Here is a 67283-nt window from a genome sequence, read left to right as displayed (position 1 = left end):
CCTTTCTGTTTTTAGAAGGCCAATCATTGTGTGCAATGGTGGCAAATATCCATAGCTCAGGTGGAGGTTAAGGGTGGAGCAGTGATGGATTCCTATGGATATAGTCAGGTATACAAAACTGGTAGAAAAATTTTGGTCAGGTACGCAGAACCAGTTGTTGTAACTTTGGATGGTCACTAAATGAAGTATTGTAAGTCGAAGGCTACCTGTAATAGGCAGTACTATAGAAACATAGAAACATAGAAGTCTGACGGCAGAAAAAGACCTCATGGTCCATCTAGTCTGCCCTTATACTATTTTCTGTATTTTATCTTAGGATGGATATATGTTTATCCCAGGCATGTTTAAATTCAGTTACTGTGGATTTATCTACCACGTCTGCTGGAAGTTTGTTCCAAGGATCTACCATTCTTTCAGTAAAATAATATTTTCTCATGTTGCTTTTGATCTTTCCCCCAACTAACTTCAGATTGTGTCCCCTTGTTCTTGTGTTCACTTTCCTATTAAAAACACTTCCCTCCTGAACCTTATTTAACCCTTTAATATATTTAAATGTTTCGATCATGTCCCCCCTTTTCCTTCTGTCCTCCAGACTATACAGATCGAGTTCATTAAGTCTTTCCTGATACGTTTTATGCTTAAGACCTTCCACCATTCTTGTAGCCCATCTTTGGACCCGTTCAACTATATCGTGGAATGGAATAAAGCATTCTTTTTATACGCATAAATTGGTGGCCGTGATGCAACCCTATATAATAACCACCATTCACAGTAAATTTGAAACTGCTACAGTACCATTTGTATTCCCACAATTTTTTTTCATAGCCAAAAATGTGTTCAATAGAATTCTTTATTGATCAAGTGTGATTGGACGCACAAGGAATTTGTCTTTGGTGCCTATGCTCTCAGTGTACATAAAAGAAAAGATACATTTGTCAAGAGGTACAACATCTAATGATTGTCATAGGGGTTAAATAAGCAATCAGGAAACAATCAATATTAATAAAAATTATAAAAGTTACAGTCATACAGTAATAAGTGGGAGGAAATGGGTGATAGGAATGATGAGAAAAAACTAGTAGTAATAGTAGTGCAGACTTAGTAAATAGTTTGACAGTGGTGAGGGATTTATTTGTTTAGCAGAGTGATGGCATTTGGGAAAAAACTGTTCTTGTGTCTAGTTGTCTTGGTCTGCAGTGTTCTATAGCGACCTTTTGAGGGTAGGAGTTGAAACAGTTTAGGTCCAGGATAAGAGGGGTCACTAAATATTTTCAGTCCTCTTTTTGACTCGTGCAGTATACAGATCCTTAATGGAAGCCAGGTTGGCAGCAATTGTTTTTTCTGCAGTTCTGATTCTCCTCTGAAGTCTTTGTCGGTCTTGTTGGGTTGCAGCACCAAACCAGACAGTTATAGAGGTTCAGATGACAGACTCAACGATTCCTCTGTACAACTGTGTCAACAGCTCCTTGGGCAGTTTGAGCTTCCTGAGTTGGCACAGAAAGAACATTCTTTGTTGTGCTTTTTTGATGATGTTATTGATGTTAGGTGACCATTTTAGGTCTTGAGATATGATAGAACCTAGAAATTTGAAGGTCTCTACTGTTGATACCGTATTGTCTAGTATCTCTTACCAAAAATCAACATAGATGCAAGCTGCTATTCTTATAGTGCTAACTTTTTACAATAACCTGATATAAACCTGTGGGGTTTTTATCTATATATTTTCACCAGTTGAAGAAAAAGTGGGACCTCCCATTCGTACATGTCCCGGTTGCGTCAGCCCGATTGCAACGGACAGCCAAGAGCTGAAGGAGCCTCTACAAATTGCTATAGACTCATTTAACAAAGGAAACAAAGGAAACAACAGTGACTTCCATTTCAAAATCGAAGAAGTAACAGAAGCAACCACACAGGTTTGGATTTTATCTCTACCGCTGTATTGTAACTTTGCTAAGAAAGCCTGGTTTCTTTTTCCAATTCAGGTCCTCAAGCTGCAGAAACTCTGCATTGATAAGTGACAAATAAACCCCTGCATACTCTTCATGGCTGGATCTTGCTGGTTACCACCATAAGATCAATGGCTTCAGGCCTGCTGTAAAAGCCAGATCTTTACTGTTTTCCGGAAGACCAATGGGGGGGGGGGGGGTAGTCCAGATTTCAGGAGGTAATTGGTTCCAAACAGCTGGGGCATCCACAGAGAAGGCCCTCCCCCGTGGACCCGCCAGCCGATACTGTTTAGCTGATGGGACCAGGAGAAGACCAACGCTGTGGGCCTTTACCGATTGCTGGGAGTTGTTATTATTATTATTATTATTATTATTATTATTATTATTATTATTAATTGGATTTGTATACCGCCCCTCTCCGAAGACTCGGGGCGGCTCACAACAGTAATAGAAACAATATAACAGTGAAACAAATCTAATATTAAAATAAAACATATCTAAAACCCCAGCACTTTAAAACCATTCAACACATACATACCAAACATAAAATATAAAAGCCTGGGGGAGGATGTCTCAGTTCCCCCATGCCTGGCGATAAAGGTGGGTCTTGAGTAATTTGTGAAAAAACAAGGAGGGTGGGGGCCGTTCTAATCTCTGGGGGGAGTTAATTCCAGAGGGCCGGGGCCGCCACAGAGAAGGCTCTTCCCCTGGGGCCCATCCCAACTCTGTGGGACCTTATCGGCCGCTGGGATTCATGTGGTAGAAGGCAGTTCCGGAGGTATTCTGGTCCAATGCCATGCAGGGCTTTAAAGGTCATTACCAACACTTTGAATTGTGACCGGAAACTGATTGGCAGCCAATGCAGGCCATGGAGTGTTGCAGAAACGTGGGAGAATCTAGGGAGCCCCACAATGACTCTCGTGGCCGCATTCTGCACGATCTGAAGTTTCCGAACACTTTTCAGAGGTAGCCCCACGTAGAGAGCGTTGCAGTAATCGAACCTTGAGGTGATGAGGGCATGAGCGACTGTGAGCAATGTCTCCCTGTCCAGGTAGGGCCGCAACTGGTGCACCAGGCGAACCTGGGCAAACGCCCTCCTTGCCACAGCCGAAAGATGGTGTTCCAATGTTAGCTGTGGATTGAGGAGGACGCCCAAGTTGTGAACCCTCTGGTAGGCGGTCTCAAAGATAGTCTGGCCCTAAGCCATGTAGGGCTTTAAAAGTAATGACCAACATCTTGAATTGCATCTGGAGACCAATCGGGAGCCACTGCAGTTCGCGGAAGATTGGTGTAATGTGGGTGTATCTAGGTGCACCCACAACTTGCGCAGCTCCATTCGGGACCAACCGTAGGCCCATATAGAGGGCATTGCAATAATGTTGTTCTTCATGGTTCTTGCTATTCAGTATCCAGTCTCAATGCAATAGCTAATCATTTTTCTCCTTGCATTTCAGGTTGCGGCTGGGATAATGTACCGATTTAACATCCTAATTCAGAAAACAAATTGCTCCAAGGCTGAAGTTGAGAAGTTAAATGAATATTGTACCGCTGCTGAAGATGGTGTAAGACACCTGGGATGAAACCTATGGAGATTCTCAGTCTTCCAGGTCATGGTTGTCCCCAAAGAGGCTTTTTCAAAGAGGAGTTTCTTCGTTTTCCTTGAAGACATTTTCGCTTCTCTTCCAAGAAGAAACAAAATATCTTCAAGGGAAAAATAGGAAAGGCGCAATTGTCTTTTGAAAAAGCACTTTTGGGGTGACACGCGGGTTAGTTCAAGAGGAATGTTTCAGAACATACAGAAGTTTTGGATGCTTCATCACTGGAAGCTTTCTTCTTCTTTTTTCAATATATTTTTATTGATTTTCTTAAAATAGACAAAACTGACAAACATACATTTGCCATAAAAATGGGGTTGTATCTTCCCTGCTTATTCTAGAAGTAAAATTTCAATACAAAAAAAGAATACATCCGAAAAATACTTAAATTCAACTTATTGCTTTAAATGAAAAGAAGAAATTTGTTTTACCTTATGTAATAAATTTTCATACATAAACTAATTCTAACATAACTCTTAAATCATATCAATGCTAATTCTAACATAAATCTTAAATCATATCACTGCTAATATAATTCTCTTATTTATTCATTCATTATTTTAATATTTCTTCTTGTTTATCCATATATACACTTTGTTCCATATCTCATAAAATTCTGTTTCTTCTTGATCTTTTAACCGTCTTGTCATCATATCCATTTCAGCGCAATCTAATATTTTCTCAATAACTTCCTCTTCTTTGGGGATATTTTCCCCTTTCCAATTTTGCGCATATATTATCCTGGCCGCGGTCAAAATATGAATAACTAGGTGTAAAATTTCTTTCTTGTATCTCTGATTAGTTATGCCCAGTAAATAAAATTCCGGGGTTATTTCTATCTCCTGTTTTACTATTTCTTTTATCATTCTTTCTATCATTTTCCAATATAGCTTGACTTTACTACATGTCCACCATTGATGATAATAAGATCCTATTTCCTTCTTACATTTCCAACATAATGGAGAGGTCTTAGGGAACATTTTTGCTATTCTATTTGGTGGAAGGTGCCACCTGTAAAACATCTTAATTTGGTTTTCTTTTAGGGAGTCTGATTTTGTCATTTTCCAATTTGAGGTCCAGACTTTTTCCCATGTTATCTATATCAATTTATTTACCGATATTTTTGCACCAACTTATCCTATTGTCCTTTAAGGTCAAATCTATATTTTTATGAGCAATCAAATATTTATATGCTTTCCCTATTAGTTTAGTCTGATTAGTAACTAGTACGTTACCTCATCACTAGAAGCTTTCAAGGAGAGACTGGAGTGCCATCCGTCAGATATGGTGTAGGAAGGGGTGTCAAACGCGATTTCCATTGAGGGCCGCATCAGGATTCTGCTTGACTTTGAAGGGGCTGCGGTGAGTGTGGCCAGGGTGGACATAGCCAGCTTGACAACACTCACGTCGGGGGTGCCTATAGTGGCCTGATCACTCTGCCAGCGAAAGAGGCTCCTGAGATCCGTTTCTGGCTACGACAGCCTTCTGCAAGCCTCTGCCAGTGAAAATTGAGCACAGGAGGGCCATACGCAGCCCTCAAAAGCTCAATTTCCAGCCTATTTATTTATTTATTTATTTGTTTATTTATTTGTTTGTTTATTTAATTTATTCATTTGTCCAATACACAAATACATAGGAAGAAAAATAGACACGTAGTAATATATATAAGGGTAAAATGAACTTAGAGGAGAGGATATATGAAAGAAAGAAAATATATATAAGTGACAGAAAGTAAAGACAATTGGACAGGGGACGAAAGGCACACCAGTACATTTATGTACGCCCCTTACTGGCCTCTTAGGAACCTGGAGAGGTCAATCGTGGAGAGTCTAAGGGAGAAGTGTTGGGGGTTAGGGGTTGACACAATTGAGTCTGGTAATGAGTTCCACACTTCGATAACTCGATTGTTGAAATCATATTTTTTACAGTCAAGTTTGGAGTGGTTCGTATTAAGTTTGAATCTGTTGCATGCTCTTGTGTTATTGCGGTTGAAGATGAAGTACTCATTGACCGGTAGGACGTTGCAGCATATGATCTTGTGGGCAATACTCAAATCGTGTTTTAGGCGCCGTAGTTCTAGGCTTTCTAGGCCCAGGATTGTTAGTCTATTTTCGTAGGATGCCATTAATGCTTCTGTGCATGCGAGAGATGTCCAAGCAGGTGGGCAGAGTCTCCTGATGCTACTACCAGTTCGCTCAATCAAGCGCGAACCGGTAGCCACTCCCTATACCACTTCAGATGAATAGTTATTCAATCTCTTTTTTAAAACTTCCAGTGTTGGAACGTTTACAACAGGGAAGTAGTGCCACTGCAGTAATGAGCTGCTGACTCCACAGGGCGTGGAGAAGACGCAATGAGGGTAGTAGGTTTATGCACTATTTATTGAATACTTAATCGTTTTCTTTTTTGGTCCTTCCTTCTCTAGTACCTTAGTATGATCCTTAATTACTTTTAAAATAGGAAATAATTAAATAGTATGTTTTTACCCATAAATGCTTTAATCATTTTAATCATTATCTAGAACTGAACTTTTATAGCAATGAAAGAAAATTGAGCTACTTGCCTAATCTGTTATCCTACTGAACCTTGTGGGTTCAGTACAAAACCTTAAAGTGTTACTATGCTCCTCAACGAATAATGCTGTCTATCATTTGTCCTTTTTGTGGCTATTCAAATAATGCGACTTAATCAACTGAAAAAGAGTCACAGCACCTATTTGAAAACTTTTCTTGGTTGGTAAGCCACTCCCACCCAGTCACATGACCTTTAAGCCATCCCCCCATCACATGATTGTCAAGCCACTCCTACCTGGTCACATGGCAGGCAAGCCACTCCTACCCGGTTATATGACCATCAAGCCACACCCACACAATAAGCCATGCCCACAGTGTGGTAGTAAAGTTTTTGGCAGCCCTTCACTGGTGCACAGCCGCTCCGAGTCTCCGGGGAGGGGCAGCATACAAATCTAATAAATAAAAATAAATAAATATATGCATACATAGAACACGATCCAGACACAAAATGATATAGGGTAATAGATTTTATTGTGTTAATTTATATTCCCTGACTTAACCTTATGAAATAATTGTGTTTCCCCAAATCAGAGACCAAAGTCATAAAAATATTCAGAAAACTAATATTTTGTCATCTTTTGGAAAAGTGAACATTTTCTCACAACAGCACGCAAATTGTAATTACCGTATGTTTTGGAGTATAAGACGCACCTTAATTTGAGGGGAGGAAAATAGGGAAAAGAATCTGCTTACCAGATATTCATCTAACTAGCATCCTTAGTCTGATCACCTTCAGCACATCATTTTATCCCCTGGTTAGGGCTTTAAAAAAACTTTATTCAGAGAGAGTAACAATGAAAAAGTTTGCAAGCCAGTGGGAACATTGTTAGCACCTTGTTAGGGCTGAAAAGGAATTTATTCGGAGCAAGTTAGATCAATGGAAAAAAACCTGCAAAGACTTAGGGCTTGGAAAACATTCGCAGAGAGAAACAATGAAAGAGCCTACAAGGTAAGAGCTGGGAAGATTATGATTATGATTATGATTATTTATTAGGTTTGTATGCCGCCCCTCTCCGAAGACTCGGAGTGGCTCACAACAACAAAACAGTACAAATCCAATGATTAAAAACAATTTAAAATCCTTAATATAAAAAACAGTCATACATCTCAGACAAACCATACATAAAATGGAAACGGCCCAGGGGAATCAATTTCCCAATGCCTGATAGCAAAGGTGGGTTTTAAGGAGTTTGAGAAAGGCAAGGAGGTTGGGGGCAATTGTAATCTCCGGGGGGGAGTTGATTCCAGAGGGCCGGGGCCACCACAGAGAAGGCTCTTCACCTGGGTCCCACCAGACGACATTGTTTCATCGACGGGACCCGGAGAAGGCCAACTCTGTGGGACCTAACCGGTCGCTAGGATTCATGCGGCAGAAGGCGGTCCCGGAGATTGTTAGCAGCTAGTTAGGGCAGCTAGTTAGTCAGAGTAGTATAAGACGCATCAAAATTATCAGCTTCTTTTAGGGAAGAAAAAATGTGTCTTATCTCCAAAAAATATGGTATTCTACATCGTAGATTTTTCTTTACACCAATGTTGAACAATTGATGAGTGTCTTCCCATTTTGTTTTGGTGACAGGAACGGTTGTTCTGCCGTGGTTCAGTTTACTTTAAATCCGTGGGATTATTCAGCCAACCACAAGTAACCTGCAACAAGCCACAAATTTCAGAGGTATTCAAACTTGCCTTCACCATCTCTTCAGTTACATCCCCCTCCTAGTACAGAATGTGAAAATCAGCATATAAGCCCAGAGAGATTGGCCTGTTTCCCAGGGAATTGGTAATCAGCTTTTCAGATATTCAGATACTCTAAAGCTATGGAGATAAATTAGAGGAGCTGGTCAGAGATGATATTCTACCAGTTCGGACCTGTTTTGACAAACTGGTTGTCAGGCCCACCAGAAATCCCTGCACCAGATTGGTCCACATGATTGCACTTGTGGGTGTGGAGATGTGAAATGAACTTTAACCCGGATGGAATCTGAAGAGAATTCAGATTCCCTAACCAGCATATACAGTCCATTAATATTCAAATTAAGCAATCATATACAGTTCTAAACATACAGCACTAACCATTAATATTACACAGTAATATTAATACCATGCAATACCATAATACAATCCATAGACCAATGTTTAGCACACAGCAATGTAGTATATTATTAGCACACAGCAATATTAGCACAGAGCAGAATATATTCTATTATTAACACAGAAAGTATTAAGCACACAGCTATATCTTAGCACACATCATGTACACACAGCAATATGTATTCTCTTATTAGCACATAGCAGCATTAGCACACAATAGTATCTTAGCACACAGAGTATTTAGCACACAGCAATATTTTGGCACACAGCAAAACTTAGCACACAGCTATATAGCAAGCATTATCAAGACTAACCGCAACAGCCACCAACAATACATTACATTCCAATACAATTCAACAGAAAGCAGCACATTTGTCTCTCTTTTATTGCAGCCTAGCTCTTAAAGTAACATCATTGCAGCCTAGCTCTTAAAGTAACATTACTGTATACTATTTCCTCCAAACATATACAGTGATACCTCGTCTTACGAACTTAATTGGTTCCAGGATGAGGTTTGTAAGGTGAAAAGTTTGTAAGATGAAACAATGTTTCCCATAGGAATCAATGGAAAAGCGATTAATGCATGCAAGCCCAAAACTCACCCCTTTTGCCAGCCGAAGCACCCGTTTTTGCACTGCTGGGATTCTCCTGAGGCTTCCCTCCATGGGAAACCCTACCTCCGTACTTCCGTGTTTTTGTGATGCTGCAGGGAAATCCCAGCAGTGCAAAAACAGGTGCTTCGCTGGCAACGGAAGTACGGAGGTAGGGTTTCCAGCGAGGGGAGCCTCAGCGAAATTGCAGCATTGCAAAAACACGGAAGTCCTCGAAACCCCACCTCCGGACTTCTGTGTTTTTGTGATGCTGCAATTTCGCTGAGGCTCCCCTCACTGGTAAACCCCACCTCTGGACTTCTGTTGCCAGCAAAGCACCCGTTTTTGCACTGCTGGGATTCCCCTCCAGCATCGCAAAACACGGAGGTCCGGAGGTGGGGTTTCCCATGGAGGGGAGCCTCAGGGGAATCCCAGCAGCGCAAAAACGGGCGCTTCGCTGGCAACGGAAGTCCGGAGGCGGGGCATCCCAGCGACGGCAGTGGGTTTGTAAGGTGAAAATAGTTTGTAAGAAGAGGCAAAAAAATCTTAAATCCCGGGTTTGTATCTCGAAAAGTTTGCATGACGAGGGGTTTGTAAGATGAGGTATCACTGTATTGACAAACCCAACCAGTGCAGTACGTAGTACTGACACACTGTACTATACTATATTTCACTATCATCATACTTTGTTTAAAATAGAAAAGTGGAATAAATTATGTTAAATGCATTTAAATAAATGTCTTGCTTGGAGAATTCCCAATAATGAAACAATATTTCAGACGTTTCTTAGGGTACCTCCAGGGTTCACCCCTTTCCGAAGTGTAGCCAGTGACGTTACTCAAGTGGAAGGACCAAGCGTTGTGGAGGAATCCCATCCTCATCCGAGAGGACACCGAATTCATGAGAAAAAGCGGGGCGTTGGCCATGCCCGCAAACACAAACACGGCCACAAACACAAGCACAAAAAGACAAAAGAGAGTTCTTCTGAAGAAGTTACAGTTCTACCACCAGTTGAAACTCCAGGTCAACTGCCTACTTCGAAAGCTTTTCTGGAACAGGAGGCTCACAGTAGAAGTCCCCATGAAGAATTTGTTGACTTTTCTGACGTCTCCCTACTACATGGTAGCTCTACAGATCCCCCCATTTTCTTAGATCAGCTGCCGGATCTACCAGAACCACCAAAATGTCCTGGGACACCATGGAAGCCTAAAAGAGATCCGGAGCCTCTAGACACCGTTTTTAGCGATTTCGATCTTTTGGATGCTTTGCTGGATTAATTTTTTTAAAAAGCCAGTGAGTTATTTCTCCAGAAATGTCCTACACTTGGAAATGATAGAGTTCTTGGGATTTCTGACTGCCTAAAAGCGTAACACTTAAATACAGTTGCAGCCAAGTTTGGTCTGCAGCATCAACCTGCATAGTTTCTTAATGTTTTGCAAGATACAGTAATTAGCAAATAATGAAACAAGAACTGTAATCCAGTCAGCTCACTCAAACAGCAATATATACAACTGCCTTTTGCAGGACTAGCATTGCCTGCATTCAACCCTGGAGAAAAAATATATATTTCCTGGAAGAAAAAATGGTCTTTGCACGTCTAGAGTAGCTCAGTGGGTGAATTACCTTAAGTTTCTCTTCAGTCAGTCAAAATGGAATTTCAAATGTGAGCTACTGTCCTATACTTGATTATTTCCATGATTATTTTATGATAAATCTGTAGTAATTATATTAATTAGCCTACTCTTTCTCTTACTGATTGGCGATACATTTTGTTCATACACTTTTCTTTGGCAATCGCAAATAAAAGACACGTACCAAAGCACTGGAAGGCTAAATTTGCTTCATTTGAAACATCAGAAAAGTCACTGAAATCTTAGTGAAATTTAAGACTTCAGAGGCCAAATTCATTAGCGATGAACAATGGCTCAAAATGAAGATTTCCACTTCCCTGATATTTTAGGAAAACCTCAAGCTTTGAAATATCCATGCATGGCCCAGCTAGGAAACACAACTCGATGATTCTTCCTAGAATGTTTGTTTTGCAGATGTGCAGCAAAATATTATTGTTGTTGTTGTTGTTGTTGTTGTTGTTATCATCATCAACAACAACAATACAACACAGCAAAAAAGATCACTATGCTGGATTTAACATGAAACATAGAAGACTGACGGCAGAAAAAGACCTCATGATCCATCTAGTCTGCACTTATACTATCTCCTGTATTTTATCTTAGGATGGATATATGTTTATCCCTGGCATGTTTAAATTCAGTTACTGTGGATTTACCAACCACGTCTCTGGACGTTTGTTCCAAGCATCTACTACTCTTTCAGTAAAATATTTTCTCACGTTGCTTCTGATCTTTCCCCCAACTAACCTCAGATTGTGCCCCCTTGTTCTTGTGTTCACTTTCCTATTAAAAACACTTCCATCCTGAACCTTATTTAACCCTTTAATATATTTTATATTTCATCACCGGTCAGGCGCTTCCCAGGTACCTAGGACTGCGTGATGTAGTGCTGAATTATGTATGCCAACCCCAGTAAAGCAGCCTTTTGCAATTGACAGAGGGAGATTTTGTCAATTCCAATAGTTTTCAAATGTTCACTGAGATCTTTTGGCACTGTGCCCAGCGAGCCAAGGAGCACTGGGGCCAGTAGTAGTAGTAGTAGTAGTAGTAGTAGTAGTAGTAGTAGTAGTATAGGCAGCCAGGTGTTTAGGCTTGGTTTGGTATTTTTGTCCACCTATCAAGTCCTTCCCAAGGACCTGGCATGGGTCGATGTTGATAGTGTCACAGGGAGTTGCAAGCTGTTATGAGTAAATCTGCCTTTACCAATTACCGTATTTTTCAGAATATAAGAAGCTCCAGACTATAAGACACATCTACCTTTCGGGGAGGAAAACAAGGGGGGGGATCTGTCCATGCTCACCAGCAATTTGCCTCTTTGCAGCAAACAGCAAACCCTGTCAGCTTCAAGAACAGCCTGATTTAGCGGTTGAATCAGGCTCCCAGAATACCACCAGTCAGCTTTTTCAAGCTGCGGGAATTGCCCCTCCCCCCGTGCCTCATTTTCAGGCTCCACACATCCCATTTTTGACCTCCGCACGTTCCCAGCTCCTGGCACATGATTGCATGCCTGTTTTTCACTCCTAGAAAGGCTCTGGAGCGCGGGGAGGGCGAAAACGGTCTCTCCTACCCGGGAGGCTCTCTGGAGGCCAGAATTGGCCTACTTCAAGTTGGGAAATGGGCCATTTCTGGCCTCCGGAGGGCCTCCGGTGGAGGGAGGCCATTTTTGCCCTCCCCAGGCTCCCAGAAAGGTTCTGAAGCCTGGGGAGAGCAAAAAAAGGAGACATCCAGTCCAACCAGAAGTCGGCAAATGGAACATTTCCAGCCTCTGAAGGACCTCTGGGAGGAGGAGGCCATTTTTGCCCTCCCCAGGATCCTAGAAATATTCAGGAGGCTGGCCAAGGCCAAAAAACGAGCCTTTCCCACCCCCTCCAAAGGCCAGAAACATTCTGTTTCCTGACTCTCAGTGGGCCCAGAAGGACCTGAGCTTGCATGTCCACCGATATGGTTCCACATGCCACTTGTGACATGTGTGCCATAGGTTCTCCATCACAATTATACCCTGAAGAAACCAATTGCAGCCACTGGGTGGTGGTCACTTTATGATCAGAATGCCAGGCACACTAAAGATATCTCTGGGCTTCTGGTTTCTTCTGTTTCGACCATTAGAGGGCAGTAAAGCTGCATGGGCTTCATAGTCCTCCTGCCTTGCTATCCACTCAGCCCACCAGCTCTCAGAAAAGGCTGCCTTCTCCTTATTAAATCTAAATTAAAACGCTCCAAAAAGCCCAATACTTAAAAATTCATCAATCACATTCATAGAAACATAGAAACATAGAAGATTGACAGCAGAAAAAGACCTCATGGTCCATCTAGTCTGCCCTTATACTATTTTTTGTATTTTATCATAGGATGTATATATGTTTATCCCAGGCAAGTTTAAATTCAGTTACCAACCACGTCTGCTGGAAGTTTGTTCCAAGCATCTACTATTCTTTCAGTAAAATAATATTTTCTCAGATTGCTTCTGATCTTTCCCCCAACTAACCTCAGATTGTGTCCCCTTGTTCTTGGGTTCACTTTCCTATTAAAAACACTTCCCTCCTGAACCTTATTTAACCCTTTAACATATTTAAATGTTTCAATCATGTCCCCCCCCTTTCCCTTCTGTCCTCCAGACTATACAGATTGAGTTCATGAAGTCTTTCCTGATATGTTTTATGCTTAAGACCTTCCCATCATTCATCCCATCGTGCACCCTCCATTCAGTCGTTGGGTGGGGCTAGATGTTAAAACTCAGTGGCCCCAAACCTGTCGGCAGAGGTGGGTTTTTAAAACCTTGCAGAAGGCAGAGAGAGTGGGGGGGCAGTGCGGATCTTTAGAGGGGGTTTGTTCTGCGGAACCTGACAGGCCACTGGGATACATGAGGATACCTTCTCCTCATCCATCACAGAAAATGCAGGTGCTAATTCTCTTCTCTGTGGTGGCCCCAGCCCTCTGGAACCAACTCCCCCCCGGAGATTAGAATTGCCCCCACCCTCCTCGCCTTTCGTAAGCTCCTTAAAACCCACCTCTGCCATCAGGCATGGGGGAACTGAGATACTCTTTCCCCCTAGGCCTTTACAATTTATGCATGGTATGTTTACTTGTAGGTATGATTGGTTTTAAAATAAGGGTTTTTTAGTTGTTGTAGTATTGGATTTACATGCTGTTTTTATTATTGTTGTTAGCCGCCCCAAGTCTACGGAGAGGGGCGGCATACAAATCCAATAAATGAATGAATGAATGAATGAATGAATAAATAAATGAATAAATAAATAAATAAATAAATAAATAATTCACATGGATGGAGAGAAGGGCTGAAAGTGTCATGCCACTCATGCTGGTTGGCATGATTAATCTGGGCCACCTCCAAAGGCTCCATTCGAGGACACTGCTCTGTTTCAGGTGATACGCCGCACTCAGATTTGACCCAGAAGAGATCGCCCTTCCCTGCAGATCAGTTTTCACAGCTCTGGCACAGTCGGTTATTGAGCAAGGCTCGTATTTCCAAGCATCCAAGCCAGACAGGAAAATCTAAAAGAAACCCTGCACCAGCAAATCTGTCACATTTCATACGTACTGTGCATCTTTGAAGATTTTTATATAAATACACAAAGTAGACAGTTTGGTTATAATGTGCAAAATCATTTTAGTTAATATAACCCAAGGAAATGCATTATTTTATGAATAATACACCTTCCTAAATAGAAACAAACCATATGCTCTGATCAGCCTCATAACCAGTAATGGGGCTGCTGTCCCCACGGAAGTGGGACAAAGTGTGGGTAGTAAGTTTATGCAGTATTTATTGAATACTTAATAGGTTTTTTTTATTGTCCTTCCTTCTCTTGTACCTTAGTAAGATCCTTAATTACTTTTAAAATGGGAAATGATTATATAGTATGTTTTTACCCATAAACGCTTTAATCATTTCAATCATTATCTAGAGCTGAACTTATATAGCAATTAAAGAAAATTGAGCTACTTGCCTAATTTGTTATCATACTGAATCTTGTGGGTTCAGGACAAAACCTTAAAATGTGACTGTACTCCTCAACAAATAATGTTGTCTATCATTTGTCCTTTTTGTGGCTATTCCAATAATGTGACTTAATCAATTGAAAAAGAGTCCAAGCACCTATTTGAAAACTTACCTTGGTCGGTAAGCCACTCCTACCCAGTCACACGACCTTTAAGCCACCCCCCAGGTCACATGCTTGTCAAGCCATTCCTACTTGGTCACATGGCCAGTAAGCCACTCCTACCCGGTTATATGACTATCAAGCCACACCCACACAATAAGCCACGCCCACAGTGTGGTAGTAAAAATTTTGGCAGCCCTTCACTGGTGCACAGTCGCATATATGCATACACAGCACACAAAATGATATAAGGTAATAGGTCATGATTTTATTGTGTTAATTTATATTCCCTGACTTAACCTTATTAAATAATTGTGTTTCCCCAAATAATAGACTATAATCGTCGCAAATGTGTGCCTTCATGATAGCAAGATATGTACATCTTTTGTATATTTACAATGGGTCAATTTTGGTTGGTCAGCCAAAAGTCATGAATTTTGTAAGTCATTTGTCTCCAGATGTCCAAGAACCTCAACACCTAGCATGTCTTTGTTGACTTGGGTGACAACCAACTTTGGATGATCAACGGACTGCTGTAAGTCAAGGACTACATTTATCAACCAAGAATCTGCTACTAGGATCAAAGAGATAGTAAAATGTCTAGATTCTAAGAATCTGAAACGGTTCTTGGATGTTCTAGTTTTTTTAATTATTATTATTATTATTATTATTATTATTATTATTATTATTATATTGATGGTCTTTGACTGTAATAAAGGTCTATTTATTATATATCATACTGAAACTTGTGGGTTCAGGACAAACCCTTAAAATGTTACTGTGCTCCTCAACAAATAATGCTGTAAATCATTTGTCCTTTTTGTGGCTTTTCAAATAATGTGACTTAATCCAAATGCTGGCTGGGGAATTCTGGGAGTTGAAGTCCAAATATCTTCAAGTTGCCAAGGTTGGGAAATACTGACTTAATCAACTGAAAAAAGAGTCCAAGCACCTGTTTGAAAACGTATCCTGGTCGGTAAACCACTCCCACCTAGTCACATGGCCTTTAAGTCACCCCCCATCATATGATTGTCAAGCCACTCCCATCCTGGACATAACTGTTAATTCCTACCTTCAAAACGTCGCTAGAGAGCTGCACACCAAGACACACAAGAACAGTTTTTTCCCAAACGCCATCACTCTGCTAAACAAACAAATCCCTCAACACTGTCAAACTATCTACTAAGTCTGCACTACTATTACTATTAGTTTTTTCTCATCATTCCTATCACCCGTTTCCTCCAACTTATGACTGTACGACTGTAACTTGTTGCTTGTATCCTTAATTTTTTTATTAATATTGTTTCCTCATTGCTTATTTGACCCCTAGGACAACCATTAAGTGTTGTACCTCATGATTCTCGACAAATGTATCTTTTAAATCTACACTGAGAGCATATGCACCCAAGACAAATTCCTTCTGTGTCCAATCACACTTGGCCAATAAAGAAGAAAGAAAGAAAGAAAGAAAGAAAGAAGGAAAAAAGAAAGAAAGAAGGAAGGAAGGAAGGAAAAAAGAAAGAAAGGAAAGAAGGAAGGAAGGAAAAAAGAACAAAAGAAAGAAAGAAAGAAAGAAAGAAAGAAAGAAAGAAAGAATTCTAAAGTCATATTTCCTGCAGTCGCATTTGGAGCAGTTGACTTTAAGTTTGTATCTGTTGTGTGCTTGTGTGTTGTTATGGTTGAAGCTGGAGTAGCCGTTGACAGGAAGGACATTGTAGCAGATGATTTTATGGGCTATGCTTCGGTGTTGTTTTGTGGGGAAGCAGGGAGAGATGCAGTGGCTAGCTTTTTAATGGCAGTTTTTTTATGACTCAGGACAGAAAGGACCTGGCCAGCAAAACCGAGGGAATCTAGAATGTTTTGCAATCTAGCACAAATTCTCAGTAAGCCCCCTGGCTGTGCAAAGAGCATGGCCTCCTGGCTTCCTGCTGATTTTTGGGAAGGCTCAAATGACAAGGCTGCAGTGGATAACTGATTACCAGAGCAAAGGCATTTCTGACTGTGCCAAGAGCAATCCTCCCAGGACCAAAATCTATCAGAAATTGGGAGAAAATACAGGATGATGAAAGACATCTGTCTCCATCTTCCTTGGAAAAGAGACACGGCTGAAAAGAGAAACAGATTTGTGCTAATGCTCTGTTACCAGTGGTTTCACCGCAGTCATCACTTTGAAGAAGAGACACTGAATGCTTTATAAACAGTGTAGTAGACCTGTAGTAGACCTGTAGTGAAGGAAAGAAGATAAACACAACCTGCTCCTCAAACTGAATGTGTTTTGGAGATGAGATCTGTCCACTAATACAGATTGGTTGGTTGATTTGATTTGATTTGATTTGATTTGATTGCCCCACTCCGCAGACTCGGGGCTGCTAACAACAGCAATAAAACAGCATATAATAATAATCCAATACAGAATGCATATTGAGCAAGTGTTGTGGGCTCAAAAAAATAAAGGGAACACTCAAATAACAAATCCTAGGTCTGAATGAATGAAATATTCTCAGTGAATATTTTCAAGCTCCTATGCGGATGGAGGCATGGAGCGCTCCAAAATCGCCCAGTAGACAGCTACATTGATTCTGAACTTAATGAAGCACAGTGGACCGACACCAGCAGATGACATGGCTCCCCAAATCAACACCGGCTGTGGAAACTTTTGCATCTCATTTGGCAGCCAAGGACTATGGGGGAAGAATGGAGAAGCACACATTTATTTAATTGGACTTATATGCCGCCCCTCTCCGAGTGCTCACAGTCACTCATGCCCTCATCACCTCGAGGTTCAACTACTGTAACACTCTCTACATGGGGCTACCTTTGAAAAGTGTTCAAAAACTTCAGATCCTGCAAAATGCAGCTGTGAGAGCAATCATGGGCTTCTCTAAATATACCCATGTTACACCAACACTCCGCAGTCTGCATTGGCTGTCAATCAGTTTCCGGTCACAATTCAAAGCGTTGGTTATGACCTATAAAGCCCTTCATGGCATCGTTCCGGGACCGCCTTCTGCTGCACGAATCCCAGCGACCAGTTAGGTCCCACAGAGTTGGCCTTCTCCGGGTCCCGTCGACTAAACAATGTCGTTGGGCGGGACCCAGGGGAAGAGCCTTCTCTGTGGCGGCCCCGACCCTCTGGAACCAGCTCCCCCCAGAGAATAGAATTGCCCCCACCTTCCTTGCCTTTTGTAAACTCCTTAAAACCCACCTCTGCTGTCAGGCATGGGGGAATTGAGACATCTTCCCCAGGCCTATACAGTTTATGCAGAGTATATTTGTGTGGATGTTTTGCATTTTAATAGAGGTTTTTAGTGATTTTTAATTATTAGATATGTTATACATTGTTTTATTATTGTTGTGAGCCGGCCCGAATCTGCGGAGAGGGGCGGCATACAAATCTAATAAATAAATAAATGAATGAATGAATGAATAAATAAATAAATAAATAACATACATAGATACATAGATACATAGATACATACATACATACATTAAAACATAAATAAATACATACATAAATACATAAATACATAAATAATATAAATATAAATATAAATAAATATAAATATAAATATAAATATAAATATAAATATAAATATAAATATAAATATAAATATAAATATAATGTAGAAAACAGTCATAGGTCACTTTTTACCAATGCCAGTATAATTCTGAACAGTCACTAAACAGAAGGTTTGTAAGTGGAAGATTACCTGCAGGCAAATCCAACCACTTGTCCATTCATCCCTGTTGAAAGTAAATTCATTCAGGATTTGTAGAAATTCAGCAAACTCTGCATGGTGAATCAATTGCTCACAGCTATGCATAAGGAGACCATGGAAATGTGAGATAAAGCTGACCTAAGTGAAGGGACATCTGAGCACATCTTTATTTCTCCCACATCTTAGCATGGCATGAACTACCTGGCACTGCGGTAAATGTTTAGCCTTCAAAAATGAAATGTTAAGGCAACCAGACTTCTGAATTTATCAGCAGCAAACACCTGTTTTGGCTCTTATTTTATCTTGGTGCTGCCTGAAAAGCCTTTTTACATTATTCCCCACTGAAGATTTTTTTACATGTTGAATAAGTAAAACCTTTCACAAATGTTCTGGGCAAATGTTCTCCTTTAGGCCAGTGTTTCCCAACTCTGCAACTTGAAGATATTTGGACTTCAACTCCCAGAATTCCCCAGCCAGCATTTGCTGGCTGGGGAATTCTGGTAGTTGAAGTCCAAATATCTTCAAGTTGCCAACGTTGGAAAACACTGCTTTAGGCCAATAAGCAATGCCTATCTCAATGGATGCTGTACTTAAATGCCTCATTATATACACATTGGAAACTTCCCTAATTAACTAGCTGACTTTCTTTCAGATGTCTGAAGTTGGAAGGCAATGTTCTTTCTAAACATAAAGATAGCAATGAACAGCATGTGAGTCACTGCATTATTTGCATCTACCTTGATCAACTTAGCAATTAAAAACTGATTATTATGTTTCCCCGGTAATTTTTAGTGTTTGTCATGATATTCCCAGCCCTGGAATTATTAAAACATCATCAGAGTCAATAAGAGCAGCTGGTTTTATGTTTACAACATAAAAAGGTAGATTATTATTTAATAGCACACAGAGATTGGTTTTCGGGCCAAACTGGAAAAAAGAAAACATACTAAATGAAGAGATGGTGATCAGAAAAATGTTAGATTGTGCAAAATTAAGCAAACTTATATTGGAATTACAGAATAAACAAGAAAAAGAACACTATGCCATATGGGGGAAACTTTATAGTTGGATTGAAAAGAAAAAGGAGCTAAAATAACTTTTAAAGAGAGGGGAAATTGTAGAAACAGAAATGTAAATGTGAATTTATATTAAGCTTGTTGACCTCATTATTTTTATGGGGGTCTTGTGTTTTCAACATTTTTTTTAAAGAGCAGCTGGTTATTTCCCATTCAACTGAGTGACAGGTTTCAGTCACACCGGGATGAGGGTAAAGTTGACTATTTACATTTTTTTTCAAAATCAGGTGAAAACCCAGCAAGCAAAGCGAGTGTAAACTATTTATGTCTATAACCTTGAAACTAAATTTTAAAAAGAATTACTCCATGTCATGCATCTGTAATGAAACTAGGTCCTCCAAGGTAAACAATAATGCCATATAAACAGGTAGTCCTTAACTTACAAGCACAACTAGAACCAGAATTTATGTTGCTAAGGGGATTGTTAAGTGAGTCACGTTCAATGTTACCACCTTTTTTGCCACTCTTCAAGCAAATCACTGCAGTTAAGTGAACCACATGGTCATTACCTTAATCCGGCTTCCTCCATTGACTTTGCTTGCTGGAAGATCCCTGGGGACGTTGGAAATGGCGATCACGTGACCCTGAATTCTGCGATCTTTATCCATACATTCTGATTGGCAAACACCCAAATTTTAATTACGAGGCTGTAGTGATGCTTTGAGGGTCACAAACCTGAGGACGGGTCATAAGTCCACATTTTCAGTACTGTTGTAAACTTCCAATGGTTGCTAAACAAACGTTGTAAATAAAAGACTACTAATGTCAGTGTTCCAATTAACATCCGAGAAATAAATCAGAGTCCAAATCTTGGCCTTCTTCCAAGTTCCAATTTATTAATAGAGTCATGTTGGCTGCAACAACAACAACAACAACAACAACAACAATAATAGATTTGTATGCCACCCATGGCTCACAACAATAAAACATCATATACAAATCCAATGTTAAAACAGTCTTTAAAAAACCCTATTAAAAACAGTAGGCAACCTGATACTAACTTTTCCTACAATTCTCCACCAGATTAAGTTTTATCCCTTGTCCCCTCATCCACAGGTTGATCACATGGACCACTCCGGGTAAAAGGTTCACAAAAAACATTAAACAGCAAAAAATTAAATAAGACTTTGATATCTCAGAAGATTAGAAACAGATTAAGACTCCAGATAAGTTTGGAGTAAGATTTCTGAATCAGTTATTTAAAAAATCTTCCTGTAGGATATATGCTTTGACTATTTACAAACCACAATAAAGCTTAATAATTTTAAAACTGGACACTAGAGGGAACTAAATAGTTCAGTTTAAAGGAGAAAAATACACTATCCTGATTGGCAGCTAATTAATTGAAACTTATAAAATACATGATAATGGACACTTTTTTAAAAATGGAATTGGAAATAGGGATTTTTGCTTCTATGGATAGATTGTGCCAAAAATGTTATGCAAGAAATGGCAGATAAGGAATAAGTTTTATCTGAAAATATTGAAATGGCATCACAACCGGCAATAAGGACGGAAAAGGATGTTTCACTGCCCATACATAACATTTTGATATCTCAAAAATTAAAAAGGAGGCAAGTTAATGTCCTGCTAGTAGCAAGACTAAGAAATTTGAGGGTTTTTTAATTCAGGAATTGATCTAGTCCAGCCAAACAGTTCTATTTTGGTTTCACATTACAGCATGTTAACGCAATTCTGCTTTAAAAAATTAAATATGTAAATGGAATGCTAAATTACATTGCTGAAATGGAGGTTGCCATTTTTTGAAGAGCTTTGGCTTTAAAGATTTACATAAATTTCCCCTAAATAGAATCTTCCTGATGTTAAGGAATGGATTTGAGGCATATGTTTGATATTCGTGTTTGAAATGTCTTTACATTTTGAAAATGAGGAGAGGCACCATGCCTTTCTATATTATGTGTTATCTACTGATAAATTTGGGTCTTCTCAAAACTTGTTCTGATGGTCTAGCACTCCTAGGTAGGATGAAAGAAGATTGCCAGCATTGTTCACCAATAATATATGCTAGGCAATTTGTCACTATTTGGGTCATGCCTTCAGAGGTATTTCCTTACTAGATTATTCAATATTGTCAATAACGTCAGATGTTCTAAGGTACCACTCTTAGTTGAAAATTTGGGATACATTCAGAGATGTACGAGGGTCGCCCAGAAAGTAATGTACATTTTCCCCCCAACCTATAGTAATGGCATGAATGTGAAACTTTAGATATACATTATTTGAATTGTCAGGAGTGCATGTGTAAATTTTACGTTTCTTCGGACAGATAGCGTAGCAGCAGCGTTTCAAAATGACATCTGTAAGTGATGTACGTCACAAGCAGCGTGTCATCATTGAATTTCTCACTGCAGAGAAAGAAACTGTTGGGAACATTTACAAACATTTATGTAGAGTTTATGGAGAATCTGCAGTCGACAGAAGTACAGTCAGTCACGGAAGACATTTTGAGGATGACAAAGAGGTGATTCGCAGTGCAGAAATGGCTTCCTGACCAGAACAAGGAATGGTGCTGACAGGGCATACACACCCTTGTGTCTTGCTGGAGGAAGGCCATAGAATGGGATGGAGATTACGTGGAAAAATAGGGAATTCCCAGCGACCGGCAAGATCTCAGAGTTGGTGTTCTCCAGGTCCCGTCAGCTAAAGTGTCGGTTGGCGGGCCCATGGGGGTCTTCTCTGTGGCTGCCCCGGCTCTCTGGAACTAACTCCCTCCAGAGATCCAGACTGCCCCCACTCTACTGACTTTCCGGAAATAATAATTAATTAATAATCATAATTTATTAGACTTGTATGCCGCCCCTCTCCGAAGAGATTGAAGATCTGGCTTGGGGTTGTTGATCTCACAATTGTGAGGTCCTGCCTGAATGATATGTATTTATGTGATATTTTAATTGCTTTTTAAAATCTTTTATGATGTTTTTAAATCTATTTTCTATATCCTATTGTAAGCCGCCCAGAGTCCTTCAGGAGTTGGTGGCATAGAAATACAATAAATTAAATTTTTAAAAATTTTTCACAGTGCTCTCTAATTGTATCAGTTGACGTTAAATCAGCATTCCAATCATTACTAAGTCAGAATACTACAGGAATTAATGGAATATCTACTGAAATGGCAAGCAGCAGGAATGAAATCAGTAGACGTTCTTCTAGTCCAGGGGGTAGGTAAAGTTGGCTCTTTTATGACTTGTGGACTTCAACTCCCAGAATTCCTGAGCTTATCATGCCAGCTCAGGAATTCTGGGAGTTGAAGTCCATATGTCATAGAAGAGCCAGCTTTGTCTACCCCTGTTCTAGTCAGATTATGCCAGCAAATTTGAGTATAGAATCAATGGCCAATAGATCAGTCTAGAAACTAATATTAAGAGACTTAATGTTGTGCTACTTATCCTACAGAGAAATTCAGTGCAAGATCAGAAGATATGGAAAGACCTGGCCCATAGAATCACCAAAAATTGGGCAAGACTGAATTGATCAGTAGCAGCAACAGCCACGGTAGAGCGAGATGCTAGATGCTCAAAGTAGCTTCAGAAAAGATCAAGAAACAATATCTACTAGTGCTGATATGTATTTGATAACTGAAAAGGTTCAAGAATATCAAAAGAAAGGTTGATTCCTATGACCATATGAAGCTGAGGAACGTGCTTAGTAATCAATTGGATCATGAAAGATATCAGCCCAGAGTTCTTACTTGATGCACAAAGAACCAATCCCCAAATATTGCATATTGGACTTATTATGTGAAGACCTGGCTGTAGAAGTGTTACAAGGCTGTGAAATGTAAAAGGAATAAACACATCAGCAAGATGGACAGATTCAACTTGGTGACGTCACACTGCTAGAAAACAAAACCTAAATTGGGTTTAGATCAGGTGTAACACTCGCCTCATCAAAGTGTCGCCAAGTGACATATTTCAACTTTCCCCCCCCTTTGCTAAATCAGGGGTGGCATGGCCAGCACATTACGTATCTAGTGTGCGGGCGGTGAGTTTGACAGCCCTGGTCTACAATATTCTGGTGTTCACCAGGAGTTGGCAATGAGTTGATGGCACATCATCAGGCACATAATCAATTAAACACTGAATTAATTTTTGATTGATTCTAAGTGCTTATATTTTAAAAAAAATATTTTTGAATCCCTAAAGAATTGAGCTTTTAAAATTGTACAATCAGTAGTATATTTACTACTGTTGTTCTTATTCTTTTTGTATTCCATTAATAAAAATTCTAAAAAAACCCTAAAAGGCCATTTTCCGAGTGATCATAGCACAAGAGTTGTTCATTGTTAGCTGTACTAACCATCCCCACCAAAACACTCTACAGAAATGTTGGACTGGAAATTCTACAATGCAAACCTGCTCCATCATGTTACAAGACCCTAAGATGAAAAAGAAAAAGCGTACTAGACAGCCTTTTTCAAGCTCTACTGCTACAGAACATGTTTCATGCTTCAAGTATTTAAGATATCTCTTATGAATTTAATTCATAAACATTTGACTCTTCTAATTGACCAAAACATATTTCAGGTTAATTTCATGCCTTACTTATGAAATAGCAAGAACTCCACACAATGAATATATATCAGTTCAAAAATAAATGTGTCAGATTCTGGCCTAATGGGGTGCAGTGTAAAAGGAACTTGCCAATAAAATCCAGAGATAAAGATCTTTGCTAAGGATGTTGGGGTTTTTTAAATCATTTAACCATACTCAAGAACATTTAACCATATTCAAGTCTGTTTCTCATTTTTATTATAGAAGAAAGCATTTTAGGGATTGAGGGAATAATTCAGTTTCCCAAACTTCTGGAGAGCCTGGGAATGATCAAATAAAGATCACTAATGGAATATGCCCTTTTCAAACAATCTTATCTAACAAAATTCAGTGGCAGCATCTCACCTAACAATTACAGGCCACAAGAAAGAGAAATGTCCCACCCTCATCTCTAAGGAAATCCTATTAGACAAAATAGATGCCATTTTGTATCATCACTTGCACAGTATCACTGTTAGTTTATGAGCAATACAGAGATGGAAAAATTATAAAATATAATTGGCTGCAATTCTAATTAAAATTTAATTTCCTACAATGAGAGATCTGAGCTAGATAGATTGAAAATGGTGCTTTGGGTTTGAAACGTTCAGTAAAACCTAGCCAAGAAGGAAGTTAAAATAGGAGTTTTAACCTCTTACACATATTGCTACCAAAAGCTTTCCCCTCAGTTGGGTCAGTTTCTATAGTTACAATTTGAGTCTGGTATGCTATTTTCCATAATTTTACCTTTGTTTACCTTTGTTACCTTTAGAGCAATAGTTTATAAAATTCTGTTTGCTTTTCCTCTGCACTTAGCCGTAAAGAAAGGACTAGTATATGAAAACAGTAATCTCATTTTTGAGAAGTTTAGCATATACTGAGTCAAATGATGTCTGAGCAACCTATAACAAATGATCCACTAATGCAGGATAAATTTCCTAGTAACTTGAAATTGCACTGATGAAATCTGGTAGAAATAAGATGAATTTTAAGAACAATTTTAGTGGATTTTTTAATCAAAATCACACCTCTGGAAAGTAGTCTATTTCCTTTCCATTCCATCTTTATAATTTCTCCCTTACAGAACTAAAAATGCACTACTGCAACCTGGCTCTTTTGGCTCCAAGAATCAGCTGCAAACCTCAAAAACCTCTGAAGTATGAAAAAAGATCAAAATTCAATTGCACTTTTATTTGGTCAGGGCTGGGGGGGGGGGCCCTCTCCCAGAAGGTTGGGAAATGAAATTATGCCCCACAATCCCTTAAATGTTGCATTCTTCTACAATCAAGGAATAAAAATGAAAAACAGATTGGGATATGGTAGAATGGTGTTTTGTGATTTAAAAATAAACATACTGAAAAATGACCAGGCAGCCTAAAATAGAAACAGAGCGGTAACCAGAATTCTTAACAATTTATCTAAGCAATGAATATATGTAACTAATGCAAATCTCTTAAGGCTTTTCTGGAGGAAAACTATTCATTAATTTACATACAGGATTAAACTCAACGAATGGCAATGAACCAATACAGAACCAATTTCCTCACCTGTAAACTATGTACCCAAAGGGTGCAATTCCTTGCCATTAAATTATTATTTTTGGCATCAACAGAATAAAACTCTTAAAAGAATATCTGTGAACAGAAAAAAGCTTCAGGGGACTACCCTACAGAATATATTAAAATGAGCATTACTTAGAGTGAAAAATAAGCATTAGTATGAAAAAAGGATCAAGCTAAAAACAATCCAATTTTTCCAAAAGCTTTCTGGCAAGCTTTTACCAGGCCCCAAAGGTGAAATGTTCCCAGTTCGCGTGTGCCTGTCATTGGAGAACCAATCACAAAGGGAGCATGAGACTCTGCCCACTTACCCGGACACCGATATTTGGGTTCTTTTACCCTCTGCGCATGCACGAAGTGTTCTGTGTATGAGCAGGACACCCCAGACCATGCCTCACTTTAAAATCAATTTTGAATGTCACGTATGTAAATAAATACATTTTTTTCACCTATCACTTTTATTACAATTTTAACATATCTTTTTTCAAAAGTTTCTATAGACTAGTTCTCCCCCCATATTTTATTTATTTATTCATTCATTCATTCGCCCCGAGTTTTCGGAGAGGGGCGGCATACAAATCCAAATAATAAATAAAATACCCCCCTTCTCCTCAGACTCAGGGCCGCTCATAACATGTTAGCAATAACACTGTTTAACAGAGCCAGCCTATTATATATTCTTCAGTATCTTGATAAACGTTACTTGAAGACAATATGACTAAATCTAAACTCACGTAAACAATGGATAGTGATTTCAGTCTGAAACTTTTCAGCCTGAACACAAGAGATTACAACAGTTAAAAGAATAATAATTCCGGTAACTCTGAAGATTCTCAGTTATCCAGGTCATAGTTATCTCAAAGGTGCTTTTTCAAAAGCCAAATGAACTTTGTTTTCCCTTGAAGATTTTTCGCTTCTCATCCAAGAAGCTGTATGGGTTAGGACAGAATAGTGGGGGTGGAAGGATTCGTTCTGATAGGAAGGGGCAGGGGATGGAAGGATCATTTGCATCGGTCATTAGCATTCTTTCCGAGAAGTTCTCACTTTGAATCAACTATTGGTTCGTTCTGAATTCATCAGGCGGCTTTCCAGAAAACACTGTTTCTACTTGCTTATAATAAGAACATGGAGCATGTTAAAAGCGAACTCTCAAAATCCACATACAATTACAAACATTAAATGTTATTACTGCAGCTTAAGCAATGCTTGCTTTTAAGCAGTGGTCCTCAAACTTGGCAATTTTAAGACTTGTGGACTTCAACTCCCAGAACTCTCCAGGCCTGTTGGCTGGAGAATTCTGGGAGTTGAAGTCCACAAGTCTTAAAAGTTGACAAGCTTTAGATTACATTACTAGAGTTTGAAGGAACCTTGTAGGTCATCTAGTCCAACCCCCCTGCTGAAGCAGAAGTTCATACACCAGTGATGGTGAACCTTTTCTTCCTTGGGTCGCCGCCTCCACTCCGCGTGCAACATTTAGGAGCCATCTTCCAACAAGTCTTAACAAGTTCCAACAGTTCCAAAAGTGAAAAGTTTCAAAGCACGCTGAGCAAACAACACTGATTGGCCGAGATTTGCCTCCTCCTGGCCTCTTCTTTCTCCCATGCTGTCCCCATTTCTCCCGGCCACCCTCGTTTCTGTCACACACACACCTTTCCCGCCGCAACGTCTAGTCGGCCTCGCCGCCAACCAAATAATCCACCTATTTTGACTCTCCCCACAAAGGCTCCGCACGCCCATCAACCGGGCGCTTTTCCCTTCAAAAACGAAGTCCCTTCGCCCCTCAGCAGCCACGGCCGGCCGACTTCAATGTGAGAGAAGAGGCGGGCGAGGTCTCTCGAATCCAGAGGCCTCCGTCCCCAACCTCGTGTCCCCCAAGCGGGGTGGGTTGGGTGTCGGAATGAAGGGAACAGAAGGACGAGCTGCAACCCTTCCCCGCCTCCCAGCACACGTGCTAGGCCGGACGTCCCCCTCCTCCACCCGGCATAGCGTCCACAGATTCGGAAAGAAACGGGGGAGAATGAAGAAACACCCCACAACTCTTCCTTTTCTTGCTGCCCCTTCTTTTTCCCCAATCCTGCCCCTAGGTCTCACAAATAAGGGCCCTCCATCATTGGGCGGGGAGTCCCCCCCCCCAAGTAACCGCCAAGATTCCCCTCATTAAAAGGCTCGAGGGGTTCTGAGAAGGCAAAATCTTTAAAATCAGCCCCACCACCGCCGCCGTTTCTTGGTGGTGAGAAAACTCTGCCTCAGTTTTCAGGCTCGAAGACCATGTTTTCTCCCCCCCCCCCCTCCGCGGCCCCTCTCCGTTTTCCCGCCCAGAATTCCCCTCAGGCATTTAAAAAAAACACCCTGCCGCCATTTTTCATTCCCCCTTTTTCCTCCGCCCCCTCCCCCTTCCCGATTCCGAGGCAGGGGCGGCCTAGTAAGCCCCGTTTACGAGGCGGGAGGGGGGGTGAGCTCAGAGGGGGGGCTTTGAAGCGGGACTCAACCCGTCATCACAGCACTGCTGCAACATCCTTCCGCGTCTCGCGCGCCGTAAAAGTAGTCCCTTCCCACCGGGGCTGCCTTTCTTTACGGCCCGAGGCGGCCGTTGCGGTCCCGCCTTGGAATCGCCCATTCTTTCTTTTCTTTTCCCTCCATCTCCCTGAGTCTGACATTATGTCCCTGGAGAGGGGAGGCATGTGGGGGCGGGCCAGACCTGCAGGGGATCCCCTTGCAATTAAGCTCTTATACTCCTCCGCAAGGAGAGCGAGGGAGGGAGGAGGAGGGGCAGGAGGAAGGGGAGTAAAAGTAGATCCGGTCACGGGGCAGGGATATATAAAGTGGGCGCAGCGGCGACGCTGCCTTTTCAGTTGAGGAGAGCGGCAGCAATCGGAACATGTCAGGCGGATCCGCGGATTATAGCAGGTATAATTTTGGCGCGGCCAAAGAGAAAACGGCGGGGAGGTTGGGGTGTGGTGTTTTTTTTAGGGGAAGCTTATTCAAGGTGAGGGCTTATCCGGGCCGTTAGTGTGACGGGAACAAGAGTTCGTGAAGGAGGCGGCCACCGCGGGGAGGAATCCCTTTCTGGCTGCGCTTCTTCCTCCTGCCCTTGGGATAAGTAAGGAGAGGTCTTCTCCCTCGCCAGTGCCTCAAGCGGCATGTCCAGGAACTAGGGGAATATTTGACGGAAAATCCGACCGTTGGTCTTGAGCGGTGCAGTAGATGGCTTCCCCTTCGAGCGACCCACGTGGTTTCGCCCAAGCAGCCGGCGCGGAGCCCTTGGGCGGTCGGCTGCTGCCTCGGACGAGTCCATTTTTCCACTGGGGGGTGTGAAGAACAGGGAGGGGCGCGGCTGGTAGGCCGTTGGTTTGCCGGCAACCTCGGTCGTCGCCGGCGTGCGCTCGCTTGCCGTGCGCAGGCGGGCTTCGAGAGAGGGTGGAGCTCTCGCGAGAGTTCGGCAGCCTTTTTTTTTCGAGGGGGGAAAGGCCCGAAACGGCGCGGTGATAACGTTCCCTGTGCATGTTTTCCTCGCTTGGCCAATGATTTCCCCTCCTTCGCCCCTATTGCATACAGGCCTTCTCCTTCCCACGTTGAGTTGCCGTTTTCTTCCTTCCACGAACTCCTGTAAGAAATTGTCGTTTTGGGGGTTCCACGTGCCTATGGTTCCCTGGGCAACCCAGTGAATTCTTTTCGCACGTGGAATCCTAAATTGATTGGATCTGCCATGCTGTGCCCCGATTTAATCGGAGAAAATAATACATAAGGCACCTAATTACTTGATGATTAAGCCTTACATTGTATACACAGTCCACAGCTATCATTGGCTTGCCATTTCAATCATTAAATTGTTGTATCTCATGACTTGACAAATGTATACTGTATTTCCTTTTATGTACACTGAGACCATATGCACAAAAAGACAAATTCCTTGGGTGTCCAATCACACGTGGTCTATTTTCTGTGGAAGGTGATAAGTCCTTATACTACCCCAAAGGTGCTTTTTCAAAAGGCAACTGGGTTTCATTGTTTTTCTTTTTAACCCTGCTGTTCTGTTTAAGAAAAGTAACAAATCTTATGTTCCCGGGTCACCCTGACCCGGACCGAAAACTCTTCATTTGCAGTGCTTATGTTTGGTCTTTTTGAAAGCTTTTTTCACTTGGAAAGTAGTCTGAACATTTCTGCACACAATGATATGAAAATTGAAATGAAAAAAGTAAATCTTATTGGTTTATTTTGCGGATATAATGCACGCCCCCCCTGTTTTTGTGAAATTTATTTCAATTTATGGATAGTTTTGCTTGCAAAATGCATTCTATTTTACTAAAGTTGGTATGGGATTGGTAGCTTGAACATTTCTGAACATAATGATATGAAAATTGAACTGGAAAAATTGATGCATATTGGTTTATTTTGTTGATGAAATGCACGCCCCCCCGTTTTTTTAAAATAGTCTTCACTTTATGGATAGTTTTGCTAGCAAAATACATTCTATTTTACTAAAGTTGGTGTGGGATTGGTAGCTTGAACATTTCTGAACATAATGATATGAAAATTGAACTGGAAAAATTGATGCATATTGGTTTATTTTGCACATAAAGTATGCCTCAATTATTTCAATTTATATAAAAATTATGCTGTTAATTTCAAACTTACATACTTTTTTTTAGTAAAAAATTTGTTTCATAAAATTAGTTCTCTGGCTACAATGTGGTTGATTTTCAAAAGGATATTCCAAATATTTCTAGACAAATATGTATAAACAGTGACAATAATGGCACACAGCAAGGCCGAGGGGGGGTGGCCCTTTTGTGGCAAAAATAAACCAATAAGAACCATTTTATTCAGTTCATTTATATTTTTCTTATATTCAGAAATGTTCAATTTAGTATATCAAACCTTTTTGGGGAAAATTCCTTAGGGATTTGTAGCCTTAAAAAATAGAAATTGACACAAAATTAAAAAAGGATGGGGGGGAGGGGCTTTTTGATCAAAATAAAAATATAAGTCTCAATTTTTCCAGTTCAATTTTCATATCATTATGTTCATAAATGTTCAAACTAGTTTTCCAGTTGAAAAGGTTTTCAAAAAGACCAAATTCAAGTGCCTAAAAAAAATCATTTTGGTAAGTGTGACTTTTTTTTTGCCCAGAAAAAAAAATTTTCCCCCACCCCCACAAATATTTTTTTGATGGTCAGCATTGTTAAATTGAGTAAATGAATGCCTAAGATTTTAAAGAATATTTCGGATTTGGAGCATAAAAAAATAAAAAGTGAAAATGGTTGCAAGCAGCTGAGGGGGGAGGGGAGGCCTTATTTCTGATGTTAAAAAACCAGTAAGAATCATTTTGTTCAGTTCCTTTATATTTTTCTTATATTCAGAAATGTTCAAGCTACCAATCCCACACCAACTTCAGTAAAATAGAATGCATTTTGCAAGCAAAACTATCCATAAATTGAAATTTTTTTCACAAAAACGGGGGGGGCGTGCATTATATCCGCAAAATAAACCAATAAGATTTACTTTTTTCATTTCAATTTTCATATCATTGTGTGCAGAAATGTTCAGACTACTTTCCAAGTGAAAAAAGCTTTCAAAAAGACCAAACATAAGCACTGCAAATGAAGAGTTTTCGGTCCGGGTCAGGGTGACCCAGGAACATAAGATTTGTAACTTTTTTTGCCCAGCAAAAACTAAGCCCCCCACCCCCCCAAAAAAATTCTCATAGAGAGAACCCCTGAAATGATGAACCAGCATGAAATTTCAAGTTTCAGATATGCAGGGAAAATTTTTTACAGGGACTCAAACTTGGCTTCGGGTCGCATACGACCCGAACAGAACAGCAGGGTTAAAAGAATAGCTTCTGGTCTTCAGTTCTGTAGAACTGAAAGTCCAGTTGCCTTTTCCAAAAGCACCTTTTGGACAACTCTGACCTGGATGACTGAGAATCTCCATAGAGGTTAGGAAAAAGTATTCCTTTCTAGGATTGGATTGTAAAGGCAAGAAATAGATTTAACACTCAGTGGTTTTTCAATCTTTCTAATACTGCAACCCCCTTGTTGTGGTGACTCCCCAACTATACCTCTAGCGCCAATTCTCCCAACAGAGTTTTAAGGTGATTGGCAGGAAGGTCAGAGGGACATCCCCACTGTAAATGCCTGATTGGTCCCATTGTAAAAATATGTTCCAAGGCGCTAGAGTAGAAGCTTTTGTTCCTAACTCTGTGGGAAATTTGTCTTTGATCGACCCCCAAGTTGAGAACCACTGCTTTAAAGGTTTTTTTGGGAATACAACAAAATTTAGTCAAATACTTTATATAGATCACTGCTAAGTATTATGGCAGAAACAGAACATGCTGGTGGCCGACTGTATTTAAAACTTTGACTTTCCCAGGATATTATATTGGCATCCTAGATCAATGCAGAACATTTGAAAGCTTCCTCTTTTTTCCTCAAATGAGAGAAGGCCATAATATAACTGACGCTTAAATATTTAAATGCAGACTGATTTTCATGGTGCCAGTGAGAAAGAGTAAATATAGATTTGCAATAACAATTGCCAGTTGCTATCTTTCTGCCCAGATATAAAATATATAATAACATAAAACGGAATACACGCACACATACAGAGAGAAATAGTCCTTGACTTACAATTGGGTCCAAATTTTTTGCTGCTAAATGGGTTTTGTCTCATTTGCAGTTAAGTTAGTAACATGGTTACTAAGTGAATCTGGCTTCCCTGTTAATTTGGTCAGAAGGTCGCAAAGGATTATCACATGATCCCTGGACATGGCAATCATCATAGTTGGTTGCCAAATGTCTGAATTTTGAGCACATGGCCATAGAGATGCAGTAGTAGTTCCAAGTATCATATCACATTTTTCACCGCTGTTCTAGTTTTGAATGGTCACTAAACAAACAACTTGTAAATTGAGGACTATCAGTACATTTTGAGAAATCCTAATGTACATTACAAGCAAAGTACTATGTTGAGCCTAAAATTTCCATTGTTATGCAAATCAGTTGTTTTGCCCCATTTTACAATCTTTCTTGCCATGATCATAAAGTGAATCACAGTCAAATTAGTGATAAAATTGTGAAGTGAATCAGGCTTCCCTCTTTAATTTGACTACAAAATAACCATGTGATCCCAAGATACTATAACTGTCAAAAATAGTAGCCAATTGCCAAGCATTTGAATTTTGATCACATGATGACGGAGATGCTATAAGAATCATAAGTATGAAAAGGGCTCATGTCTCTTCTGTGCCTTTGAATGGTCACTAAATGAATGCTTCTAAGTCAAGGACTGCATGTAGTGTGCTGCTAGTAGATTAGTGAGAAATGGTCTTAGTAATAATTACTGCATATTTGACAGCTTTCAGATATATTGATAAGAATTTAATAATGCTTAAATTTGATTAACAATCTCTGCTGCTCTTATTTGATAGAGACCATGGCCCCGAAGGAATGGATCCTGATGGTGTCATTGAGGTTAGTATGTTAGTGATAGTAATAGTTGGGGTTTTTTTTACAATTGTGCAGAAAAATGGTTAAGCATATTAAAATTTAATTTTCTTGCAGAGCAATTGGAATGAAATTGTTGACAATTTCGATGACATGAATTTAAAAGAATCCCTTCTGAGAGGAATTTATGCCTATGGTTTTGAGAAGCCTTCAGCTATCCAGCAACGTGCTATTATTCCATGTATTAAAGGTAAGATACAGGAAAGATTTTTTTTTTAATAGGAGACAAACTTTTGGCTGAACTGCTCTACAAGTGGAAGTACAATTCAGATTTCCTTATGAAGTGAGATGATGGTATTCCATCTTTCGGGACTGACCTTAAAATGGAGACTATTTGTTACTCTGATCACTTGAAAAGGAACTGTACAGTTAAATTGCAACCTTAATGTGTTGTGTGAGAGCAGTAAATATCTATCCTTTTTTTAGGGTATGATGTGATTGCTCAAGCTCAGTCAGGTACTGGCAAGACAGCCACATTTGCTATTTCAATCCTGCAACAGTTGGAGATTGATCTCAAGGAGACCCAAGCACTAGTATTGGCCCCCACCAGAGAACTGGCTCAACAGGTATCGATAATGTAGTTGAAACAGCTGCTTACATGTTGCATAGGTTTCAAGTGTCATAACAGCAGGATCTCTTGCAAGTTTGTAATGACTGCGCATTGCCTTTGGGTTAATGAACATGGAAAAGATCAAGAGATCGGATATAACCAAGGCAGACAGTGGAATGAAGCGCAGTAATAGCTCTGCAAGAGCTTCAGTGAAAATTGTTAAAATGATACAAAATGCAAGCTTCTATGAGAAAAAGTACTCTTAGAATGCATGTACATTCTGCAACATGAAAATGCCTGTGCGCATGTAATTTTTTCTCTGTGTGTGCAAATTGTACTGTGTCAGTCTCTTGGCCTTTTGAACTGCATTTTTGCAGAGCTATACTTAAATTTTAATTAAGTTTTTATTTAATAAAAAAATTTTTTTACAAACAAGGCAGTGAACCTACCCAACAAACATTTCTTTCCCTATTTTCCCTACAACAACCCTGTGAAGTAAGCTGAAACTAAGACTGGCCCAAGTTGGCTTTCATGGCCAAGCAAGGAACTCAAGAGTCTCTTTCTAATGCAGTGACTTAATGACACTATAATAGTCTAAATACTCTATCCTCAGAGAATGGCAGCATACAAATCCAATTAATAAATAGTAAATAAATAAACTGGTGATAATTTTGAAGAGATTGAAGCCAATTTTACAGCTATACTGTGCTATGTATTTATTAGTGAAGGGAAATGTTAATGCAGAGAGTAATCAAAAGTACTTTGGAAAAGCACTCCTGATTCATCTGAGCATATAGCTAAAATGCAGTTAGACTTCTTACTCACCTAGTACTGCTTAATAGTTATTCCTTGAGGACAAAGCAAGAAGCCCAAAGTTATTTTTAGCAGTAAATAGCTTTTTGGATCATGTCAGATGCATAAGTTGTTAGGCATCAACATCTCTGATTTTAGAATGGTGTAGTAGAGAACATTTCAAGTTTCCATATGCTTCAAGTTCAGAATAGCTATCCTGAATTTATTGGAGGCATTCAGCAATAATGTCCTGAACATTTTTGGGAGAGCTTATTTCTGGTAATATTTGACTTGAAACATTTCAGATTTAAATGTTTTGTAAACCTCTGCTAGTGTTTATATTGATTTGGCTTGGCTATTGAGAAGTGCCTGATACTGGTTTTGGCATGGTTTCATAGCGAGCATGTGGTTCTTGCCTAGCTTTATTTTATAAAATTCCCTGTTCATGCAGTATCATTTGAGATTCTACAAATACAATATTTGTGGCTAGAGAAAAGTTGTCAAGTCTTTATCGTTGATGAGCTTGCTCCTCAAATATGAGATATGTACCTGTCAGTTTTATTTTGAGAACGTGGTAACACAATGTTTAGAATGCAGTATTGCATATTGCAGGTAAAGTCACTGCTCACTGCCAAGAGTTTGATCCTGACTGGCTAAAAGTTAACTCAACTTTTTAAGGACAGTAAAATGAGGACCCAGATTATTGGGACAATGGGCTGACATTGTAAACTGCTTAAAGGGGGCTGTTAAAAGGACTATGAAGCTATATATAAGTGCTATTGCTATAATATGAACCCATTGGGAAACTGGCTAATGGAAGGAAACGGTAGAAACATCTCACTCCCCAAGTAATAAAATTCTAATGGAGATTTATGTCATTTCAGATCCAGAAAGTTATTTTGGCACTTGGAGATTATATGGGCGCCACTTGTCATGCTTGCATTGGTGGTACAAATGTTCGCAATGAGATGCAGAAGCTCCAAGCAGAAGCTCCCCACATTGTGGTCGGAACTCCTGGACGTGTATTTGATATGTTAAATAGACGTTATCTGTGTAAGTACTTCAATGCTGATTTAAAATCTCTATAGGGCAAATATTATATACACTGCTCAAAAAAATAAAGGGAACACTTAAATAACCCAATATAATTCCAAGTAAAGCAACACTGATTGACAATCAATTTCACATGCTGTTGTGCACATTCAACTTTGTACAGAACAAAGGATTCAATTTCATTCAGATCTAGGATGTGTTATTTGAGTGTTCCCTTTATTTTTTTTTAGCAGTATATAATATCAAAGTATCATTGGTTTAAAAATTTACGATTTTAATTACTTTAAAAGTAATTTTTTAATATCAAAATACCATAAGACTACTTAAACAGAGTCTGGTTTTTTTCTTTGTAGCACCTAAATGGATCAAAATGTTTGTCTTAGATGAAGCAGATGAAATGTTAAGCCGAGGGTTTAAGGATCAGATCTATGAAATTTTTCAGAAGTTAAGCACAAACATTCAGGTAAAGTGAAACTTGATGCAGTCATATAATAATGCAGGTAAAGTTACAATGTAGCTGTGAAGTGCTGTGTTGTCGTTCCCCCTGCAAAAAACAAAATTGTCTCTATTCTATCTTTGTCTGTTTTGATTCAGTAGCAGACAAAGACGCTTGGTTTCATACATTCGCCTCTTAAGCTTTGGGCAGGCTAATCAGTTAATTTTTTTTGAACCAGGTTGTATTGCTCTCTGCAACTATGCCAATGGATGTGTTAGAAGTGACCAAAAAGTTCATGAGAGACCCTATTCGTATTCTCGTGAAAAAAGAAGAATTGACCCTCGAGGGTATCAAGCAATTCTACATTAATGTGGAAAGAGAGGTAAGAAAGATGACGAACCAGTTTAAACCTTGTTTGACTTCTTGTTACAAGCACTATGCTAAAACTGCAGAAGTTGGGGTATTTCCTTGGCTTTTGTGGTAATGCTAGCATGGTACACACAAGAAGAAGAAGAAAAGCACTGAATCAAGTGTGACTTGGGTGGACCTCTTTCTTAATGTCCAGTATCCTAGTCTGGAGACTTGGCGCAACACTATATAGTGCTTAAGCTTTTATTTTGCACTGTTCTTTTATGTGCTTATTGACACTTCCTTAATTTCACAGGAATGGAAGCTGGATACCCTGTGTGATTTATATGAAACTTTGACTATTACTCAGGCTGTTATTTTCCTCAATACAAGAAGGAAAGTAGATTGGCTTACAGAGAAAATGCATGCAAGGGACTTCACTGTTTCTGCTCTGGTAAGAATTTATCTGAAGATAGGTTGTAAGTTGCTGTTCAAAAACAAATTTATTTTTTTAAATTCATTTATTAGATTTGTATGCCGCCCCTCTCCGTAGACTCGGGGTGGCTAACAACAGTAATAAACAGCATATAACAAATCTAATGTTTAAAATAATTTAAAAACCCTTATTAAAACCAAACATACATACAAACATACCATGCATAAATTGTATAGGCCTAGGGGGAAAAGGGTAGTTCAGTTCCCCCAAGCCTGACGACAGAGGTGGGTTTTAAGGAGCTTACGAAAGGCAAGGAGGGTGGGGCAATTCTGATCTCCGGGGGGGAGCTGTTCCACAGGGTTGGGGCCGCCACAGAGAAGGCTTTTCCCCTGGGTCCCGCCAGACGACATTGTTTAGTTGACGGGACCCAAAGAAATATTGGGATATGCACCTTATTTCAGTTCCCTGAGCTGTATCAAGCCTGGTACTGAAAGGCTGAGAAAGTACTTTAGTCTGTTCCAAAGTTCATGAATTTAAGGGGAACGCATCATAAGTCATATTGCTGCTTCGTCAGTAGGTTTTAAATTTGTTTTAGGAATTGGTCCTCTGGTGAGTGAACACCAGATTCTCTAAGAAATTTTTTAAAAATCTGGATTATGCTTGTATTTACTGACTGTCCTACCTGCTCAATTCCTTTTATCTAGTCCACAGTATAATGCAGTAAAAGGTGCTAGCTTATTTGAAAAGCCTGTATTTTTTAATTGACTGCCAAAATTTGAAGCAAGTTCGTTAATTAACTCTTTGTATTATTGGAAAATATCTACAGCATGGTGACATGGATCAGAAGGAGCGCGATGTTATCATGAGAGAGTTTAGGTCAGGATCAAGCCGTGTCCTGATTACTACTGATTTGCTGGTGAGTTTCAATAGTCACTGAGCTTAAACTGATTTGTTTGATGTGGGTCATTGTAACCTGAGTTTCCCAAGCTGTTGGCAGAGCAAGTCCATGCCACAGACTTGCACAACTGCAGTATCCTACTACATTATCCAGCAGAATTCAGCTACGTTGACCTCCAGGCTTGGAGTGTGCTGTTCATGCTTTGTCTTTGTTTTACAGGCTCGTGGCATTGATGTGCAGCAAGTATCGTTGGTTATAAATTACGATCTGCCAACCAATCGTGAAAACTATATTCACAGGTAAGTTGAATTTTTGAATTTCAATTCTGTAATCTGAACCTTCATATCTTCAAGCCTTCCTCACTTTCTTATATAGCGTGTGTGTCTGTTTATTGTGCGCAAGCATAGTGTGTTGAGGATGGGAGGGGCAGAGCTTCTTGATTAGCCAATGAAACAAAACAGTGGGAAAACTTGTTTGTTCAATTTTTGATAATTACTAAAGATATTGAAGACTGCTAAATTAATGTTCTTAGATGCTTGAATTTTGCCAACATGTTTTAAAGAAGTTGCCATTGTGTATTACTGCGATTTTAGGAAAGCATGTTCATAGGTTTGCGCTTTTCATAAAGTTGTTGTTAGCTTAATATTGCTTTATTGGACATTTCTTTGTGTCAATGCCTCCACTGCCTCCTTTGGTTCCTCTTACAGTGGGATTCTTTCTCTGGTGTCTTCTAGTAGCACTTTAAATTTACCTCCCTAAGCTGTTGTCTATCTTAGTGGCTTTGCCCGTAAATGAAATAAATTGTACCTTATTACTTGATACAAAAAAATACAGGAGTCGCTAGCCCAGTTGATGACGAGATGGTGCTCAGAAACGACGACGTAATTTAGGACGTGGATTCGTAAGCGGCACACTGTTTGCATAAAGAGCGAGTTGGTATTTATATACTTTTTTTTTGTAATGACTGTTGTGAGCTATGTTTGTCTTAAAAAGCTCTTACTGGTTTGATCAGGTAGAATCAGAAGTTGTGGGTTTGTCAAACCTGTAGATCTACTGTGTGCCCAGTACTGTTTCATTTTTAAGTTGTTTGTTTTGACAGATGATGATAAGTTTTCCCACTGATTATAAAAGCTTTTTGTCTCTTTGAAAATGCAATATTAACTCTTGGCTTTTAAGAACTGCAATTGGAATGAGAGTCTCTGATTTAAAACAAGCTTGGTAATTAGGAGGCTGACATCAAGCTCTGTCCGTGTTCAGAAGAAATGGTGTGGGAGAACTTTTTGCCAAAGTTCTCCAAAATAAGAATGGAATGAGATCAACAAATTTTTATTTGGAAGTCACGTTGAATGTAATATCTTGTCTACTCTACACCAAAACTGAGAAAGTGTTCTATCTATAATCAATGTATTAGCCAATATTTGTTATGCTTACTTTTAAAATGTTCGGCCAAACAAATAGCATAAGATATTGTAATAGTATTAATCTGGCAATGAGTGTAATTACTAGTTTCTGGCTCCCTCACCCCAAAACAGGTTTTGTTATTCATCAAAAAAGACTAATGTTCAATGTCTTTGCTTTGTTTGCAGGATTGGTCGAGGTGGTCGTTTTGGTAGGAAAGGTGTGGCTATAAATTTTGTCACTGAGGAGGACAAGCGGATCCTTCGTGATATTGAGACTTTCTACAATACTACAGTGGAGGAAATGCCTATGAATGTGGCTGACCTCATTTAATCCCTGGGATGAGATGTTTTTGGAATGCAGTGCTGTTGCTGACCAGGCGATCCACAACGTGCATTGTGCTTCTTGGGGGATACATTGAATCTTGTCTCAATGCTCATTACGGATCGGAAATACAGATTTTTGATAAGCAAAACGACATTTTGTCGTGAGCTTTTGTGGGGGAGAGCCATTGGCTTTCTCCTCTTTAGGGTTTAGACTGTTGGGGTTGGGTGGAAAGTCATGGGGTCTGTAAATTTTTTCTTTATTAGAAATTTATTTCCTAGTTCTGTAGAAGTGGTAGTGCTAGATGTTCTTTATCATTTAATAATTTACTTATGGACTAAAAGATATAAGTGCTGTATAAAATCAGCCAATTATGTTAAACTAGCATACCTACCTTTATTGTATGTTATAATCCTATATTAGAGTAAATTGGAAAGGCCTTTCAAAATGACTTAATCTTTTATAAGAACATAAAAATGCATTTTTGTTTGCTATGTATTTATTGAAATAAAATATTTAATTAGTGTTAAGTGTGATCTGGACCCCGTTGCTAAACCCTGCAAGCAATCATTACTATTGTCTTAGTTACCCATTAAATTGCCATATTGCACATGTCTTAATGAAGTTTGAATGTTCAATAAAATATTATATATTCACTTCATTGGATTAATTGGATGCTTTTTGGAAATTGGCAGTGTAGTTCTGGGTTTCCGTTTTCAATCTTTATACAGAATGCCAGATGTGTCTCTGCAAGTGTGCCACATCCAACTATATATACTAATAGCAAATGTTATTTCTGCCTAGTGGAGCTAGTGATATATGTAGTCTTTGACTTTATGACTGGTAAGGTCATTAACCAGCCAAGTGACTGATTTGAATGTCTAAATAGCTATAAATGCTGGCATATAAGTGACCAGGCATCAATCAGGGACTAACTGTATACCTAATGTTGAAAGAATTCACCATCCTTCAGTTGTATTAGCCACGTAGATTATCTACAGGTAATAATGGAGATCTTGTTCAAGTTGACACCAAACTGCTACTTCAACAGTACTATAGACCGATTACACAAACCGGTCTTTGGGGCATCCTGTTAATTACACATTTATTCTATTTGTCTACTTAAGAATGCCCAGGAGACAAGGTTTTGCTGCTTATGCTTAAAAATGTTACTTTAAATGATTAGAGTTGGAGAAAGCTAAAAAACCAAGCTTACTATTCTGTATGAATGCAAAAAGTTTGACTTGCCTGAATGATAAAGAGAAATGTATGGAACATGTCTCCCAATTTTTATAAACGCAGAAACACTTTGAACAATGTGTTATTCCGGTTAGTGGAAAACCTGGCCAGATTGCCAATCCTGTTCCACTATTTTTAATTTCTTTTGCTGTTCCTGAGTATTTTATCACTACCTTCTAATGGAGGATGTTGCAAGACTGCTGAAATGTTATTAGCTATAAAATCGCATTCAATGTGTGATTTAGTTGAAAACTTAGTGGTCTAAATGTTTTTTAAAAGTTAACCTAAATTTCAAATGATCCAGAATCATGCCTTTACAATTACAGGCCCTACACTTTTGTGCTGGAATAGAGTAAGGTCATAGTGAGAGGAAAGAGTGAGAGGTTGCATCAGGCATGCAGTATCAGTTTCTGTCATTCTATTTTTACTTTGGTTTAGCCTGTGTAGTTTGCATTGTTTCGATTTTTACGACGGGCGCCTGCTACATGAATAAAGCAAAGTTGAAATATAAAAGTTCAGAAATGTTGGAAATGACATTAATACTGTAGCAGAACAAGGTTGTGTTCTAGATATAGAAAAGAATTTCCTAAGAAAAAGGGAGAAATCAAGCAATTGTTATGGGGTAGAGCGTGCAGATTAGAAGCCCAGCTGTGTTTAGCTCCATGGGCTTGAGTTTTGGCAAAACTAAAGATTCTCAGTCATCCCGGTTGTCCCAAAGATGCTTTTTCAGGAGACATTTGGATTTCCTTTTTTTTTTCTTTTGAAGACTGGAAATTAGCTTCTCATTCAAAAAGCTTCTTCAACTCTGATAATGGAAAATAGAAGGATTTATATCCCTTGCAGACAGCTGGTAATTTGCATCCCTTTTAGAGCAGTTGTCAAAACTCAAGACACTGGATGTATCACATGCTGACCACACCCACCTGGTTTAGTGAAGGGGGGGGAGTCCTGATGACATCACAACATGAGTTCAACAACCCTGTTTTAGAGGGTTGCTGAAGCCCTTGGAGATTTATCTGAGTCACCTGAGTAGTAGTCCTGGTTGAGTTTTGGCAGAAATAAAATCTGAAGAGATGTCTAAGGTTGACTAGCACACAATTGGTGCTTTCTACTTAATATGGATTTAAACCTATCTTGCATCTTCTATTCTCTTATCTCCAGGTCTTCCTGACCTTACCTTCCCGTGGAGTCTAAGCTCATGCCAACTGCTTCAATGACTCCATCCAGCCACCTTGTTCTCTGTTCTTTAGCCTTCAGTCGTTCCCAGCATTAGGCTCTTCTCCATTGAGTCCTTCCTTCTTATTAGGTGGCCAAAGTGAGTTTCATCTTCAGGATCTGGCCTAAAGACCAATCGGTTGATCTCCTAGGACTGACAGGTTGAATTGCCTTGCAGTCCAAGGGACTCGCAGGAGTCTTCTAGCACCATAGTTCAAAGGCCTCAATTCTTGGGTGTTCAGCCTTTTTATGGTCCAACTCACAGCCATATGTTGTAACTGGGCAAACCATAGCCTTAACTACATGCACTTTCATTGGCAGCATGATGCCTCTTTTTTAGCAGTTTGCTGTCTAGATTTGCCATAGCTTTGAAAGCAAGTGTCTCAATTTCTTGGCTGCACTTTCCATCTACTTGTGATCTTGGATCCTAGGAAAATAAAATCTGTCACTTCTTCATTTCTTCCCCATTTATTTGCCAGGAATTGAAAGGGCCCGATGACATGATTTTAGTTTTCTTAAAAGTTGAGTTTCAAGCCAACATTTGTATTCCTTCACCCACATCTAGAGGATCTTTAGTTCCTCTTCACTTTCTGCCTTTACAGTGCTATCATCTGCATATCTGAGATTGATATTTCTCCCGGTAATCTTAATTCCAAGTTTTGATTCATGATGTGCTCTGATTGTAATTTAAATAGGCAAGGTGACAGTATACAGCCTTGCCTGACTCCTTTCCCAATTTTGAACCAATTTGGTTCCTTGTCCAGTTCTTACCTTTGCTTTTTGATCTGCATAGAGGTTTTTCAAGAGACAAATAAGATGGTCTGGTACTCTCATCACTTTAAAACTTGCCACAATCTGTTGTGATCCACACAATCTAACGCTTTTAACATAGTCAATGTCTTCGGAGAGGGGCGGCATACACATCTAAATAAAATAAACTAAACAATGAAACAGAAATAGATGTTTTTATGGAACCCCCTAGCTTTTTCCATGATCCAGCCTATGTTGGCAATTCGATCTCTAGTTCCTCTGCCTCTTCAAAATCCTGCCTGTACTTCTGATAGTTCTTGATCCACATACTGCTAGAACCTAAGTTGTAGGATTTTAAGCATAACTTTACTAGCGTGTGAAATGAGTGCAATGGTGCAATAGTTTGAACATTCTTTGGCATTGCCTATCTTTGGAACTGGAATATAAACTGACCTTTTCCAATCCTGTAACCACTGTTGTGTTTTCCAAATTTGCTGCCACGTTAACATTTTTACTGCATCGTCTTCTAAGATTTTGAATAGCTCAGCTGGAATACTGTCAACCTCCACTAGCTTTGTTGTTGCTCAGATTTCTTAAGGCCCATTTGGCTCTAGGAGAGTGACCACCCCATTGTGGTTATCAGGGACTTTAAGCTCATTATTATATAGTTCTTCTGTGTAATTTTGCCACTTCTTAACCCACATAAATCACTTGAATAATGTCAAGGGGACATGTAGCAAAAATATTGGAATCTGTCCTGATAAGCCAATCTTATTTGTGCCTTTCAGTCAGTGTTGACAAGTACAGTTTTCTTGGGAAGAAGTCAAGTGGTTTGCCATTTCCTATTTCCAGGGCTGAGTATGTGTGTGACTGGCCCAAGTCTCCCAGTTTCTAGGCTAATGCCTTTAGTCACTACATCAAACTTGGTCTATTGTAATAATATGACCGCTTAACCATAGCTTCTGTTTTAACAAAGCATTCCCCAACCTTTCTGGGTTGCAGCGCGGCATGGTGTGGGGGAGAGAATAGGGGATGGTTTTGTGTGAAGCACAGCTCCACATGTAAACAATCTTCATTTATGTGAGCAGCAGATCCTCCACTTACACCAGCCACTTCTGTAAGTTGGGCTGTGTGTGCACATTGGCACAGTTGTAAATAGACCACAGCCTGGTAGTGAGCTGCGGCCCATAGGTTGGGGACCCGCTTTAACATACAGTGATACCTCATCTTACGAACCCCTCTTCATACGAACTTTTCGTGATACGAACCCGGTGTTTTAAGATTTTTTTTGCCTCTTCCGAACTATTTTCACCTTACGAACCCAGGCCGCCGCCGCTGGGATAACCCACCTCCGGACTTCCGTTGCCAGCTGAAGTGTCCATTCTTGCATTGCTGGGATTCCCGAGGCTCCCCTTGCTGGGATTCCCTTCATTTTTGCCGGTGCTGCTTTGAATCCCAGCGAGGGGAGGCTCAGGGAAATCCCAGCAATGCAAGAATGGGTGCTTCGGCTGGCAATGGAAGTCGAGGTGGGGATTCCCAGCAGCGCAATGCAAAAGGGGTGATTTTTGGGATGGGGTTGCACGCATTATTTGCTTTTACATTGATTCCTAAGGGAAAAATTGAATCGTCTTAGGAACTTTTCTACTTACGAACCTGGTCACGGAACGAATTAAGTTTGCAAGACGAGGTATCACTGTACTATGTAAACACCCAGATCACCAGATGGCTTGTATAATATATGTATGTACAGTGATACCTTGTCTTACAAACTTAATTGGTTCCGGGACAAGGTTCTTAAGGTGAAAAGTTTGTAAGATGAAACAATGTTTCCCATAGGAATCAATGGAAAAGCGATTAATGCGTGCAAGCCCAAAATTCACCCCTTTTGCCAGCCGAAGCACCCATTTTTGCGCTGCTGGGATTCCCATGAGGCTCCCCTCCATGGGAAACCCCACCTCTGGACTTCTGTGTTTTTGCAATGCTGCAGGGGAATCCCAGCAGGAGAATCCCAGGATTGCAAAAATGAGTGCTTTGCTGGCAACGGATGTCCAGAGGTGGGGTTTCCCAGCGAAGGGAGCATCAGTGAAATCGCAGCATCGCAAAAACACCGAAGTCCTCGAAACCCCACCTCCGGACCTCTGTGTTTTTGCAATGCTCCGATTTCACTGAGGCTCCCCTCGACAGCGAAGCACCCGTTTTTGCACTGCAGGAATTCCCCTGCAGCATCACAAAAACACGGAAGTCCGGAGGTGGGATTTCCCAGGGAGGGGAGCCTCAGGGGAATTCCAGCAGCGCAAAAACAGGTGCTTCGCTTACAATGGAAGTCCAGAGGCGGGCCATCCCAGCGGCGGTGGTGGGTTTGTAAGGTGAAAATAGTTTGTAAGAAGAGGCAAAGAAATCTTAAACCCCGGGTTTGTATCTCGAAAAGTTTGTATGACGAGGCATTTGTAAGATGAGGTATCACTGTATAGCAGAAATAAGCTTTGACGCTCCCTTCCTTTAGTTGCTTGGACCTGAACCAAAAAAGATAAAATGAAAGCGAGAGATGAAAAAATCCATAGCAAAGTCTATATTTACAGAACAGTTTGTAAACAGTGTGCCAAAACTGCAGAGAAAAGGCCTGCGATGGCCATCAAAAGGCCACTTGTTCCCTACAGTTAGCTATTCTGAGTTAGCTGCTGCATCATGACTGCACAGACGCTGATCAACTGCAAGAACTCATCAGAACCATCTGCCAAGCACTTGTCTGCTTCCTGCAAAGCAAAACAAAACAACTCAAGATTTGCCAAGTTTAGTAACAATCATGCTTGGCATAAAGCAAAAAAAAAAAAAAGCAGATATATTTCCTCTTCCTTTGCAAAATATGTATCAAAGGGGTTTTTTTTAATTCTGGGGAAGAATGAAATCTAACTGTCTAATATTCATTAATATACATGTGGTCCTTGTTTAACAACTATTCATTCAACAACTTTGTAACATATCAAATTTTAAAAGTACTGAAACATTTTAGCCATTTTTTCAGGCAATTGTGCTTTTAGTTGCTAGTTCAAAAAAATCTGCCAGGCTAACCTTTTTCAACTTCTATCCACCAGATTTAGTTAGGTTATAGCTACTAAAATCTCCATCTAACATGGAAAGGTCTTAATTACAACAACTTGCCATTCATTTCGCCACAGGAGTTACACTGATATTAAAGAAATAGCCAACTAGAATGATTAAAGAAAAGATGCCAAAGGAGGGACAAAATAAAATGTAAATGACAAAAGTTAAAATATTTTTAAATATTCTTTTAAATTGTTCAATTGTGCCGCAGTGTGACTGTGAGTTGGCTGGCAAATTAGTCATAGCCAGTTGATCATGAGTTGTCCCATTCCAACATGGAAATGGCCCGATGCACCTGAAGACATCAGGCTGAAGATGGCTAAACTATCTACAAGAATATTAGCTTATATTAAATATATGTCTAAATGAATAGTTACATCATACTTCTTTTTTTTTGTTCTTGTTACTACCAAGTAGCAAAAAAAAAAGCACAGGAAAGTTGGTGAAGTTACAACCACCCACCACGGAACAATTTGTGAAAGTGTTTACCATGCTGAATCTTTATGATTCTATTTACTTTTATTTATATATCACATTTAGAAACCACCCATCTTTTATTGTGTGTGACTTCTAAAATACAACTTCCCATAAATCCTTAAAGTTTCATATTAATTTTTAACCACCTATTTCATTAGCTTCTGATAGAGCTTGAATGCAAATACTTAAGACTTACAGCAAATTTCTCTACAATTACAGATTTTTGCTTGTCATTGAGGTCTTCTTTGTCAACGATGATATCATGAAGCTGATTTATCAGTTGAGTAGCTGCGTAGCCTTCACTGATCACATTCTATAAGCAAGACAGAGAAGAACAAATAAGGGCTATTATTAACAGTTGGATGTTATTGACTTAAGATGGAATAGTTTAATGTTATTAGTTTAAAACCTGGTGAATGCACTTTTGGTCCTTTATAGTGAGGTGGTCCTTGGTGGTCTCTGAGCTTGGTTGTGTTCTTGCATACTTTTCATTACCCAATCTAAGTCAAATCATCAGTGCTAGTAAGGAGTGAGGTTTGCTCTCAGTTTATATTCCTGGCTGGCAGTGTTGATAAGAGTGGTTTTGGTAGTTCTTTGGTTAGGGTTAGGATGTTTGTTGTAGTTTGGCTGTTTACTGTTTGCCAATTCCTTGATTGGGATATTGTTTACTTGATTGTTTGTCTGATGTTAATCTATGTTCATCGGGGTGCTTATTGCTGGTCTTATATATACTGCTCAAAAAAAATAAAGGAAACACTCAAATAACACACCCTAGACCTGAATGAATGAAATATTCTAATTGAATCCTTTGTTCTGTACAAAGTTAAATGTGCACAACAACACGTGAAATTGTCAATCAGTGTTGCTTCTGATAGTTTGATTTCACAGAAGTTTGATTTACTTGGAGTTATATTGTGTTGTTTAAGTGTTCCCTTTATTTTTTTTTTAGCAGTGTAGTATAAAGCCAGGAGATACTAAGTTCAATTATTAATTCCTTATTAGGATAAAGCTACCCATGAAATTGCTTGAAATATTACACAATGAGTTGTAACTGAGCAACAGCCAGTGAAACAGACCATTTCATTAAACTCTCTGCCTCCCAGAGATCATTCAAGGTGGCAAGGCTGTCAATTCTTGGGATTTTATTCATTTACTCAGCCCTCAAGTTCCTAAATGCCACGTTGCGCTAATGGAATGTTGCACCTCTATGCTGGTTTTGCCAAGTCAACTGAGAGCTCAACTCAGCAGGGTTGTGCTTACCAGTCTGCATTCCAGGAAGAGCCAAGTTATGCCATTGGGGAAAAGGAATCCTCAATCTGAGTATTGCATTGGCAGTTCTGTGTTAGCAAAAACTTCAGAAGTGAAGGATTTAGGGGTAGTGATTTCTGACAAAATGGGTGAGCAGTGTGGTCGGGCAGTAGGAAAAGCAAGTAGGATGCTTGGCTGCATAGCTAGAGGTATAACAAGCAGGAAGAGGGAGATTGTGATCCCCTTATATAGAGCGCTGGTGAGACCACATTTGGAATACTGTGTTCAGTTCTGGAGACCTCACCTACAAAAAGATATTGACAAAATTGAACGGGTCCAAAGACGGGCTACAAGAATGGTGGAAGGTCTTAAGCATAAAACGTATCAGGAAAGACTGAATGAACTCAATCTGTATAGTCTGGAGGACAGAAGGAAAAGGGGGGACATGATCGAAACATTTAAATATGTTAAAGGGTTAAATAAGGTTCAGGAGGGAAGTGTTTTTAATAGGAAAGTGAATACAAGAACAAGAGGACACAATCTGAAGTAAGTTGGGGGAAAGATAAAAAGCAACGTGAGGAAATATTATTTCACTGAAAGAGTAGTAGATCCTTGGAACAAACTTCCAGCAGACGTGGTTGGTAAATCCACAGTAACTGAATTTAAACATGCCTGGGATAAACATATATCCATCCTAAGATAAAATACAGGAAATAGTATAAGGCAGACTAGATGGACCATGAGGTCTTTTTCTGCCGTCAGTCTTCTATGTTTCTATGCCATCCTCCCAGCAGCCCCCAAATCCAGGGTTAGAGATAGCAAAGTTCTACTACCCCACAAGGAGTAGTCAGTAGTCATTCTTCTGCATTCTGCCTCCCTAAGGAGTTCCACCTTTGCCAGTATGCCATGCTCAGCCAGGCATCCCACTGTGTCTTTTTCAGGAAAAACAAGCTTGCTAGCCAATTTGGCCACGTCTCCTGGCATCTACCCAAATCAGAAGCAACAAACCACAGGCCTAGGGCAGCCAGAAATAACAAATGGCACTGACAGTTTTTGAAAGTTTGCTTTTAAAATAGAGCAGCACAGGCTATTTGATGGTCCCAACAACAGGAGATGATTTTATATTGTTCAACGCTACTACTGTGCTATTGTTTAATAAGAATATTTAAGAATAAATCAGCTAATTGGATTAGTAACATCTGAGTTAACCAGAAGCCTTACTTGGCAGGAATAGACGTGAAGGTATTGCTGGCACTGCCGGATGAACAAAATACCGTATTTTTTGGAGTACAAGACGCTCTGGAATATAAGACACAGAGTTTTGGGGCAGAAAAACAAGGGGAAAAAATATGCCTCTATCTACCAGCATGCATCGCTATTCATCTGACTAGTAGCAAATAGCTTGCAGCAAATAGCAAACAGCCTGGTCAGCTTCAGAAAAATTATCACAGCCTGATTCAGCAGGAGCAGCTGATTGGTGGGTGGATCGGCCTCCCAGAATACCCCAAAATCAGTTATTCCAAGCTGCAGGGATTGCCATTTCACGTCTCAGGTTTTTGGCCTCCATGCCTTGTGTTTTCGGTCTCTGAATACTCGGCTTTAGACCCATTCCAGGGACTGCAACAGCCCTTCACTACCAATTGCCGCCTCTGCACATCACGTTTTTGGCCTCCACATGCCACATTTTTGGCATCCCAGCCTTGCGTTTTTGAGCGGTTCCAAGCAGTTGATGCCCGCTGCTTGGATCCACCCAAATACGCAACAGGTGGAGGCCAAAAACAGGGCACGCAAAAGCCGAAAACATGATATGCGGAGGCTAAAAATGCAATGTGTGGAAGCGGCAATGTGCTGTGGCAATCCCTACAATCTGGAACGATTCTAAAACGGAGCGTTCAGAGGCTGAAAACATGATGTATGGAAGCCAAAAACGTGACACACAGAGGCCAAAAACGCAAGGCACAGAGGCAGAGGTGTGCTGTGGCGATCCCCGCTGCCTAAACAGGTCTAAAACAGCATGCAGAGGCCAAAATCGTGACAAGGGGAGGCCAAAAACAGCCGACGGGTGGTGGCTGGCTGATGGTGCCATATTCGATGTATAAAACGCTCTCAAATTTTAACCCTCTTTTAGAGGGGAGATGCATCTTATACTCCAAACAATACAGTACTAAGAAGTTATCAATCTTGTAACATTAATTGTTAAAGGAGACTCCATAGCAAGGGTGTCAAATTCAAGGCCCAGGGACCAGATCTGACCCGCGGGGCGCTTGGATCTGGCCCGCAAGCCCACCCTGAGAACAGCGAAGGACCGGTCTGCTATGCCTCTGCCAGTGAAATCGTAGCTCACGAGGGCCACATGCAGCCCACCGAGCTATTTTCACTGGCACAGGGTTGCAGGAGGCTGTCCCAATCGAAAATGGAGCTCGGGAACCTGTTTTTGCTGGTAGAGTGCTTGAGCCACCAGAGGCACCCCCGATATGAGTGACATCATTCTGACCACACGTACCCTGGCCATTCCACGCCCATGCTGAGGTTAAACACAACTCTAATGCGGCCCTCAATGAAATCAAGTTTGACACCCCTGCTCTACAGGGAAGCTTTTCCCTTTCAGTTTAACAATCTGCAGACAAAAAGGAGTGTAGACACTTGCTCTATTTTTAAAGTGGAATTTAAATCTTCCTCAATGTTCCTGCAGAGACTGAGGGATTGCTCTTTGCAAACTTAGGAACAATCTATTCTAGTGATGAATTTGCTTAGCTTCAAAGCAGATCACTGCTTATTTTACAGAGTGTGAAAAATTGCTACCACTGCCAACATAATTACAGAATCTGAGACAACAGTGATACAAAGAGGGAGGGAGGGGTATGTGTGTCAAGACTTCCAACTATATATGGAAACTAAATTGCTCCCGTAAGAATATAACATTTGCTTTTTTTTGGGGGGGGGGGGGGTTCACAAATTCTTGTTCAAAGCAAGAATCTTATCTGCAGTGTCTCAGAAAGCACCTTAGCTTAGGAAAATCACTTTCTCTTCCTCCTCCCTTCGACCTATATAAGCTGCACAGCTATTCTGAGCGGGTGGATTTTATATCAAATTTTGAATACATAATAATGTTAACAGAGGCACCACGTGGAGGGCGGAGTATGTTTGCTCATTCATAAAATGTGTGTGTTGTAAAACATATATCACCTGTCACAACTACCTATTTATCAGAAAACAAATTACTGAAGCTTTACAAAAAGTCCCCTAAATATGGGTCCAAGACAGAGATGAATCTCCAAAATGCAATGCTACCCCTTTGAACCTAGCTTTTTATTCCAGAAGCCCATTTCACAATATAGTAAATGGGTGAACACAAAACAAATTTGTCCAATAAACTAAATATATGACTTTAAATTCTTTTCTTGATTGCTAAATACCACATTTGTTCCTTAAGAGCACAACACTCACTGTACAGAACACAAACTAGTAATGATTACACAACACAGCTAATCCTCAACTTACAACCAAATTTATGTTGCTAAGCTTAATTGGTAAGAGGCAGTTGTTAAGCAAGCTTTGCTCCATTTTATGGCCTTTCTTGTCACAGTTGTTAAATGAATCACTGGAGTTGTAAAGTCAATGACATGGTTGTTAAGTGAATCTGGCTTCCCCACTGACTTTGCCTGTCAGAAAGTCGCCAAAGGTGATCACATGACCCCGGCACTGCAACCGTCATAACTATGACTCAGTTGTCAAGAGTCTGAATTTGAATCATGTGACAACACGGAAGCTGCAGTAGTCACGTGCTGCAATGGTCATAAATATGAGAAACAGTTGTAAGTCACTTTTTCAATGCCGCTGTAACTTAACCGTTACTAAACAAATGGTTCTAAGTTGAGGACTACCTGTATCCCGATACAAGCAATAGAACACCGACTCACACCAAGCACACTAGGGCTATGCTGTGCTCTTCTTTCAAGGAGAATTTAGAGCATGTGAGGAAACTGAGTTAGCATTTGCCAGCAACTCTATTGCACAATCCTGGAAAAGGGCAATTTGGTTTAGGAGACTGACAGGGGCTACATGTACACATAATATACGTACTCCAAAGCAGTTCCCCCTTTGGTTCTAACGTTGTTTATAATCTTATGACTCACCTAACAATTCACTCACACATACATTTTAGACCAGGTGGGGGGGAATTTGAAGCCAATCTTGGGTTCAGAGACGCTTACAGAGTAAAAATATCAGCTAGCTCAGAGACAGAGAGAGAGAGAGAGAGAAAGGAGAGAGACAGAGAGAGAGAAACAGAGAGAGACCGAGAGAGAGAGAATATAGAAACACCTCTCTATTTTTGTCTTATCATAGCTCCTTAAAGTAGACCAAGAGAAAAATATGTAAGAGTAGGAAACATGGAGTACAACACACAAGAGTCCCAATTTTCATGTACTTTTAGTGGCCGCCACCTTGAATTGTTCAAAAAGATATGCTGAAGCTGGACATTAATCAAGCTGAAAATAACATATCCTTACTGTACAAAGTGAGTTAGACAGTTAATTAACTGTAGAGAGTTATACTTCTCTTAGGAGCTCTTTTCTACCTAAGGTCATAAGCCAAATAAATGTCAGGCAGCTCATGTTACATTGATACAAGATTAGCTTAAAGGCAGGCAGTTTTTATTTTCTGTGTGATTACGCAATTGTACTATGTATCGCCTAGTAGCATAGAAAAGAGCTTCCTATAATACAAAATCCTACTTGCTATATCTCATTCAAATCTTCAGGAACACCCACCTTGGTTACAGCTTCCAATTTTTCAAAAGAGCCACTCTGACAGGCGCTCAGCAGTCCATCCAATATTTCTTTGGGGACAACCTAGAATAAATATAAAGTTGTAGAAATAAAATATAGATACATTATCCATCGCCTATCACACAAAACATTTTATTTTTTAATGTAAAACACTATGTAAATAAGAAAATGCAGATAGGCAAAGAAAAATCCTAAGGTCAAAAGTAGTCTTTTCTGCCCAGGTTTTTCCAAAAATGAGAAATGAAGCCAGAATTCTTGACTTTGCATACATACATGCCCATCACGCTCCTCCCTTTTAGGGTAAGCAATGTTAAGCAGAAGTGGGAAAGGAGTTAACAGCAAGACAGAGAAAGTGAAGGCATGGGCTAAGAGATAAAGAAAAGGAAATAAACGGTTAAATCTACTTTATACCAAACCATTCACAATTATCTACCCATATTTTTTTCTATTCTTCATCCTTCCTTCCAGCACATCCATAGACCACTTTACCTTACCCTGCCTTCTGTATGTGGTCACTTGCATTTGTATTCCCATTCACGTACTGTATATTAATCACATAGCCATAGCGTCATCTAGCTTGCACTACATCAGTGATGGCAATTCCCTCCGGTGCCAAAAGTGTGCGCACACATTGCACACGCACATGTGACCACACCCTTAATTCAATGCCCCCCCTCATGCTGCCCCAGTCCCCATGCATGAACCCCCGCTGCCCCATTTTCTGACGGGGAGGGTGAAAATGCCCTTCCCTGTCCACCCGGAGGCCCTCCGGAGGCTGAAAACGCCCTTCCAGAGCCTCCATGTGAGGCGAAAATCAGCTAGCCAGCATGCACATTGGAGCTGAGCTGGGGAAACGGTTTGCATGCCAGCAGATATGGCTCCACATGCCACATGTGGAACACGTACTACAGGTTTGCCATCATGGCACTATGCCAATATTTGTAACATTTATCCCAATTTGATCTTCCACCCACAATTCTTATACAGTAGGGTTATCAAACATCTGGTTTAGCAAAGGGGGGAAAAGTTGTGTTATGTCATGTGATGCCTCCCTGACGATATGGGTTTGACACCCCTGCTATATAGGTATTCCTCAATTGAAACTACATGCCCAGCACCATTCGAGCTGTGGTGGCGCAGTGGTTAGAATGCAGCATTGAAGGGTAATTTTCCTGACTGCCAGGAATTCGATCCTGACCGGCTCAAGGTTGACTCAGCCTTCCACCCTTCTTCCAAGGTCGGTAAAATGAGGACCCAGATTGTTGGGGGAAATAGGCTGACGCTGTAAACCGTTTTGAGAGAGCTGTAATGCACTGTGAAGCGGTATACAAAGCTATTGCTATTCTGTTAGAACGGTGCAGAATAAGTGATGCTGATAACTGGTCCTTGGATTTCTGGCTATCCCAGCACCCTTGTGATCACTTGTGCCCTTGTGATCGGGCAACTGCCTCACAATTATGACAATTGAAGTGTCACATGCTAAGTGCTCACCATTTGCAAGCGTCCCTGTCACAAGCGAAATCAATGGGGCAGCTGGACAGGAATATTGTAAATCACTCTGATAAGTCTTCTGCCACCTGCAGCCTGCCATACTTTTATGTAGCCCTTCACACCCCCTCCAGCAACAGCAACCCAAGCCCTGCCCCACTGCACCTTCCCTGCAAACACCCTTCTGGGCCCTGAAGCAGCCACCTCGTGTGCCACCAATTTCACACCATACTGATTCCCCATGCACCCCCAAGCGATTTTCTCTATACCCACATTATTGGAAATATAAAAAAAGAACCAGGTTGAAGCAATAAACATTAAACATGAAATACAAGTGGCAAATCAAAAGAATGGCCTAGAAAATGATTAATTGATAAGAACCTAAGAAGAGCCATGCTGAATCAGGTCAAAGCCCATCGAGTCCAGCATTCTGTATCACAGAGTGGCCCACCAATAGTCCATGGGGATCTTGAGCAGAAAGAGAAGGCAAAACTCTCCCTTTCTCTTGACCCCCAACAAATGGTACCCAAGGGAATCCTGCTTGCCTCAACCAACATAGAGGCAACACTTAGACATCCGTTTCAATAACCACTGATACACTTGGCATCCATGAATCTGTCTAATCCTGTCATGAAGCTATCAAGGCTGACAGCTGTCTCGACCTCTTCTGGAAGTGAATTCCATAAACCGATGATCCTTTGGATGAAGAAATATTTCCCTTTATTTGTCCTCGCTTTCTTACCAATGAGATTTAGGGAGTGTTCCCTCGTCCTAGTATTGTGTGATAAAGAATTTTTCCACAAATCTACCAAAGAGATTTGTTAATGCCTTGAAGAAATTTGGCATGATGGGGTAAAGAGGAATTGAAAAGAAATCCAATCCTATGACAATATTTGATTGAATTAAGGATTAAATCTGTTCCAAATAGAACAATAATTAATTAATTATTCATTTTAAAGTAGGATATCACTTCTTTATGCATTTCTTCTCTTTTCCTTTATTCTATAATCTTCTTTCTTGCAATTTTTCCTATTCTTTTTCTCTAAGTTTAGTTGGCATTAGTTTATATAGCTAAAATTAAAATTCTTAATACAAATTATAGCAAGGAAAAAATCCACACAAAATTCTCAGCGTTATTTTAGGCAAGTCTTTGAAAACGTGTGCAGCTTCTGAAGCTATGTCTTAAATGAAAAAACAAATCACAATTTTGACTCATCACTTTTTACAACAGCAACTATGTCATCTCAAAACAAGGCTTACCCCCGCAATTTCAATAACAATTTTCTCTGTCACTTCTTTTCCACCTGTCAGTCGAGTAGCACTTTGAAGAAGTGTGATTGCTTTTCTCAAATCTCCTTCTGCCACATGAACAAGGTGATTGATTGCCTATATAACACAAATCATTAAATATTTAAAATAAAAGCATAAAAGAAATCATATGCAAAAAAGGAAAAGAATGAATACCAATTTGAAAGCACTTTTGTCGCCTCATACTAAATTTTCAGCTTGTTAATAGTCTATAGTGGAACCAGGATGGGAGTGCAGCTTTTATGGTTACTCTCCTTGAGCTCCAACGGCTTTTGAAATTGCCAATCATGGTATCCTTTTGGCCTAGCTCAAAAAGCCAGGGGTTAAGCAGAGGTCTTCACACTTGGCAAGTTTAAGGCTCGTGGACTTCAACTCCCAGAAATCTCTAGCCAGGTTACTGGGAGTTGAAATCCACAGTGTTAAAGTTGCCAAGTTTGGGGACCCCTAGAATAAAACATGATTTGATGAAGGTTTTTCTCCCTTTGAGGGTAGTTTTCAGTCAGTCAGGTTGAGGTTGTCGAGGTGGTGCAGGTTTGGTGGAGGAAGAACCATCAATTTAATCCTGCCAAGGCTGGGTGGCTGTGGAAGTTTGGGCCACCTAGATCTGGGGGATTGTCTATCTTGGATTGCATAACAAATCCCCATTCAAAAGCGATGCACACTTCAGGAACATTCCCACACTCTCTGCTCCTGCTCATTCATCAGGTGGCAATAAGTGGCATGTGGAGTCATATCTCAGGGCTCCAGTGTGCATGCACGCACTGGCCAGCTGGTTTTCAGCCTTCTTTTCATCCTTTCTCGCTCTCCCAGGCTTCAGGAAAGCCTCTTGAAGCCTGGGGCTTCACTTATGTGCTCACTCCTAATCACCTTTTTGCTCTGAGAGGTCTTCAGGAACTTCTTTGGCTTTGTAGTTGTAGTCAGGCCTCGCACACTTCCGCCCATTTCTTCTGCGGCTGGGAAGGTTTTCCTGTAAGCCTGTGTAACCAATAACTCTATAGAAAATAGACCAATCTGAAGTTCTGTTATTGGCTAGAGTGGTCTTAAAGAAAGGCCTATGCAGCTGATAACAGAGCTCCGGGTTCCAGAGCTCTGTCATCAGTTACAGAGGCCTTCAGGAAAACCTTGCAGGCTGAAGAAGAAATGGGCTGAGGTGTGGGAGGCCTGGTTGCAACTATCTGAAGGTTAGTAGTAGAAGCCAGCTCCACTGAAGGTAAGAAGTAGGACAGCTCTGAACAGCTTCAGTGAGGCCTATGCGCATAGTTTGGGAGGGAAGTGCATTATGGATGTAGGCACCCATGTGCACACTATCGTACACACGCTTTTGGCACCCAGGCCAAAAAAGCTTCACCATCACTGACCTATAAAGTCCTACATGGAACAAGGGATGGTTACTTTAGGAACTGGCTATTTCTTGTGATGTCAGCCAGGCTGATTGATTCCGATAGTTGGCATGCCTCAGATTCCTTTGAGAAATAATTCCATCAGGACCCTGGAAGAGTATCTTCTCTGACTCAGCGTTTGCCCACTGAAGGGAGGTCCCCCTGAGATCTAGGTGCTTACCACCCTGATAGCATTCTGGTAGGTCTTAAAAGATTTGGCTGATGTCCCAGGCTTTGGGATAAGTGGTTGTAGAGTCCCTTTTTGGGTGTGGGATATGTTTGTTTGACTGGCTCTTTCATCAGTTTATTTCTATTTTTAATCTGGATTGTTTATTTGTTGTTTTTAGGCAGGGGGGGAGGGGATGGGGGGAGGGAGGATGGAAGGAAGGGAGGAAAGAAGGAAGGGTGGGTTTCATTTGTGCTGAGCTACAGGCAGTTCAATCTTCATTAGTTTGGGTTTATTTATTTATTTATTAGATTTGTATGCATTTCTTTTGGAGATATGGGTGGTAAAGGCATGTTAAACCTCTACTGAATTTTGATGACTGGAATGCGAAGCCCAAATTGTAGGACTGTTTATGTATAATCTTCCAGTATTACATTTAAGTTCATCTTCCCAATCTTGGCAATTTAAGAGTTGCTATCAATGAAATTAGAGATCCCATTTTGGAAACACTGTTCTAAATTTAATCTATCTCCATTCCTGACAAAAGACAGAAACCTGTCTCTGAAGAAGGAACACACAATTAAACTATATACGATATATTTAATTCATCAGAGGTTTCTTTTCTTCTTTCCAAAGGGTTTCTCCAATTCTGTGCTACAGAATTAAGCTGTGTTCAGCTGTGGGGTGGGGTAATGGAATTCCATTCATAAGTGTTACTTCTACGGGGTGGGGGAATCATTGATGAATACAATCTTTTATTCACAATATTAAGACAAAGAATTTTATAGTTAATTGGCATGTTACCTCATTGGTGATCATCACGTTTTCCTTCTCAGCAATGTTTAGAAGTCTCTGACATTGGATTTTGTCGGAAAGTGGCTTGAAACGAAATTTGGAGCATCGAGATGTAATCGGTTCAATGATTCTATCAAAGACAGGAAGAGAAACTCAGTAACCAGATGAAACAGAAACACTTCGTGTTCTTATTTTCTTGCAATATATGTAGTTTCTTTCCACAGCATATGAAGATAAAGGTTTCCCTGTCCAGTTGTTTCGGACTCTGGGCCATGGTCTTCATCAGTTTCTTAGCCAAGGGACCCAGCATTGCCCAAAGACATTGTATTTTTTGTCGTTGTGTGGCCAGCATGGCTGTAAGCCAAAGGGACACAGAACAGTTACCTTCCCACCAATGTGGTATCTATTTATCTGCTCACATTTGGTTGCTCTGAAACTGCTAGATTGGCAGGATATACATTTTCACAGATTAACACTGTATTATCATACTGATTTTTTTCTGTAAGTGGAACATAATTGTCTTTAAAATTCAAATGCATTGTTTGATTTCTTAGATACAGTGATACCTCGTCTTACAAATGCCTCGTCATACAAACTTTTCGAGATACAAACCCGGGGTTTAAGAATTTTTGCCTCTTCTTATAAACTATTTTCACCTTACAAACCCACCACTGCCACTGGGATGCCCCGCCTCCAGACTTCCATTGCCAGTGATGCACCCGTTTTTGCGCTTCTGGGATTCCCCAGAGGCTCCCCTCCATGGGAAACCCCACCTCCGGACTTCCGTGTTTCTGTGATGCTGCAGGGGAATCCCAGCATGGGAATCCCAGCAGCACAAAAACGGGTGCTTCACTGGCAACAGAAGTCTTGAGGTGGGGTTTCCCAACGAGGGGAGCCTCAGTGAAATCGCGGCATCACAAAAACACAGAGGTCCGGAGGTGGGGTTTCGAGGACTTCGGTGTTTTTGCGATGCTGCAATTTCACTGATGCTCCCTTCGCTGGGAAACCCCACCTCCGGACTTCCATTGCCAGCAAAGCACTCGTTTTTGCACTGCTGGGATTCCCCTGCTGCGATTCTCCTGAAGCATCGCAAAAACACGGAAGTCCAGAGGTGGGGTTTCCCATGGAGGGGAGCCTCAGGGGAATCCCAGCAGCTCAAAAACCCGCGCTTCGACTGGCAAAAGCGGTGAATTTTGGGCTTGCACGCATTAATCGCTTTTCCATTGATTCCTATGGGAAACATTGTTTCATCTTACAAACGTTTCACCTTAAGAACCTCGTCCCAGAACCAATTAAGTTTGTAAGACAAGGTATCACTGTATTTTAACAAACAGAGCTAACCAAATATAGACTCAGAATTTATGCAGGGTAAAACTTGGTTGTTGTCTAAAAAATCACCCCCCACCCCCCCAAAAAAGGCTGAGATATTAAAAACATCTACAACATTCCTCAGAAAATCTCAGCAATATGCACAGGATGTTACCAAGAAGTAAGTTAACTCCAAGGTGTAGTTATCTAATACATTTTTCATAAGAGTAAATAAATACAAAAGCACATTGTAATTCATACGCACCGGCTGATGTAATTACAGATAAGGCAGAATCGTGTAGTTTTAGATTCCTTCTCCATCGTGCGCCTTAAAGCTGCTTGAGCTGCCGAGGTCATAGAATCTGCCTCATCCAGGATTATGATTTTAAAAGGCGGACATGGTTTGCCGCTAAACACAAACAATCACAAAAGCACGTGTGAGCCATTTATAGTGCCAGCACAGGCAGTGCTTTCAAATCTACAAGTAAACACATTCTGGGATAAACATTCAAAATCTACAGTATGAGAAACTCTAAATTGGAACTTTCCCCATTTTGTTCCCTAACTACTGTTGCACTATGTGGAACTGTCTCACTGTTATTTAAAACAGAGTACATTATTTTCTTCTAGGCTTTTTATTTCTCACAGATTCACTTGTGGAAAATGTTGGCATTCACACATTGCAGGTTAGTTTATGACTTCCCCTAATTGTCCGTACTTAGCAAGGCCAAAGTTTCTAGCCTTTTAGGGGCTAGGATTAGGGGCAACATCTAATCCTCGAGTTTTATAAAGCTTAAGGTGTAAATTTCACCTTTAAACACCTTGAATTGTTTTCCCCATTTTAGAGAGATTTAAGAATCCAAAAGAATGTGATTTTAACTAAAGTAGTTATTTGTCCTTAAATTCCAGCAAAAAAGAAAAAAACAGGCTTTTCCTAATCACGAGTTGCTTTAAATTTTTCAATACACAAGGTCCATGTGGCTTATATCTTTCCTTTCTGCCTATAGAATATTCAAGGGAGAATTTAAACATTAATCTATTTCTTATTATAATCTGATCAATAGAAAGATAGGGATTGTTGAAGTTGCTATTTCAATTAACTGAACACAATTTAAGTATCTTGTTATATTACATTACATTTCAGGGCCTACACATGTGTTCTATCAAAGACACTAGAAAGGTATGTACATTTGGTGATTGATAAAATTCCCCTCACATTATAGTAAAATTTGGATGACTCACTAAGGCATCATCTGAGAGCCTCATAGTGCAGTGCTGCCTGATAGTTTATTTTAGCATTACAAAGCAACTCAGGTTAATCTGAAACAGAAATACTATCCGAGCTTACTCTGAACGATTTCCCGATACTGTTAATTGGGCAAAAGTCTTGACTTTCTCTCGAATGACTTGTATTCCACGTTCATCAGATGCGTTTAATTCAAGGACTCTCTGCCGGAACAACTCTGGACTATTTATAACAAAATAAATATAAAATAAATTTCAATAAACATCTTAAGCAGAACTGCTAACCGTAAGCTCACATCTGAATTCTCGTAAACTGCTATAGCAGTGATGGTTAACCTTTTCGGCGTTGCATGCCAAAACTGGAGGGCGCATCTGAACCTGGAAGAGAGCAGCTGGCTGGCGCACATGCACATGACCAAAACCAGGAAGTGCAACTGGCGATGTCATGTGTGTCCACAGAGAGGGCTCTGCCTGCCATTTTTGGCACACATGCCGTAGATTCACCATCATGGTGCTATACGTCTTGTCTGTAGAAGAGTACAGCTTTTAGTTAAACAAGAAAGAAACTAAAGATTGTTCCATTTTTATTCTCTTTAGTAGGAATAGAATCTGTCCAACTTTCAATATTCTGTTACTGCATTCTATAATAGAACTAATTAACTAATAGAAAATGAAGAAGCTAAATTGCTCTGGAACTTTAGAATTCAGAGACAGGTACCTGCTACATAACACTCCAACAATTGTCCATGGGAAAGAAAAAAAACTGGATAGTGGATGTGACAGTACCTGGAGATAGCATAAGAGAATTAACTAGAGAAGGTAACAAAATACAAAGACCTGCAAATAGAAATAGACTGATTGTGGCAAAAATAAATTTAAAAATAACCAAGGTAGTACCAATACTAAAAGACACTCTGGATGCAATCCCAAAACATCTGGAGCATAACTTGAACAGCATCAGCATTAACAAAATCACCATCAATCAATTGCAAAAGGAAAGGGTTGATGACACGGAATCCCAAACAATGTGTGGTAGCATTCCCATCGTTGTCTTACATATTGTATTTGCATCCATGTTCACATTTAAGAATTCTTCATTCTTCAGCTAGCCAACAATCAGCCTTACAAATACACAAAATCTATTTTATTCTTTATTCTGGACCCATTCTTAGTGTTATAAAATTTCAAGATGTTCATGCCAGAAACACTACTGAGAAGAACAACATATGGATAGAGTCAAATTCAATTTCACTGAATATATTACCCAAAGAGTTCTCTAGCTGCTGCCAAAATAGTAGATGTTTTCCCAGTTCCAGGAGGGCCATAGAACAAGAGGTTGGGAAGCTATAACAGAAAGAAATGTAAAGAATTTGATAATATATTTAGTAAATATCGGTACATATTTTCCTATTTTTCAAATAACTACAAGAAGTGTAAGAAAAATATTATTATTAGAAAGGGAAAAAATATATTTTATTCTTTATTCTGGACCCATTCTGTTTGTATATTTTCTCCACAATGCTATTGCTATACCTATTCCTCATTCATAGCCTCACACATTCTTAAATATCCAATGGGCTATGTTCTAACTGAAAAGAAAAGCCCAATGGGTTCAACAGAATTTAATTCCAGGGAATTAAGAATTTCAGAATAAAATGCTATCTTTTAAACAGGGCTGTTTAAATGACCCATCTATTGTATTTTCTTCTTTCCAACAATAAAATCAATGTATCTGCAGACAACTTATTTAATTCAGAAAAGGTTAAGAAATACATGGATATTTACAAATTAAAATTCACGAGAAACATATGGTAAAACTATGTTAGAACTGTGGAAACTACATAGAAAGCCCTAACCAGGGGATAAAGTAATGTGCTGAAGCTGGCCAGACAAAGGATGCTAGCCAGATGAATATATTGTAGGCAAATTTTTTTCCTACTATTTTCCTCCCCAAAAACTAAGGTGTGTCTTATACTCCAAAAAATATGGTACTTGGAACCAGAAACCCTTCAAGATGCAGAGCAAGTGGCTTAGTTTTTTAAAAAAATCTCAGCTAATAAGACTTAATTTTCAAATAATGAATATTTCTAAATATTAATTGTTTAGTTACAAGAAAAAATAAAATATGAAATGTAATTGTAAACAAATGAACCCTTAGCCAGCAAATACGGTAATATTTAAATCAAATTTTATAAGTATCTAAAAAGCAGGATCAAAATAGACCAGCCGGTCACTTTACGTTATTCAAGGAGTCAAATTCAAAAGAGAAGCAATAGCATTTTTAAAAAAATTATTGATATATCTAATTTATAACTACTTTCTTATGTTGCTTTGCAAACAACATGTAATAAGAAACATAAAGAGGGGACATAACACATCATTGACAGCAGAAGCTGTAATCCATAAAGTAGATTACTAAGTATATTTAGAACTTTTTAGCTGCTACAAAATTTAATATCTTGCAATATGTAAACCCAATATGTAAACCAAGCTTTTAAGTAGACATAGTCCTTGACTTAAAAGTACAGTATTTGTTACAAAGGCACTGGAAAAAGCTGAGTTAAAAACATTTTTCACACTTACAACTGTTGCAGCATCCCCATGGTCACATGATCAAAATTCAGACACTTGGCAACTGTTACATATTTATGACAGTTGCAGTGTCCCAGACTCATCTGATCCCCTTTTGCGATCTTCTGACAAGCAAGTTTAATGGGTAAGCCAGAGACATTTAACAATCATGTTACTAATTTAACTGCAACAATTCACTTAGTAATTGTGGCAAGAAAGGTCATAAAATGGGGCAAAACTCATTTAACAGCTGTCTTGCTTAGCAACAGAAATTTTGGGCCTAATTGTGGTCCTAAGTCGAGGACTACCTGTACTATCACTTGACACATGTAATAACAATGGCAATGTAACTAGGATAAAATAAGATACTGCTAATAAAAAAATTCAGAAGGCTGGCTCCTTTATTCACAATATGTATCTTTCAGCAAGGGTATATTTGAATTTTGATAAAACAATGAAGAGCTGGCAATAGTACAAATTTTTCCCATCTTCATTTAATTTTCACATGAAACAATTATTTTAATGACTGCAGCACTCACATCAACTCCCTGTAAGGATTTCTTCAGTACTGCCACAACTTCCTCTTGAAATGCAACTTCATCCATACATTTTGGACGGCTAGGTATTTAAAAATGAACACTGTATTAAATGCTGTACTAATTATACTTTAAAAATCTAAATGAATATTATGATTACAGTATCTTCATTGCTCTATCATTGGAGGTTATCAAGAAGAGATTGGACAGCCATTTGTCTGAAATGGTATGGTCTCCTGCTTGAGCAGGGGGTTGGACTAGAAGACCCCCAAGGTCCCTTCCAACTCTGTTATTCTGTTATTCTTTGGATCAAAGAGCTTTGCATCTCTCTTATTCCTTAGAAATCTGAGCATGTAGCTGCCACAATAACAGGATCTAAATTCCAGCCATTAATGGTCTTAATAAGATGAAGGAAATAAATGATAAATTATTTGAAGAAAAAAATACAATTATACAAATACAGTGATCCCTCGGTTAGCGCGGGGGTTACGTTCCAAGACCTCCCGCGCTAACCGATTTCCGCGTTATACTGGATGCGGAAGTAAAAACACCATCTACGCATGCGCGCCATTTTTTTCATGGCCGCACATGCGCAGATGGTGGAGTTTGCGTGTGGGCGGCGGGGAAGACCAAGGGAAGGTTCCTTCAGCCGCCCAACAGCTGATCTGCTCCGCAGCGCGGAAGCAGCGAGGAGCCGAAGATGGGGTAAAGGCAAAGGGGAAACCCCATCTTCGGCTCCTCGCTGCTGCCGCGCTGCGGAGCGGATCAGGTGTTGGGCGGCTGAAGGAACCTTCCCTTGGTCTTCCCGCCGCCCAGGCAAAGGGGAAACCCCAAGATCGCTTGCCGCTTGCCGTATTGCAGCTTGGAGCCTTGCTTCGCCTCCTTCGCTGCAATACGGCAAGCGGCAAGCGATCTTGGGGTTTCTCCTTTGCCTGGGCGGCGCTGGGGCCATGCGGAGCCGCTCATCTAGGGGGGCGTGGACCGGCAAGGTGCCCTCCGCTCTCTCTCTTTCTCTCCCTGTTACCGGTGTGGTATAAGAGAGAGAAAGAAAGAGAAAGGAGGGCGACTTGCCAGTCCACGCCCCCCTGGATGAGCGGCCTCGCATGGCCCCAGCGCCGGACTCCGCCGTTGCCTCCGCCCTTGTTCGGCTCTGCAGCTGAGAGGCCACGTCCACCCCCTCCTCGGTGTCCCCGGCACCCAGCGTCCCCACGCCGCCTCCACCTCCCGGTAATGCGCCCGACCTCTGCCTCTCTCTTTCTCTCTCATATACCATGCCGGCAACAGGGAGAGAAAGAGAGAGAGAACTAGCGCGGACTTATAGAAACATAGAAACATAGAAGACTGATTATTATTTTGATTATTTTATTATTAATTATTTTTTAATTAATATTTTTTGAAAAACCGCGTTGCAGCGTTTCGCGCTAATCGAGACCGTGCTAATCGAGGGATCACTGTATATACTGTAGCTATTGTGTTATAACAGCCATTACACCACATAAGTGTATCATTTACCCTTCACACTGTGAAAAAAAATCAGGTGTCACCAAAATACTGCATTAGTCTTCATATCATCAGACAAAGAATTAAGTTCAATACTGACTGAGCTTCCATATAATCTTTTCCAATCTCTTTAGGTGGTCCAGTGAACACATATGGTAGTGTCATTTCAGGTAATGACTGAAATAATGCAAGAGTCTAAATATGTTTTTAAAAGACAAGGTGAAGAAGCAAAACAGAACATTGTACTAAACCGGCTATTTCAGGGCTTATATTTTCTGTTGAACAGTAACATTAGAAAAAGCGCTATAGCAGATCATTGCAGGCTCTCCACCCCGCTGCATATCATTCTTTCTTTAGCTATCTTGGTTAATTTTAATGCTAATATTAATTATTTTAAAGTTTTATATTATCTTTTTATCTTGCTGTAAGCCACCTAATGTCTCTTAATGGTGAGATAAGTGGCATATGAATTTAATAAACTCCCCTAGCAAGACAAACATGGGCCAAATTTACTTTGGACTAGCATGAATATATTTATCATTAGGTATGTAAGTCCAATTAAATGCCAAAGAGTAACCAAGGAGTGACTCAGAAAAAGCAGAGAGAAACATAGAAGTCTGACGGCAGAAAAAGACATCATGGTCCATCTAGTCTGCCCTTATACTATTTTCTGTATTTTATCTTAGAATGGATATATGTTTATCCCAGGCATGTTTAAATTCAGTTACTGTGGATTTATCTACCACGTCTGCTGGAAGTTTGTTCCAAGGATCTACTACTCTTTCAGTCAAATAATATTTTCTCATGTTGCTTTTGATCTTTCCCCCAACTAACTTCAGATTGTGTCCCCTTGTTCTTGTGTTCACTTTCCTATTAAAATCACTTCCCTCCTGGACCTTATTTAACTCTTTAACATATTTAAATGTTTCGATCATGTCCCCCCTTTCCCTTCTGTCCTCCAGACGCTACAGATTGAGTTCATGAAATCTTTCCTGATACGTTTTATGCTTAAGACCTTCCACCATTCTTGTAGCCCGTCTTTGGACCCGTTCAATTTTGTCAATATCTTTTTGTAGGTGAGGTCTCCAGACCTGAACACAGTATTCCAAATGTGGTCTCACCAGCACTCTATATAGCGGGATCATAATCTCCCTGGTGAATACAATCAAAAAGATAATTTGAAACATCCTCATTCACAAGCAATTCCAGTCTGCCCATTCATCCTCAGCAATTACATTACTCAAGATTCCAAACCAGAGCAAAACTCTTACTATTTTTCAACCCAAGGAATGGGTCTAAGTTTCTTGCTCTCCCCACTGCTTCCTGCAGTTGCAGCAGCTCCCCGTTCTTTAGTAGAGAGAGGTTTAGCACTGACTGGACCTTTCAGAAATGCCTGCATTGTTGCTTTCTTCACCCTAGCAAAGTGTAGAGGGAAGAATGGGAAAAGATTAGACCAATGTTACTATTATAATTATATTATAGGTAGTCTTCAACTTCCAAAATTGAGACAAGAATTTCCATTTGCTAAAAGCAAAGACCTTCAAGAGGAAATTAGACTGCCATCTGTTTCTGCTTGAGGTGGGGGGATTGGACAAAATGACTTACAAGGTCCCTTCCAACTCTAGTACTGTAATCTATAAATCTGAGTTTCCACCCATTGCTTCTTATCTCATGCTTTCTCTCAGTCGAAGGCCCAGTTCACACAAATTATTATTATTATTATTATTATTATTATTATTATTATTATTATTATTAATAGTAGTAGTAGTAGTAGTAGTATTTATTATTAAATAATAATAAATCTCACGCTTTTCCTCAGTTGGAGTTCCTGTTCACACAAATTATTATTGCTGTTGTATTATTATTATTATTATTATTATTATTATTATTATTATTATTATTAAATAAGTAATAAATCTCATGCCTTCCCTAAGTCGAAGGTCCTGTTCACACCACAGGCCTAACCACTTCTTCTACTTCCTAAACACTTGCATGAACCATTAAGCTTTCGCAGAAATCCCTCCCGATGCACTCTGAACCCGTGTACATCATGTCATGTGAACGAACCCTACCTGGAAGATAAAAGGGGCGGGGCGGGGGCGTAGCCACTGCAAAGAATAGGCCCAGGGACAGAGAGCGGCCGAGTCCACACAGCGGGTAGGTCCGTTTTCTAACTTAAAATGCACGTGAGGAAGACAGAACACCGGGGCCCATTGCCTGAAGCGGTTGCGAAACGTCTGCGGGTTCCCCCTCAGCGCAGTCCTTACCTTCCAGTTCCCGCCAAAACTAGTCTTTACTTTCCCCGCCCCAAAGGCGGAACCACCTCCGGAAGGATACGAGGCGTTCTAGGGGAGCTAACGCACCATAGAGAACGCACTGTGCTCAGGACAGAAATCAGAAGCTAGCGTCATGACGCATCACGTCGTAAATTATGTCATCTACTGCACTGACGTCACCTAGGAAAAAAAGGCCCGATTTAAAATCTAGAGGTAGTGCGCATGTGTGGAATTGCAGCTCCTCCTTTCCCCCCACGTTAGGACACAGGTGCGGATCAGCAAAGGGCGTATCCGAAAGATGCGCAAGCGCATCTTAGTCTCCGCCGTCCGTGTGTTAGTGATGTCATGCTTCCCGCTTTAAAAAAAAAGCAAAAAGGCAATTGCGCAAGCGTACTAAGGGCTTTCGGGGTGTGGCTTCTACCATTCTCAAGAAGCGTGACGTTACCTTGGATATCTGTCAGAATTCAAATGCGCAGTTTCTCAGGAAATTTTAACATAGATATACAGTACTGTATTGCATGTAACTATAAACGCCCACTCAGTGACGCCCATCAGTGTCATAAACCAAACCCAATATAACTAGAAGCTTCCCTGCTATAGCTTTATTCGAAATCGTACATTATAAATTACACTCATTTAAGCACCACTTTATTTAATTTATTAGTAAATAAAGAGCCTTGCTTCATTTATTTAACAAGACTA

At 40.1% G+C, this 67283-nt stretch overlaps 3 protein-coding genes and 3 non-coding genes across 10 annotated transcripts in view; 5 read left to right on the top strand and 1 right to left on the bottom strand.

The window, feature by feature from the left end:
• The window catches only part of KNG1 (kininogen 1), a 30704-nt gene extending 20090 nt beyond the window's left edge, over positions 1-10614 (top strand). Inside the window, exons 7-10 of the mRNA XM_070753711.1 lie at positions 1732-1913; positions 3401-3508; positions 7691-7783; positions 9572-10614. Of these exons, the coding sequence (XP_070609812.1) occupies positions 1732-1913; positions 3401-3508; positions 7691-7783; positions 9572-10069 (881 nt within the window). The 3' untranslated portion in view covers positions 10070-10614. The remainder of the gene's footprint in view (positions 1-1731; positions 1914-3400; positions 3509-7690; positions 7784-9571) is intronic.
• A 17682-nt stretch (positions 10615-28296) lies between these two features.
• Positions 28297-39849, top strand: EIF4A2 (eukaryotic translation initiation factor 4A2). Of its 3 annotated transcripts, none has more exons than XR_011559246.1 (12): positions 28297-28355; positions 32878-32920; positions 33011-33143; positions 33380-33519; positions 35180-35348; positions 35702-35811; positions 36023-36166; positions 36449-36586; positions 37395-37484; positions 37686-37765; positions 38301-38402; positions 39053-39849. XR_011559246.1 is itself a non-coding variant. In XM_070753710.1 (11 exons), exons 1-11 carry the CDS (start codon positions 28327-28329, stop codon positions 39195-39197), a joined length of 1221 nt encoding a protein of 406 aa, XP_070609811.1. In that variant the 5' UTR covers positions 28297-28326; the 3' UTR covers positions 39198-39849. The 3 variants fall into 3 exon arrangements, 1 of the variants encoding a protein (XP_070609811.1); XR_011559247.1 differs by having other exon boundaries at positions 28300-28355; positions 38301-38398; XM_070753710.1 differs by lacking the exon at positions 38301-38402.
• On the top strand, positions 33235-33305 carry LOC139168664 (small nucleolar RNA SNORD2). Its single transcript, XR_011559335.1, has one exon. It is a non-coding gene; the product is annotated as a small nucleolar RNA SNORD2 (small nucleolar RNA).
• LOC139168651 (small nucleolar RNA SNORA63) lies at positions 35843-35972 on the top strand. Its single transcript, XR_011559321.1, has one exon. It is a non-coding gene; the product is annotated as a small nucleolar RNA SNORA63 (small nucleolar RNA).
• LOC139168661 (small nucleolar RNA SNORA81) lies at positions 36202-36380 on the top strand. The gene has a single exon (XR_011559332.1). It is a non-coding gene; the product is annotated as a small nucleolar RNA SNORA81 (small nucleolar RNA).
• A 5097-nt stretch (positions 39850-44946) lies between the features above and the next one.
• On the bottom strand, positions 44947-66753 carry RFC4 (replication factor C subunit 4). Of its 3 annotated transcripts, none has more exons than XM_070754152.1 (11): positions 66573-66753; positions 65577-65720; positions 62809-62887; positions 60963-61042; positions 59802-59921; positions 58719-58862; positions 57155-57275; positions 54758-54883; positions 51992-52072; positions 46168-46284; positions 44947-45145 (listed from the first exon to the last, which is right to left on the bottom strand). In XM_070754152.1, the coding sequence occupies exons 2-11, from the start codon at positions 65702-65704 to the stop codon at positions 45050-45052; spliced, it is 1092 nt and encodes a 363-aa protein (XP_070610253.1). In that variant the 5' UTR covers positions 65705-65720; positions 66573-66753; the 3' UTR covers positions 44947-45049. The 3 variants fall into 3 exon arrangements, with proteins under 3 accessions (XP_070610253.1, XP_070610252.1, XP_070610254.1); XM_070754151.1 differs by having other exon boundaries at positions 66378-66701; XM_070754153.1 differs by lacking the exon at positions 66573-66753 and adding an exon at positions 66230-66301.
• Positions 66754-67283: the final 530 nt, after the last annotated feature.

Source organism: Erythrolamprus reginae, chromosome 5 (assembly GCF_031021105.1).
Source record: "Erythrolamprus reginae isolate rEryReg1 chromosome 5, rEryReg1.hap1, whole genome shotgun sequence".
Classification (NCBI taxonomy): Eukaryota; Metazoa; Chordata; class Lepidosauria; order Squamata; family Dipsadidae; genus Erythrolamprus; species Erythrolamprus reginae.
Note: the sequence above shows the minus strand (reverse complement) of the source record. Positions and strands in the feature narration are given on the sequence as shown.

Coding starts and splice junctions, on each gene's coding strand:
- EIF4A2 (XM_070753710.1), top strand. CDS start 28,327: ATGTCAGGCGGATCCGCGGATTATAGCAG. Junction 32,921..33,010: donor ATCCTGATGGTGTCATTGAG/GTTAGTATGTTA, acceptor ATTTTCTTGCAG/AGCAATTGGAATGAAATTGT. Junction 37,766..39,052: donor CGTGAAAACTATATTCACAG/GTAAGTTGAATT, acceptor CTTTGTTTGCAG/GATTGGTCGAGGTGGTCGTT.
- RFC4 (XM_070754152.1), bottom strand. CDS start 65,704: ATGCAGGCATTTCTGAAAGGTCCAGTCAGTGCTAAACCTCTCTCTACT. Junction 59,922..60,962: donor GCAGCTAGAGAACTCTTTGG/GTAATATATTCA, acceptor TGTTATAAATAG/TCCAGAGTTGTTCCGGCAGA. Junction 58,863..59,801: donor GTATCGGGAAATCGTTCAGA/GTAAGCTCGGAT, acceptor GTTTGTGTTTAG/CGGCAAACCATGTCCGCCTT.